Source organism: Harpia harpyja, chromosome 23, assembly GCF_026419915.1.
Source record: "Harpia harpyja isolate bHarHar1 chromosome 23, bHarHar1 primary haplotype, whole genome shotgun sequence".
NCBI lineage: Eukaryota > Metazoa > Chordata > Aves > Accipitriformes > Accipitridae > Harpia > Harpia harpyja.
The window spans coordinates 3,543,720-3,615,808 of record NC_068962.1 but is presented as its reverse complement, the minus strand read 5'-3'; the positions used below and the strand labels follow the sequence as shown (position 1 = coordinate 3,615,808).

General features: G+C 38.7%; 1 long non-coding RNA gene across 2 annotated transcripts; it reads left to right on the top strand.

The window, feature by feature from the left end:
• Nucleotides 1-43,356: 43,356 nt before the first annotated feature.
• On the top strand, nucleotides 43,357-55,640 carry LOC128135512 (uncharacterized). 2 transcript variants are annotated; one of them, XR_008233101.1, is made up of 5 exons: nucleotides 43,357-43,437; nucleotides 47,604-47,813; nucleotides 53,356-53,426; nucleotides 53,811-54,200; nucleotides 55,329-55,640. It is a non-coding gene; the product is annotated as an uncharacterized LOC128135512 (long non-coding RNA). The 2 variants fall into 2 exon arrangements; XR_008233100.1 differs by lacking the exon at nucleotides 55,329-55,640 and having other exon boundaries at nucleotides 53,811-55,140.
• Nucleotides 55,641-72,089: the final 16,449 nt, after the last annotated feature.

The following is a 72,089-nucleotide window of genomic DNA, read 5'->3' as shown; positions in this document are numbered from 1 at the left end:
TCTTATATAACTTAGCAATAACTTATATCTTGAACCCATGTTTTAGACGTGTAGAAATATTACTCTGTGGTACCAAGTTTGCAATCAACTTACAGTTGCTTAAAGTCACTGCAATGAACCGACTGTGCACGCACTGTTAGCATGCGGCAGATCTGAGGTAATTTGTCCGAGTGCATTGCCTTTGCGCTAGAAACTCAGCTAAGTGCATGTAGAAGCTTATAGTGGCTCAGCTGGCTGGTGATAACCCATTCAGGTGTTCTGCTTGGCAGCGTTTCCTAACTGAGTCCTACCAGATTTCAATTAAACTTGAGATCCTATGCATCCAGATCATTTTTATAAAAACAGAAGTTTGGCCTTCAAATCATTGAAGCGTTGTAATATTTGTTAAAGGAATGCTAATTATCCTACACAACTTGGGGTTTATTATGTTGGCTTAATGAACAATACATGGCAGGGAACCCAAAGAAGAGATCCTAATACCAACGTGTGCCAAATGGCAAGTTGGGTTGCACCAAGTAACACTTGCTTAGCCCTTCAGTCCTCTTGGCAAAAGTCTTTCTCAGGTATGAATATTCTCTGCCTTGTTTATCTTAAGCTTCTGCTTGAACAGTTTGCTCTGATACACAAATGGGTAATTGGTCTAGTAGTGCTCCAGTACTAATGATCTATCAGTATCTGTGGAAAGTTTCGATATACTTAGTCAGTATGGCCTGAGATACTGAGTCATAAGAACAATGATCTGTATTTAATGCCACTGGCATTGGTAGAATATCCAAAAACGCTTATTATGGTTTGTATTGGGAAACAGAGTGCTCTGATGCTTCGGTCCCTTCTGTGACCCCTGTGGAGCTCCCAGAACATGCAGAAGCATCGTTGAAATAAAGTTCAGGGCAAATCTGGGTGAAATGATTTTTGCCTTTTAACAGACTATCCAAGCTACTGTGCAGATTTTGCTCTGCAAGAACTTTCCATTAAAAATGCATTTAGTAGGCTGAGACATATGGAAGCTATAATACATCTGGTCCCTAAAGCCAAATTGTGTATGAAGCACTATTGGTCTTTTTTTCATTCCTAAATGTTCTCTACTCTGATGGTAGATTAAATGGTTTGTAATGCTTCCCAATATGTTGATGTTCATGTAAATCAACACATAATCTATCAGCATTGTATTCTTTCGTCTAGTGATTTTTCTCACTATTGATTTTGTATAGGATTGAATGCAGAATACTGGAGAAGCGATTACCTTAGTTACACCACTGTTGTAGTTTTAAAACATGAGATCATTTTGATGCATTTTATTTCTCGTTTAAAAACTCCATCCCCCAAAACAACAGGTGACAGTTGTCTTAATGAAGAGTTAAGACTGAGGATATGAGTACTTGCACAAGCGTAAAAGGTACTTGATGATGTATTATAATGTTCCCCAAGCAAAGCATTGCTAAGAAGTAAAAGGGAACCATAATGTAAAAGATAAACGTAAAAGGCGTTAAAGAGAATCCACAGACTTGATATATGAATATATACTTCCTCTCGCCTGAGGCAATCTACGGCATGTTACACTGAGTAATTGTTCTACTTCTGTTCTCAGAAAAGATTATATTAATAATTAGCTTAAATTTCAAAAACATATTTCCACCTCTTGGCTCATTATAGAAAGCAGATCTGAGGCTGTTTGGGACTGCAATGACATGTTCGCCCTGCACAAAAGAACACGCGCACATCTCCTGAGCTAACAGTAACCGCTTAGCTCCAGACCTAAAAGGCAGTGTAGCTACAGCAGGAGGATGTAGCATGTCAGTTTTTTCTTCACATCCAGCATTCTGAGGGCTTCTGATGCAGAGATGTAAAATGGTTTTAAGCCCTCATGACACGGGCAGTTTCTGACCTTGTTAACTATTTCTAGTGTTTTCCTACAGTGTCTGCCCAAGAGCAGATGTAGCACATGAGGATCTGAGCTTGTCAGGAGTCTAGGATCTTACTGGCAACATGGGTTTCCATTTCTGAAAGAGGAGTTATTTAATTCACTTGTTAATTAAATCAAGGTTAATTAATTTAATGAAAAGACTGTGGTTTGATGTTGTAAAATGTTCTGGCAGGATCGGATTGATGTTGCTGCTCCCTGATGCCCATTCCCACTGTCAACCGTTCAGCCGTATTGGCAGAAGTGCTGATGTGGTCAGTGCAGTGACCAAATTAATCCAGCTGAAAAACAACCCAGTGAAATGAAACAAAGTGTTCCCCATCTTTTACTATTTCTTACACCCAACAAGGCCAGCTCCCCAATCTTGTGTGTCCTTATGGAAAGTTAAGAAATTATGAGAGGCTGGATGAAGCAGCAGGTGGAGATTTTAGGAGGAGGATTTTGTGATAACAGACCACAACTACAGAAGGCAGTGACTTTATTCCTAGTTCTTCCACTGAATAGTTGAGTGACTTTGAATTTATCATTTTCCTGCTGTTTGTAATTCTTTGAAAATTGTACTGAAAGCTGAAGGAAATAATTTTTTATTGGAAGATGCTAGCTCAGAGAAGTGCAAATATTTCCATTTTAACAGACTTTTGCCAGAGCATGTGCTTTGCTGCAGTGTATGGTGGGCTACATAAGTACTGTGGTCTTCCTTGACTTTGTTCAGTGCCTGAAAGTCATCAGCGCTTGGTCTTCATTACAGTCTTCCGAAACTTTTGCATCTCCCTGTGGTGCAGCAAGCAGCCTGAGAACCCTGGGAATCCCAGTTTTACCAAGAGGCTTTCAGAAATTCTGTGCCATTCCTCTTTCCCATCAGGGAGAACAAGTTATGTTCATGGGAGTTAAGGCGGTATGATTGTCTTGGCAGTCAGAGTAAATTTTTTCTTAAATCAGAGGTTTCTACTATTCAGCTGACTAGAAAAGATATTTTTTTCAAAATATTTGTCTTCTGGTAACAGAAATTCTATGTTTTGATCATCCTGTTTTATTCTTTTACTTGAGGCATCTATCTGGTTTAAGCATGCTTTTTGTTTGTTTATGTTCCTTCATTTGTTTGTTTTTAGCACTCTTTCCTGGAGAATGTCATATAAAGATCAGTTCTTTAAGAATATATTTGAGTAAACCACTTTCTTTATCCTGTGAATTACAGTCCTTTTGGGTCGTCACTGGAGTCCTTCCTTTCCTTTAGCTGACATCGACATGCCTTAGTTAGTCTCAGTACAATATATATTCTTTGTAAACAAAATATTTTTTTCTCTCAGAAGACCATTTGTAGGTTTCAGTGATATTCCTCTAGCTAAGCTGTTTTATTGGGGGATTATTTCATATTGTAAATAGATAACTGCAACCACATTTGACAGACTGCAATTTGACAGAGAAAATCTTCTATATGCGGTATTAAAAAAACCATAATTGTTTGTTCAACTTACTATTTTTTTTCCTTCTCTTTAATTTAGCGCATCTACACACCGATTTAGTAAACTGCATATGAAAGGAGGGATGTGAACAGTCTTTGGTTGTGCCTATATGGAGATCTTGGACCTTGTCATGCCTTGTATTGGCCTGGAGGTCACCCAGAACATGCTTATTCTGGAGCAGACTAATAAGGTGGAGGTAACGGACCGGGGACCCGATCTCATGGCTGAACATACACTGTGTGTCATGTAGCCATCATGTCCAGTGCTTGTTTCTCAGCTATGGCAACCCAGCTGAGATGTAGCATCTGATTGTGAAGATTCTGTGGTCTGTCTCAGGGCAGGGTGAAACAAGCCCTAATTGGAGTCGGGCTGTTAGGATATCTGTCAAAGTTCTGAAGCAGACTAAAAATACTAGTCTGTGCTGGGAGATGGTTCAAAAAGCTGCTCTTCATCATTTCTCAACTGTTTGTTGACCTTCCAGCTGAGATGAGAGGTGGTGTGGACCAATGGTACACAATAACAAGTCAAGTGAGAACTTAAGACTGATGCAATAGCAGTTTGCTATGGAGAAGACTGAGGTAAAAACATGTATTCAGATAGTCCTATGGAGAGATTTTCTTGTTGTTTGGAGCTTGTTTAGTTTGTCTAGTAAAAAGCTAATACTTTTCTTATGTGGGTTTTAGTGGTTTTATAGTTGAAAATTCTTGTAGTAGGATTACTGCTTTTTTGTGCTAAGGAATGGTAGTAATGACTGAATGCTGTGGTGATCCGTACTTAATTTAAGTAACAGTTATCAGCTTAAACCTGAGGTTGATTTATTCCATACTGTAGGGTATGGGAAGTTTCTTTCTGGACAGCATGGGTTATGTGTAGCCTATGGGAGGACACAGTTTCTTTGTGGAAAGTGTGAGAATAACTGCCCAGGCTGTTTTATGTAATGATTGAAGCAGTGGTAGTTTATCACTTTGGGAAGAAAAAAAAATAATTGAGGATTTTTGAATTTTTTTTTTTAATCCACACATAACTCAAAATTGACCTAGTGTAAAAATGTCAAACTTACTTTATAACCTTGCTCTCATCAACATTACCTTGGCTGTCCAGTATTAGACTGACCTTCCAATAACACATTCTGTGTGAGCAGTTGAGCTTGATTGATGATGTGTGGATTTTCAGCAGCAACTGGGACTAGTAGCTACATATAACTGGGCAAGAATTTGTTTAGTGATGGAAACAGTAAGAAGAGGTGTATGCACAGTGTATATACACCCTTTTCTGTGGACTGCTGATGCTGAATTTATCACTGTTCTAGTTTATTGCAGTTCCAGTTCAGTTTATGATATTGACATCACAAATAAATTTGATTTACCATTTTATTATTTAGTATATTATGATTTAAGGTATCTGAATACACTCAGTTGTGTCTGGTTTTATTACTACTACTATGGATTTTGGGTTAAAGGGGAAAATTAAGTTAGTAAATTATCCTTTTCTCCCTGTCCCCATCAGTTGTCTCCACCTTTTCTACCAGTCTACCAAACTATTCCCTTTATGCAATTTTTTCCTGTTTTTTAATCTTTGTTATCAAGCACCACCAGAGTACAGCAAAGCGAGTTGCTGTACATTTCTGCTGAATAGAAGCATGGCTTCTAGGTAGTCATATATATTTACAGACAATGGTAATGACATAACTTTGATTTTTAAAAAGCAATTCTACTCTGATATGTGATCCCACAAAGTACTTTATTCCCCAGTAAATGTGTTCATTTTGTGAAACCATGATTGTATCTGGATGCTTTAGTTTATTAAGAAAAGGAAAAAAAGAAAAAAAAAGCCCTACCAAGACAAACAACAAAGTTTGTCTTACCTTTGGCTGTCCAAAGCTAAGAAGAATGAGGGGTAACTGAAAGCAAGCACGTTGGATTTTGTTCAGTTTTGGTATATAATTTGTTGACATTATATACATAGCTGCAAGTTATCCCTGTGCAAAATCTTTGGAGACTCTTTGATTGTGCTGGTGAAACAGAAAATACAGTTTGATGATGAAATTACTAGACAGCTGCGCCAGAGTATCATCTTTGGAGATATGTTTCCTTTTATTGCTAATGCTAATTAATGATGCAAGGAAGGAACTGCTATTCTGCATAAGATCCTGAGATGAGTTAAAAGATCTGGTGCTTAGTTTCTAACAAATACTGTATTTTCATTTAGAAATGATGGGTCCTTAGGAGGCAGTAGACACAGGATCCCACCCTTGGTGCCATTTTTTTAGAATTCATACGGGAAGTACACTTCAAGGCATGGTACCACAAAGCAAGTTGCACATCCTGTAGAGATCTGTAGTGGTGTATATTCCCTGAACTGTTGTTTAAGCCCCGAAAGCTGATCTGTGGCAGGATTCTTAACTCCGTGAGATCTTACATTGTGATTGTTCTCCTTGTCTTTAAAAGCTAAGATATTTGTTTATTTATTTTACTTGAAGCTTTGAGCTAGGCAGCCTGGTGATTACTATAAGCTGCACTGCTTCTAATGTAAAGACCATGACATTTTTGAGGCCTGGAACATACAGCTTATGGGTTTTGAAGTCAGGTGTACTGCCAGTTTGTTCAATCCTTTTGAGTTTTAAGCTGCTCGGTGGTTAGACCTCTTGTTTCCGTCACTCAGGGCTTCAGAATTTACTTTCTTCTGGGTAAACAGGCTATCAGTGGACTGGGGTAAAATTGTTCTTAGCTTTCTGTGCAACTAGAATGGACTTCCAAGTTTAGCTTAAATCAATTGCTTTTCTGGCATCTTGCAGACTGCTTTTGCTTTCAATTTTTTTTTTTTTTTTAGCTTCCCAGCCAAGTTAGTAACATAGCCTTGAATCTTTCTCCACATCTGAACCCACTTGCTGCTTCTAAAGTTGTCAAATTAGTGCTCTGTGCTAAAGTGTCTCTGTAGTGCTTTTAAATTTAAGTGTTAGTCTGTAGCTATAAAAAAAGCACTTTTGTGCCTGCCTATGCAAAAGATGGGCAGAATTAATACTTCACTGATTGCTGTGAAAGGCTGGATAAAAAGCTTCTATTAGTTGTCTTGCCGTTTCCCCTCTTCTGTGGCCACAGCTAACAACATAATTGCTGATCCTTTGGACATAGGCTGAGATTGCACAAAGTGACCAGAGTGATCAACGCCTTGCTGCTGCTGAGAGTGGCTTTCCTGCATCCTGGGTCTCTTACCAGGAATTGTGTTCTTGCCGGCACTGGGGCTCATCTGATTGTTGATGAATCACTTCAGTTCACTGCACTGTTAGAAAAATAACCTATGGAAAGAAAGCGGGGGAAAAAAGTGAATTGCTTTCTCCTGATTTAACGGTCTGGACCAGCTTGCTTGAGAGGACTGGGCCAAGGAGAGATCCCGACTGCGTTTCTGGGAGCTGAAGAGCACCAAGGAAGGATGGACCACCCCTGTCAGTGACTATGAGCTGTTTGATCAGCATTATAGTAAAACCTTGCTCTTCCTTAGCACATCCTTAAGATGGCTGATATGTCAAGCTGGACCGGGGTGGTGCTAACTATGTTTATCAGGTACTTTGGTTTGGCACAGCACTTAAAATACTTCACTACCTGCCTGATTTTCTCTGATTGGAGATAACCAGACATACAGCTGTGATTTGAGCACATAAAATCAGTATCTCCTCACACAGTGGGTTGGAGCTGAGAACTCTGTGCTATGTCTGTATACTGAGAATATATTCTTTGCATATAAACATGCCATCTCTTTGAGAGTAGCCAATAAAAACTGGCAACGGTCTAAACTGCATTAGGCAGATTTTTAACGGTTTTCACCCTCCCCCTGGTAAAAATCCGGAGTTCAGTAACATGACAGTAAAATATCATTTGCCATTTTACTAAATGAACAGTGGAATACTTATTCCTACTAGGGAAAAAAGAAGTCAACAGTTGAAAGCTTTAAGCCAAAAAAATTTAAAATTGAAAGTGTTTTGCTTCTTAATATTATGTACCAATGCTGTGATCTAGTCTAGAACTCTGTCTACTTTGTCATTTTGTTTCTTAGCAATACAGATCAGAAGCACTTCCTTCCTTTCTAATACTCCAGCATTATAATCTAGGTTTAAGAATTTTATATGTTTTTATCTTAGCTGACATCAGCTTTCCTTCTATTTGCCTCCTCTAATAAAGAGACCAAAGACCAAGTTATTTTGTCAGCTCTGTGTAATCCTACCAGTAACTGCTTTAACAGTGTGACCTGCGGGCTGTCAACCAGATGATCATCACTTAAATCTTTACCTTGTTTTACCATAGGAGCTCAGTCTACCGTATTTTGACATACTACTGGTATTAAACTGCTGGAATCGACCCTGTTCACTCTGTGGATTGAAGCAGAGGTTTTTACTTCCCCGTCTGCAGCTCTACAATTCTGGTGTCTGTTCAGCATATGCTAGCACCATATGTGAGAAAGGGAGGTGTTAGCTTTTCCCTTCTCTCTGTGCGTAACCTGGGAAGCTGTGGGTGATGCCTTGCATACGCGTGAGGAGTACCGACTGCAATCCGTGCGTGATCCGCGCAGGCTGAAGTTCTGTGCTGCAATCTCGCAGTCATATAGATGGCTAGTTAAGAATCCTAGCCTCCTGACTCCTTCCTTGCTGAATGTTGTGTTTTAAAATCATTCGTACATTCAAGGGTGCTTTTGTTGGTTTTTTTTAAGTTCATTAAACTGTGTTTCGAACTACAGTCTTGCGTTAACTGCATAGTGCTTGCTTATTAATACAGAGGCGGCTGTGAAATCAATCTCTAACGATTCAAAACAGACATCCTTCAGAGTTCCTTTTTGTCTTATGAAACATCATATATGGAGGTATGGCAATAAAGGACACTTTTCTTTAAGTGAGATGGCAGTGCAGAAGAGGGAATGAGTTTTGGGGGTGGGAGGGGGAGAAGGATGGTGGAGGGGATGAGGCTGCTTCAGCTGGTGTTCCTGAAAGAAACGTCTGTCCCCTGCTCTGAGAGTCACTGAAGTAGATCATCCATTTGCTTGCCAGGTTGCTGGCGCTTAATGAAGAAAGTTCACAAAAGTGTGAAAGGGCCATTACGGTGTCATCAGCAACGAAAGGCTATCACTCACTCACGGGGGGAACGAGGCATTCGGCTTTTGAACTGTCTGTTGAAGTCTTGAAATTCTTGTCACCCCATCCCAGGCTGCTGCCACTGCTGGAGGAGCATGGGGCTTTTTAGTTTTGACTTTTTGGTTGACTCGTTGTCAAAATACTTCAGATCTTTTTTTTATTTTTATTTTTCCCCCCTAAACAGAAGGCACATTTTCTGAGTAGGGGTTCATTCCCTTGCTTAGAAGCAGGTGGAAAATGAAAAGTATGGCTTCTGACAGGAGAGACCTATGTCTAACGTGTCCTCATAGGGCAGAAGAGAACGCTTAGGGGATGGGGCTGTCATTTGTGTGTGTGCGTGCTGATTTCTTCCCTTCGATTTTTGTGCAGGCTTTGAGGTATAGCCACATGTTACTTGTAAGATGATTTTTGCTTTAGAGCTCACATAGTTTACCAAGGCTTTAAAGTTAATGATTGATTAACTTTATTTGTTATACAGCTTTTAATTCCAGGAGCTGCATAGATGCACTGTGGTTACTTTTTTTTTTTTTAAGTTAACTAAACTTGCATGATCTAATAAGCAGGCAAACTACCTCAAGTATTACTGTTTAAATGTCTTTGGTTTCCCTACACTACCAGGCTTAAGTGCAAATAATGCTTGGAAAAGTACATAGTAAAGCTTCTTTCAAATAGATCTTACAAATGATTTGACAAGAAAATCTTTCTCTCTGCACCATGGAAACTCTTGACTTCCATCAGTGAAAATTGTAAAATGATTATAATTATCTGGAACTTTTTGGCTGTGCCATAAGAGAATGATAGCGTCACCTCACTAGTAATTTTATTTTCAAGCTGATGATGGGCTTTCTAGACAAGAATATATCCTTACCATACAATGCGTGTAATGTAAATGTGCATGTGCACGTATCCAGCTATCTCTTATAACTCCTGAAATTTGAAATAATTGACAAATGTCTGTTTCATGTCTTGGCAAAAAATGCTTTTCTGTTCTCAAGGTAACTTAGATTCCAGTGAAAAGATTTTGATATTCTTAACAATTCCCTACATTCATAAAAGCAAAAGAAAAACCTAATAGAAATATTTTTGTGGGAGGGAGCTATGATAAAAAGAAGATAGTTTTGATAAAAAAGATGATGGATGTCTTTCTATGAGAGTACAGGAATGAGAGAAACTATAAAAGTCTAGGAAGAATGGCGCATCACAGCACAATGACTTTTTTTAATATATTTTTTTTAAGTGTTTTATATTTTTGAATTTTGGGCAGGGCCTAAACGTGAAAGGATGTATCCCAGAGTATTATAAGTTCTAATAAATTCTTTGAATTATTGGTACTTCTGAAATTGTTGAAAGTTATGTTTGCTGAGATTCTAATATGTCACACTCTTAAGTTGTATGTTCTCTGCCTCTCCCCTTACATCTGAAGCTGGGGAGGGCGGTGGGGGGCAAGTAATGATATTAAACCAAAACTGTTGCTGATCTATGTCTGTTAGGAGCTATCTAAAAGTCTTTGAAGTTAATGGAAAGATTCCCACTGGCTGTATACTGTGGATCAGATGCTTTGTGAATTCTTCCTTTATTGCATCATTTTGTATCTTTTATGTAGTTAGTATTCTTTGGTAATTTATTGCCTGCTTACTTGCATCTATTACAGGGCCAAGAAAGTACTGTTGGCACTTAACATATAGTAAAATTATAGTCTTTTTTCATAATAGGCTGTTCTTCAATATAGGTGTGTTGGAATTCATAAAGATTTTGAAAATATGGTTTAATATGAGCCTTTGAAGTATCAGGAGAGACTTTATGCACTCTCTCTATAATGGTATAAATTATTTATTAGTAAACTGTAATAAAACTGCAGTCTTTAGGCTATAAAAATAATGTTTGTCATCTGCTGGTTCTGAAAACTTTTAACTGTTAACTGTTTTTCGTTAGTGTCCTTCCACTGCAAGAGAAGGTCATATGTGTTGTGAAGAAATGCAAACTACAACTAGAACTCAAAAGAAGGAAAAAGGGAGAACAAAGCTTGGGCAACTGTCTTGCTAGATCCAGGATGATCCCTGTAAGAATGTCCCTATGACTTAAATTAAAAAATATTTTGGGCAGCTCTTTTTTTTTTTTTTTCTTCTTTTTTTCCCTCCCATCACATGTGGGAGGATGTGATGTTCATAGATGCTTCCTATGGTGCATGATCATGATTTGATTATCTCCCTTTCTCACTTCCATTTACTTTTTTCTCTACTTTGTGAGATTTGGGGTTTTTTAGTAATTTATCATTGTATCTTTTGGTGGTGTGTTCTTTTTCTCACTTTAGTTATTATTTCATTAATCTTCTGATAGAGAATGAAAAATTTGTCAGTTTGAAAGAGTAGAAAGGAAAAAAAAAAGGTTCAATTTGGGGAGATACCCTGATGATCAAGGAGAGATGGGATCTGTGAACTGTGGAAGATAAGAACTCAGAAAACTATGAAATTCATAACCCTGCTGTATGTAGAATGAATAAGGTATCGTTGGGGACATCTACTTTCCAATCATAAACTAAAGGTACATTTTAGCAAATCATTATTCAGTAAGTAAAGGACAATTTTAAAAGAAACAATCTATTTGGTGATAAAGAGTTTAAAATATTTCTAAAGACAACACATTTTATGCATTATAAGTGGGTTCAAGTGTCACATTTATGCTTCTGTAGAAGTGAACATCAACAGCGTATCGTTATTCATATAGGTTTAGATATTAAATGAATTTCTTGCAATTTAAAACGCAAGCCTCATGATTCAGACTACTTTGCAAGCAACATGAAAAGCATCCTTTTGTAGACGTCAGTCTTGAACAAAGTGTTGTTTACACCATGGATCAAATATGCAACATTAAAATGCATTATAGGCATATTACTGACTCATTATATGACAGAAGTGTGTCAGTGAAATTAACAGCAACAAAAAAGACAAAGATTTTCTTACCTCGTAGTTGGAAGGTAGCAGCTGTTTGAGTAATTCCACAGAGGGGTAACAATGACCAACTGACTTGCACGTTTTAAAGAAAAAATGATATCAAATCCTTTGAGGATGCCATATGCTCTGTGCTTTGAGGCAGGCTGCGTACGGTATCATAGCAATTAGACAAACTGGAGACTCTGCTAAAATTTTATCCAAAATGCCAGCAGAGAAGAATTTCTTGGGGCTTTTTAATTGTGAACAGAGACATACCTAGGCTGCCATTATTTATTAGAAAACTAGTTAGTTAAAGAGCAGATTTTTTTTTTTTTTTTTTTACCCCAATCCTTTTCCATAGGGAGCTATATATAATTAAGCTGGTTTGGTATGTTTTGGGGGTTTTTTTGTTTGTTTGTTTCCTAAAATTATGGTTGAGTATTTTTTTTAATTATGGTTATTATCCTTTTGCTTACAGAGAGACTGTAAAATAATGTTGCTTAGAATAATGTTAACTCCTTTTGTCATTTGTGAATGAGGTATGAAGGATGCTCAGTATGCTAAACCAGCCTTGGTAATTGCCACTGAGAGTTGGACCGTTCGGGTGGATCCAGCTATCTGTTCTGTAGTTTGGTATTGAACTTCGGTAGTTTGGTGTAACTTCTTGCCAGACCTGTTCTGATTTAAGAAAGCCTGTATCGACTGCTTTCCCGAACTGGGCACATACAAATAATCTGTGCTGATGTTTTGGAGATAAGTCACTCGCCAAACTTCGGCTAGCTCAAAGCGAGAGGCTGGTATCACAAAAGATATATTTGGAGCCATTAGGAAGCAGAAAGGCCTATTAGCTGAAACTGCTACAAAGATGTTTTCAGTCTGCGCAACACAGTCTCCAGAGACCTGCCAGGACATACAACCCTCCGTTAACAAGCTGAGAGATGGTTTGTCTGCGGATACCCATATATACCCCGAGCTACTATATCCATTTTGAAGCAAGGCCTTTTCTGCTGCGTGGGTCGTATTATTTCTTTGCCTAATAACTGACAGCAAGATCCACAGTGGCACTTGACTGTTTTTCCAGTGTCTTGGTTCTGTCTGGCAGTTCACAAAGAGCCTGTCTGACCCTCTAGGCATTTTGGCATTCAGCTTTTCTTTTATTTAAAGCACGTTCCTTGTACATGTGCAAAAAAGGTCCCCAGAGCTTTATAATTCCTGCTCATGGTGCTTTCTAGTGCAGTATTGCCATATCGAGTGCTGTGGTTCCCAGGTCCCCTTGTAGCCCCTCTCCTTCCCCCCCCCCCCGCGCCCCCGGCCCTCATCCAGAAGTGCATTGAATCCCCAAATTGATCTCTGAAGTCAATAGAATTATTTAGGTTTACTGTTGTTTGATGAAGTTAAGGACTAGGAAGAAAGCTGTATAACCAAAGGCTTGCTTAAGAGGCAGCGCAAAACGACAGGCATGCAGTGTCGAAGGGTTTCAAGTCTGAGATTTTGTGATCTGTGAGATCTCATGTCAGGGAGAGCAGAGGAAGGAATGAAAGATCCTGTGCTTGTCTGTGATACAATGAAAGAATATAAAACTTTGAATCAATATTGACCATCCAAGCCTAAAGGCAGTACAATTTGAAGGGTTATTTATGTATCTGAGAATAAAAAGAAAAATTCTTTCTGAATGTTTTAGGTTTTGTTTTTATTTTGGGGGGTCTTTTTTCCCCTTAGAGATGTTTAAAGCTGTGAAGCTTGCCATCACAGAACTAGTATCGATCAATATAAATCAGCATGTTAACCATAAGTAAAGAGGTCAGAGGTGTGTGGCGAATACAGTTTTAAACATACTTCTGCAGTTTATCGTGCTTGTTCTGGTAAGTTGATGTACGTGTACATATTTACTGTTTACATACACTTCAGAAGTTGAGTAAATAATGCTGTATTTAAAAGAAGATATATATGTGAATTCTGGTGTTTGTTTTGGTTTTTTTTTTTTTTTTATAGAAGCATCAAGTAATGTTTGTAATGTATGGTACAATAGTGTAATTTTCTACACGACCTCAGTATTATACGCCTAGGTATTTACCTGGTGTAAAGGGAGCAAAGGAAAGCTCCTTCCCTTTATTTCTATGTTAGGGGCTTCTACATTTTCTTTCCTGCTTCTCAGATGTTGTGAGCATTGACGTTTCTAGAAAAGGCACAGACTGTCAGTGACTGGGGACATGTGATGCTCTCTGGATCTGTCTCCATGGCTGTGGTATCAATTCTTCAGGGCTCCTAACAGCCGGTCAGGGTGAATCAAGAAATCTGCTCTTAATGGCTGTTGCTTTGAAATGCCTTTGCTGCTGCTGCAGAACAAAAGACAGGGATGCAGGCAGTCCTGGAGTGCTGGCATTGCTATCGCCTGCTTTAACGAGCCATGGCAACCACGAGGAGAGGATCCTGGGGCATCTCAGCTCTGAGGGTGCCATCTGCCACGTCTCACCCGAAAAAGCCCTCGCCTCCCTGCGTCTGATGGGAAGGTGGTGGCGGGAGGTGTTTGCTCTTGAGGAAAAATGCAGTCCCGGAGGGAAGGGGGGGGGAACTAAAGATCCTCACTGGGGTGGGGGCATCGTGAAGTGAGAGGATTGCTTAGCAAAGGGATTTCTTTCCTTTTAAGGAAAGAGTATTGCTGTTTGTCTCGATAATATGATGATAGAGTGTCTCCTTCACTTTTTACTTAAGGTGTTATATGCTGTTGTCAGTCATTTTGCATCCTCTGAACATTGCAGGCAGTCACTTCTTGCTCCAAGTCATACACCCAAAGCAACGTACGGCAATCTGGTAAAAAGGATTAAGCGTAGGTATTGTAATATCTTCTTTGTTACACTTGAGAGGTCTTTCCTGCTGAAATTAAATTTAATTGAACTTGCTGCCTGGATACCTCGCAAGCACTGTGCGTCAGGCTGGGAGAAACAGCCTGCAGCACTCCTGTTAAAGGTGGCATACGGGCAAGTTTTGACAGTAGGGTTGGTCCAGAGCCAGGACCTGGGAGTCATAATATTTTGGGAAAGAAATCTGTAAAGGGCTACTGGCTAACTCTGAGTTCGGCGAGATCCTTGGCTTCAGCACTGTCTACGGTCATGCTTAACTTCTAATTTGGAAAGCAAAAAATAGCCCAGCATCCTTAAAAGGTGTCTGATCTTTAAGAAACTAAGCAAGTGAGCACGTAAAACAGATCATTGTCTCCCATTTTACCAGGTGACCCACACAGAAGCAGGATTGTCTCACAAAGTAGCTGGAAGGGGCCTTCCGTAGCAAGTCTAATAAACCCAAGGGAGAAGGAGATGGTTGTCGGTACGGGGGTAGGGAACAGTACGGAACTGGGCACACGCACAGCCAAGTGCCATCTTACTCAGCGTAACAGCAGTCTCGCTTCCAATGCTTCTTTAAAGGTTTTGCCCCTTTGTCAATAAAGTAAAATGAACCTGATAACGAATGAATATGAAATTAATATCACTATGCAAAAAGAGTAGCAAATGAATATGAGCTATAATTGTCAATATAGACATTACGGTACCTATACAAATCTAGGTGGAGGTGAAGAGGAGTAGGCATAGTGTATGTGTAACATTATTTAGGAAGTTGTGATTTTCTTTACAGAGTTAAGATGATCAGGTATCTACAAGAGAGAAAATTGGAGTTCAACATTAGCTGGCATTGTGGATCTTGTGCACCTGTAAGATTCTTTTTTTCTTAGGATTTTTAGTACCTTGCACTGTTTTACTGTTGTTACTCTGCACATCTGCTGCTTTAATTTCTACAGCAGTTTATACTGTATATAAAAGCACTAACTGCTTTTGCTGTTACAGTGTGTTTGCTATTGACTTTATACCCGCTTCTCTATGTAAAGCCAATTTAGATTTCATAATATATCAATAGGAAACTCAGTTCAAAAAGCAGACTGATTAATAAATGGCCCAGTGTTTCAGCGTTTATGGATACCATTTCATTTTATCTCACTGTGAATTGACAGGTTATGTCAGGCAATTGAGAACAGAATGCAGTTCAAGTTCTTTTGTGCTACTGAAATGTCTTTTAAGAGGTAAAATACTTTAATTAAAAAGACAGCTGAAACCTTAGCTCTAATTTTCCTTGCTATATCAGATTTTTAAGTTGCAGTCTTAACCATAACTATTCTTATCTTTATATTAGGTGTCTATTTTACAAATCTATTTTTTTCATAAAAAATATTATTTCTTTTTAATTTCCTTCTGGAGATTATGTTTAGTTTACTGATCTCAGGAAGCAAAATATGTCAATACTAATTGCCTGAGTACCTGTTTCTTGTCTGAAATTTAAACTAGCTTAAATTAGGCTTTCTATAGTACAGTCTTAAAACAAAAGCCTACCACCAGACAGTCTGATCACAGATTATTTTGGTAATGTAGCTGGACATAACTGGTGTAAGAATTGATAAATATTTTCTAAACTTTTCATATAAAGTAGTTTTATTAAGGATCTCAATTTTTTTTTTTTTTAATAAGTAAAACTGTTGAATTTATTATCGGATAACCTGTACTTGAATTATTCCATACATATTTGTGCTTGGATGTCGTATTTGAATTTCTGTCTCTCAGAGTAATTATTTTTGAACTGTTCTTTTGTTGCAGGACAGGTAGTCAGGGCACTTACCCCTATAGATCATCCTGGTGGTGTAATCTACTGACAACCATGTCAGGCCTCTTTTCTCTCAGTGTCTAGATTGATCCTTTCCTCAGGTAACCCATCATCTTTCTTTCTCTGTTTATGCCTGAGAAACTAAAGGAGGTGGGGAACCCCCCCAAACAAAAGAGGAGTAAAAAGGCCAAGACTGAAGTGAGGGAGCGGGTAGAAGGGCAGCGGGAAGGGCAGAGCAGGTTTCCGACAGACTCTGTCCTACGAGACTGTGAAAACAAGCTGGAATAATCAGTCAGGGCACTCGAGTGCCAAAAAAGCGGTATCCAGATTTCAGGGAGTCTGGTTTTCCAAGTGTCTGTTCATCATATCGTCTCCTTCCAAGCAGCGGAGTTCTTATACTTGCAAGAGACCTGGACCGTGTCCTTAGCTGCCTCCCTATCTGGACTTGCATCTGACAGCACAAAAACAGTAACGACCATACGCAGACCATGACTATTATTTTTAGTGTACATCTTTCCTTTAACAAGGTTTGCTACTGGGTTTGTGGATGAAAGCCCAGCTACCCACGTTCTGTCTTTTCACGAGCTCTTTGTGCTTAGGGAGAGAACTGGTTCTGAAGGAGGCAGCTCAGACATCAGAAAAAATGACACTGGTGATGGAATTGCTTCAGCTGCATTGGAAAAGATCATTCTACTTTGTTTTGAAAGCTACAAGAACAAAGCACTCTTTCCCTATAATAAGGCCTGTGGCTCCTGCATTCCTCTGCACATCATCACAGAAGGTCAGGCAAGACAACGCAGTGGTTACTTCTCTGGGTCTTTGATAGTTCTGTCACCTTGGTTTCTAGAAATTGATGAGTCTGGCAGCTCATTCATTTCTGGACACTTTAAAAGACACCGAACATTTGTTTCAGTGCCCTGTACTTCAAAATCCTAGGTGACTTTTGAAGGTGACTACAAGGAAGATGAGTAGAGATGCTTCATGCAGCAGAGTTTTTCAGCTGTTGCTTGCTTTAATAGCAAGAAGAAACTGACTTTGTACATGAATTCTTGCCTTTTGCAGATGAGAAGGCAGTGTAGCATTGCCAGCTTCCAGCTTCCTCTTAAACATTTGGATCTTCTTTTACTTGGAGTGATAAAAGTCTGTATGCCCAAGATATTCTCCCTGCTAATAGTCTTGCAATTAAAAAAGAATTAGAAAATAAAAAGAGAGGTTAACATCTCAAAGCTTGCAGGGCCCCGCTTTTCATCCTGGAATACCAGTGTGGGAGCCTTGCTTTGGTTTCAAATTCCCAGGGAACTCTCCATTGAGAACGCTCTGCAAGTTTTTGAAGTAGCATGATAAGTGCCATTTTCTTGTAGCAACGGATTGAGAAACTTCAACTTTTTGAAGTAGCATGACAACTGCCATTTTCTTGTAGCAATGGATCAAGACACTTCAGAGCTATAGTAATTTCCCTTTTCCTTCTCCCTGATCTTTTTTTCTTCTTTTTTTTTTTTTTAATTTATTGAGTAGATTTGCTTTTCTCAATCATTTTGGTCAAAATTTGCTGTGAACTAGTACCCGTCTTGTTCCTGCCCTTCTGTGCCAGTAACTTTTGCAAATGCTGCCAATGAGACTTCTTTTGAAAGCTTTAACTCTCGCCTGGCTCCTTGGAAACATTTTTGGTTAATGGCTACAGTAAAGTTGGCTCAAACTAGAGGTTATTATTGCTAGATAGTTGTGTGTGCAAAGGGAGGTTGTGAAGACGTTGCTATTGGAGATCCTTTAATAAAAGGCTGGATAGCCTTTGGCTGGGGAAAGGTAACCCTGCCTTGGGGCAAGGGAAGGACCGAGTGCGCTCCCGGGACTCCTCCTTGTGATCCTCGTGTTCTGTGGTTTTGCCCCTTTGCTTGGGATCAGGCAAGGGTTTCCTGGGCTGTTGGCTTTTCTGCCAGCATAGTTCAGTGTTACAGTAATGAGCATTAAGCCTACATCTCTAAGTTATCAACTAAATGCGCTGAAGGCTCTATATCAGTTTGAAGAGGGTAGAACCATGGTGTGGACAGCAAGGGCTCGTTGCTCAGTTGTTGTTTTATTTGGGAAATTCATCCATGCCAGATACGGGTGCAGTTCCCAGCAAATTTTAAATCTCTCTAACAAAAGAGGTGTGTGTGAGAGAGAGGGAGTGGAGGACTAAGGGTGTATGTGCATTAGGAAAATGATTTCACAAGTGTTTTGCCTCTGTGCATCCTGGTAGATGGCACCATATTGCTAACTCTCTGAACTGCTTGTCATGGGGAGGGAAGAGAGCAGACTATGAGAAACAACTAGTGGAAGGTAATTTTTTTGCGTGTCAGTAAAATTGAATAATCGAGCAGCATACAGAAGCATAGCAGAAGCTCCTTTTCTAAGTGGTCTGTTTCTAATGCATATTTGTCATTTTAATCGAGTAACACTGTTTTTTTTTTTTTTCCCCCAGCATTAACAAAACCCAAAAGATTCTGATTATGTCCAGGAGAGGCACAAAGAGAGACAAACTGATTAATCTTAATCTTGTCCAGTGTGAAAGATTTTATATATAGTCACTATGATCTCTACTCTGACTTTTTAATCCGGGGTCCTGGGAGCTGAATAGCAATTCTGACTGTGCCAGAATGCTTCTGCAAATCCATATTGAGATGTCTTTTGCAAAGGTTCCCCTTAAGCCCCCTCCTGCCAGACCTCTCTAAGTCTCTGACCTGCACAGTATCATCTCTGAGCTACCTGTAGCAGATGCCAGAGTTATCTGCATTTATAATTCTGTAGTAAAAATGTAAGGAATGAGATTACAGACTCCCCTGATGGTGGAAAGCATGTGTCCTGTTTCCTTGAGCTTTGTACGCAAGGCTAGGTCAATGTGTCTTTGTTGGGTTTGGGGTTTGGTTTGGTGTTTGTTTGGGTTTAGGAGGGGGGTTTGGTTTGCTGTGGTTTTGGTTTTTTTAATAATGAAGGATTGAATAGCAGTATGGAAGCTACTTAATCTCCAGTTGATGATTCTGTGGAGGACAGAGCCTATAGTTTCTGAAGTTTATAACTTAGCCAGGAGCACCCCAATTTCCTCTGGTTATATTGACCTAGGACCTACATGGGATCCTTGTAAATGCTGTGTCATTTCTATTGGTATACGCCAGGGATGTCTTTCTTGTACATTCATTATCACCTGTTACATCAGCGTTTAAGAAACTTTACCAGGTGGGATGGAAGGCGGAAGGAAAATATGTAATGTGTTTCTTGGCCTATCTTGCCTTCTATAGGGGAAGCAGGATCATGGGTTTCTTTTCATTTCATCTGAATGCTAAAATCTGTGTCTTGGTTTGATAGAGATAGTTAAGATACGTTAGCTTAGCTCTCCAGCTGAGTGCAGGGATACTTCTTCTCATACAATACAGGAAAACAATTTTGTTCTTTTTCTAGGACAGAAAAGGGAGATATAAACATTAGAAAGCCTGTGAAACAGATGGTGATTTAACTGGTAAAGTTATTACAGATAGGATGGCAGTCATTCAGACAGAAGATGTGCAAATCATAATAGCTTCTCAGGTGCATATGCATGATATGAGCTGTGTTACAGAGCAGGTCAAGCAATCAGTTTTACATTCATATCCTGAGCCTCAGTCATTTTTGTTAGATCACTCTCCTGTGAGCAGCTTATTCCGTCAGGGCATGGAAATTTATTCTCAGACGAAGAACGTTTGTTTGGCAAAAGAGGCAGGAAATTCAGAACTGGTTTGACCTGTTTGTAGATGACCAAGATAAAATTACTTTTAGTCTAGTTGGGATATGGTGGTGACTTATTCTTCAAAATACAAATGGAGTTTTTAACTTTAGGAAGGTAACAAAAAGATTGCAGGTATTTTTATGTGAAAAAGAATATCCCTAATATTTCCCCACTGTTCTTTCATGTTTATAAAGTGCTTTCATTAGAAATATCCTAGTTTACTTTTTAAGCTTTTATGTATAGGTATGGACCTGCCTATTTTGTGATTCTTTGTAGAATCTATTCATTAGCACAAAGTCATGTAGATGAGTCTTAAAGTTCTTTGAATAAAGAAAGAAAAAGAACATTTCCAAATATTGAACCAGGTATAAATTGATGTACCATCATCTCCTTGAAAGTGCAGAAAGCCCGTGACAGGAACTTTGATCTTTTGGACCATTCTTATTATCTCTTTGGAGTGTCAACACTCAAACTGTGTGATAAAAATGTCAGTGGCAATGTTATCCATTTTTGTGTTGATCACTTTCACAGAGGTATTCAGCAACTGAGCCTATTTCTCAATCCCAGGTCATTTTTGAAACACTAAATCCTTCATCCCTTTTTTCTGTGCAGCTGCCAAAATTTCCTCCTGCTACAATGACACTGATCATGTACTCTTAAAACAAAATGTATTTATTTAATACAAAATGTACAGCAGGTGTGATTATGCATTTTAATATAAAGTTCTGCCTCATTTTAGAAAAGAAGATTAGCAGTGCTCTCTGTGATGGAAGAAAAGTAAATTGAATTTAATATCAGGGAATATTTTACTGACTGTCTTACCAACTCACATATGGTTCAATAAAATTTGTCAGGAGCTGTGGAAGTACTTCCAATCTGTCTGGTAATGTCCCACAATAAGAGAAGACTTTGACAAAAAACTATAGATCTGGCTGCAGGTTTTGGAGCAGGAACTATTTAGCCAAGTTTAGGGTCAGAACCGACAGGTGGGAGCGTTGTAGTTCCAGTCTGTTTTTAAGCAGATGATGATCTAGAAAACCTGAGGGAGCAGAAGAGAAAGATGCACGAGAGGAGGTCTGGGGGGGTTAGCAAGCTGCCTACGGCTTTAATCCCAAACAAAATAGGTAGCTGCGGAGGTAGCCATGATGAACAAAAGTGGCAAAGGAGATGTGACTAGACTAGGCTTCCACTTACGTAAGTGGAAGTCAGCAGAGCCAAAATGAAAGTGAACTTTTTTTTTTGCCAAAGATTGCATAATCCTAGATTTTGGAAAAGAGCTAGTACATGTTATTGTAGGACTGATAAAAAAAGGTAGATGGGGGCATATAGCAAATCTATCACGTATGTTCTAAAAAGAGAAATCTAAACAAAGCCTCGGCAAGCCAATAGAGCACTTTTTACGGGAAATATAATTATTTAAGGCTTGAAGATAATGCAAAGTGGGATGCTGCGGGGGTTTACTGGAGGTGCATTGTGCCAGGCAGAGAGGATATCGTTCTTTACTAAAATTAATGAATTTCTAGACCGAGGAGGTGTGGTTGACATCATCTGTCTGTACTGGATATCTGGAAATTAATATCTGGATATTAATAGTCAAAAGTGGAAAACTGGGGATCAGTATAAGTAAAATATGCGATTAGCTAAGTGAGAGACAGCACTGGTTTGTTCTGAATGAGAAACTACAAGGTTGTGTAGGTGTCACTGCTGGAGTTCCTGAAGGATGAGTCTTGTGATCAGTCTTAAATTTTTCCTCAAGTGACATGGACAATGAAAGTGAGAGCAAGTTGATGAAATTTGCTGATGAGGAGGAAGAAAGAGTTGGGTCAATTAGCTGATCACTGAATGACTAAGTCACTATTATTATACATGAGTTGGAAACGGAAATGAAAAATCATAGGATGCATTTGAATTTGATTCTGTACAGAAAGAGGAAGTATTTGTCATTATTCAACACAATGGAGAGGTGTCTTTTAGAAGTGCTAACTGACAATTTTGTTTACTTGTCAGGAAATAAACTTATAAGTTTGATTTAGCAAACTCGGAGACAGAATATTCTTTTTTTTCCTTCGAGGGAAAAGAACAGTTCATTTACTCTAAAAGATGAGACTAACACATGAATGAGTGGTATAACCTGAATGTGATAAATTTGGAATAAACCTGGAAATTAGAAGCTTTCTAAAAACAGAGTAGGGAAGTTTTACCTTCTGATCAGTGCAAGAGAGTGAAATAGTTTGAAGATGGTGTTGGAAGAAAACTTTATGAAAAAAATTACGCAAAATGTTACGCACAATAGCAGAGAACTGGGCTAGGTAAAAGCCCAAGAGATGCTGGTTCAGCAAGATTCATCAGCCTGTTTAGGAACGATGAAAACATGAACATGGTTGCATAAGTTGAACTCTTGGTAGTTTCTGTGTCCCTCTTCAGCTGGGGTTATTCTGAAGGGAGGAGGAGAAGGAAGTGCAGGCTATTTTCATCCCTTTTTTGGTCACGATAGCTGTGGTAATTGATTTGGCGATTACCTGGAAGAGGTGGTTTGTTAAATGGTGAATAAGGCATGTGCATGTAACAACTGCCTCCCACGTTGACCCTGATTGTACTGAGAGCTGGAAATATAAATCTCTGCAGCTGGAGTTAGTGTCTTGGCCTCCGGAGCGGACGTAACTAGAGAACTTGGACTGATGTTGGAGGCCCACAGTTTGACCTTCTGCATGTTGCTGTGTAGTTGTTAGTGATGTAACTTCAGTTAGATAAAGCACAATTAGTTGTTATGAAGAAACCTGTGTAACTGGCAGAAATAGTAGAACTAAGCTTACACAAAAGTATTTGTCTGGTGACTCGCTACACCAATGACGAGCAGCAGCGTGGAGCAGTCACCACCCAGAAAAGGTCACCCAGCCTCCGAGATGCTCCCCGTCCTGTAAAACTCATCCACCTCAGCCTGGCCACCTCGGGGACATCTGACCATGCCGGGTCTCCAGGGGTGCCTGGGACTAAGCTTGTGTGACCAGAACCAACATCTGTAATACCCTGCTCCTCCCGACTCATGTGGACCGCCGCTCCAAGGAGAGAGGAAGCAGAGATAACCAAGTTTCTATAGTTTGGTATTGTTCTATGCGTTACTGATTGCTCCTTCACAGGGGCAATAAGCATCCAAAATATTTCATATCTATCCAGCTATTTTGTAGTAATAATGCATGTATTTAGTTTGTCGTGACCTAAACTACAACAGTTAGGCTCAGTGCTGTAACAGATCCTTTTCTTTTGCCAATAAGAACCTGACAGTTATGCACAGGGATACCTTAACTACTTTGCTTTTCATGGAAATGAACCCAATAGTGCAGTAATATGAGGAAAAAAGGAATTCTGCAAATTAAGCTGACTACCGTCAGATTTGACACAGCGCTGAATGGTTTGCAACGTGGGCTTGCACACCTCTGCAAACGAGAGCAGAACATTTTTCCTGTAGAATCAATTTGCAAGAACAGATCAGAGAGAATTGGAGAGAAATGGTACAAAGGGGAGACCGAGAGAAGGGTGGCGCAGATAAGGAGAGAGAAGGAACCAGAATATCAAAAAGATGGAAGGAAGAAAAGGATAAAGATAAGCAGGGATAAGGGATATGCAAAGGGGGGCTGAAAAAAAGAGGAGAGGGCATGAGGGAAGACAGGCAGACAGAGGAGGGTGTGCATGAATGCCTGTAGGAGTTGCCGAGAAAAGGCTCACGTGCACAGCAGAAGCGGAGGAAGATGCACGATGGATGCACGTACTGGGGGAGGGGGAGAGGCAGGGAATACACACAGCGGGGGGGGGAGACGGATAGATGGCAAACATGCATGTAGGAGTGGTGGGGAGAAATAGTGGATGTACACAGCAGGGAGAGAGCAAGTGAGAGAGACACACAGCAGATGCACGCAGCAGGGGGGAGAAATGCATAGAATGGGGTGGGGGAGCAGCGCGGGGAAAGTATCGAGAAGCCTCAACAAAATTAAACAATAAAATAATAAGAAATCATAAAATTTGTGATTTGAACATTTATCACTATTTAACACAGGAAATCAAAAGACTTTGAAGAGAATTTGCATTAGTTAAAAATTTTAAGCACTTCAAATGTTAATAGTGTTTGGTTTGGAATAAGACTATGCTTGACTTAATGAATTCCTCTTTGCATTCGCAGTGAAGCAGATGTCTGCTTTCTGTGTCTGACAGGGGACCCAATCCATTGCTTTTTGACGTCAATAGGACAGTGGCTTTCTCAAGTGCGTGCATTTATCTTGTCAATGTGGTCTAACCAACCAGCCTCGCTTCTCTGCTCTGGTCTCGCACAGGTGAGGAAAGTGGGTGCGAAGTGTCGTCACCTAAACTCTGTGAAATCTAACGGCTGTCGGATGCTTCTCGATATGCTTATGCATGTTTGGGCACCGGTCCCTATTAATCAGTGCAGCATGCGGTTGAGGGGAGGCTGCTGTGATGTGCCTCCGTGTGTGGCTTGTAGAGGTATCTGGCACCAGCCCAATGGCACGGACAAGTTTAGACCACCCTAATGATAAGTATAAAGCAGCATAAATAACAGAGCAGTCAAAGCGTAACATGGGTTAAGGGACAGTGTGTGGAGGATTTTTTTTTTTTTTTTTATTTTATTGGATTAAATGATGTGTATCTTTTCCCAGTTTCTGTGGAAAATGTACAAGAAAGCTCCAACAATTTTTATGAGTATAATGTAAACCGCACTGGTATGCATATGGAGGGAACACTGCCACTGGAGTGATTTTGTTATTACAACTGTTCACAAAGTTGCTCCTCTTGACTGAGCTGACAATTTAAAAGACCATCTATAAGGGAACAAAATAGCATGGGAAAAGTGACTCAAAGGGAATCACTTTTGTGAAGAGACAATGTCGGTACAGCAAAGACATGAGAAACTGAAGGTTGAAGAAGCTGTTTCTCAACAAAGCAGAGTTTCCTCAATAGGAGAGGGGGCTTCCACGTGGAAGAAACATGTTGCCGGAAAACTTGGCCTCTCATGACTGTTTTTGTGGGTGGAATCACAGGAATGTACATAGGATGGTCAGCAGTGTGGGCTGTTAGGAAAGTCTGTCTCTCCTGGAAATGCTTTATACCCCCTAAAATTATTTATTCCCATTGGTTTGAGAAAGTCTCTACATTGCAGGCTTTTGAAGGGGAGAGTTACCAGTGTCCAAATTCATGGGACGAAGTGAGTACAGCCAATGTATCCATGCAGGCTTGCGCCTTTGATCATGGCGTGGCAATGTGAGGCTTTTGTAGCTTCAGTGAAAAGTAGAAGTATAGTGACTGGATTACCCTAAGGTAGAAACATGGTAGAAGACATGCTCAAAAAGCGGTAAGTGCTCTTATTCATATCACTGTTTTCCTCCCTTCTGAGAGACTTTCAGAGAGTAAAGATTTATTTTCTTCAAGTTTCATTTAACTTCTGCAAAATGTTCTGTAGTTGCTGCTGTCTTCCTACAGTGTAAGGGGCTTCATGGAGTGCTGTGCTCTCTGGCCAAGCAGACTTAGCAAAAAGGAGAGAAGGTGGGTGGAATATGTGGGTTTCAAGAGTGGAGATGTATACGTCAGACTCATGTCAAAATGGCAATACAGTAGGCCATACTGAGAAATTAGGAAGTCCTAGAAGAGTCTGCCTGTCTCTTGTTCAGATTTGGAAGGACCTCACTGCCTGTTCCCTTCTGCCATAGTGAAGTCTGTGTGTGATTTGACAAGCAATGTGGAAAAGCAGGGAGGGAGAGACTCCTGCCACGAGAACTTGGCTTTTTGTATAAGTGGAGCCAAAAATAAATACGGAGAAAAGTGGTGGGACTGATGTATTCAATTAGATTTTAATGTTTCTGAAAGGGTAGTTTGGAGACAAGCTGGCCCTTCTACTTCTGTGTCCATTGGTACCTGCTCCGAGGGTCCATCAGTGCTCTTAGTGTAAGTGCCGTATGCATTCATTGCCTGTAAACGTACGTCCCGCAGTCTCCTCCTAGCTCTGTGTTGTGAGTTTCCTCTCCTTTTTCGGAACCGTATAGGTAGGAGGATTTTGCATAGACACTGCTGGAGTGGGGAGAGGTTTGGTCTGAACTGCTGTCATGGCCATCTCCATCCTCAGAGGCTCTGTTCTCTGGTAGCATCAGCCCAGGCTTTTCTCGTTCTGTGCCCTCACGCTGTTTTGAATACAGCGTGGCACTGCTGAGTCATCTGAGTGAACAAAACAAATTCTGGTGAATGGGAGCTCTCTCTTGCACATATGCATGACCGTGTTTTCGGGGTGCTGCTGTGGCAGAGGGAGGACCTCGCACCACTCCCGTGGGCTCTGTGCGAAGCTGCCTGAAGCTGATGGGAAGATGTGTCTTCAAGCTGGGCCCAGTATACATAAAGGGCTAAATAATTGCTTTTGGAATGCTAAAAATAGCTAAGATATTCATATTGTCTCTTTCCATGTTGCCATAATAAGTTTTGTCTCTTTTCTTAGATGCTTTAAATTTCTCCATGACGTTGAAAAGGAAAAATCTTGTTAGTCCAGATGTTTGAATAGGACTTGGAAAAAATCTCCCTTGGCATTCCGATAATTCTGTTTTGTAACCCGTGTTGGCCTGGGAAAGCAAGGATTATCTTGGGCAGTTCAAGTGTGACAAGATGAGCTGAATCTTATTATCAGAAAGAAAAAAAAGAGACTAAAATACAAGGGAATCAGTAAATGGTGGTGATTTGAAAATCCAGTAGATACGGCTTCAGTGGGCCCATTGTAAAAGCAGAAGCTTAGCTGAGATTTTCAGATGGGTGAGAAGTGATAACTCTGTGAAGCAAACATTGCTGCTAAACAGAACCTGTGTATGAGTGTTGTGGTGCCAGGAGCACCATTTGGTTTTGGGTACCACGGTTGCTCTGTAATTCTCTGATGAAATCTTTGCTTTTCAATAAGTGTTATTTTATTTGGGTTTTTTTAAGATATTCTCATACGTTAATAGCACAACCAGGTGTATTGTGAAATATATTCTACTGCATACGTAAGTAGCACCTCATAAAAAAAAATGAATCTTGTTTATGAAGTGGCTGCTATGAAGATTTAATTCTGGAGGGGCAAGCTTTAGAAATACGTATAAAATACTAAAACCTTTCTGTTTTTCATCAGCTGCTCTGCTGAAATTAATTTTACAGAATATCAAATTAGATGCTGTTTGTTTAACTACTTGAACTGTAGGGGTTACATGCCAGATAAAGAAAAGTGTTTTGAATATAAAATAGTTCAAAATTAAGTCATTTTAAAATGGGAATGAATACTGTGAGAAAAGCTCAGTCCCCTTCAGCTCTGATTAGTGACTGTGTGATACTTAAAGGGATAGACTTGAATATTAATATGGTTGATGTGTCCTATCTTAAATCTATTCTATAAAAATTAGAATTAGATGTACAGCATAAATCACATCTGATTCTGGCATTTCATAACATGTTCTGGGTTTTTTTGGTGGGTTTTTTTTGAGGGGTATGTGTTGTTTGTTTTTAACTTCAACATTAGCACTGTTGTGATTTAAATTACGCTTCATATTCAGAATGAAATTAGAGGACCTTATCTGGATGTTGATTGCAATTTTGCTGATTTTTTTTTTTTTTTTTTTTTTGTTCAGGACCATGTAGTCTGCAGACACTGTAGCCTCTTTTTTCCTGTCAACAAGCAGAAGAAAAAACATTGAATTCTCACATGTGATGAAAGGCTGGAAGGAAGAGACAGAAAGGAAGAGAGCAGAAAGTAAAATGGCAGGTAGGGGAAGAGAGCGCTGAAATGCAGCTGAATTTCTGTGCATTTATGCAGCACAAACTGGGACTTACGCAGCAACGTGACAGAAATGTCAATTATGACCATATCACTGGTACATAACTAAAAGGAAAGGCCTGCTCAGCTCCTGTGTTTCTTGATATATAGTAATATATTGTATGCACAATGTCTTGATTTCAGTTATGTTATCGAAGCTGAATTTAGGTAAGGTCATAATTGCAAATATATTACAAAGAAAGAAAAAATAAAAAGTTTATATATGCTTTCAGACCTATCTCACCATCCACGTCTCACGTGACAGTTGAAAGCAGTTAGAACATACCAGGAAATTTTTAGATTTTTTTAATACTACATTCTTAGTAGGTTTTTTTGGTGTGTATTCATATCAGTTAATGGTACAGTATGCACAAAATATATCTTGGTGACCTTATTTTAAAATACTGTTTTGGATCTGGTCCTTTTTCCCCCCCCCCCCCAACATTAATATTGATTACAGATTCTGAGAATTTTTCTCTCTTCTGTTTTAATTTCTTCTCCACCTAATCATTGTATTAAATCTTCAGACATCTCTGTGTCTAGGGGCTTGGCGTAAGAGGGCATGATGACAGAATTCAGAGCATCATCTTCTGTCTCTATTGCTTTGCTTGTGACAAGTATTTAACAGAATCTAGAGAAAATCCATATATTTGAAAAAAGAAAAAAAAAAAATTAGACTTCTCCCCCCGCCATGATTTTTGTAGGAAATGGTTACAATGTTGACTTATTGAGATACACTAAATAGGAAAAAACATGTTTAAACTCTAAGAATTTCTTGGCATCTACATAATCTGCATTGGATTGGAGTAGGATGGTAGCAATAGGTTGTAGTTAATATTCCTCAATTAATTACTTACACTATATTAATGTATCAGATTCAGTTCTGATAAATTCAACTTTCCTTGTTTTCTAAATGTACCTCCATTTCTGAAATGAGTTAAAAATAAGTATGACAGTTACAGATAAGATGAAATCTGACATTGGGCACATTCAGAAAAATATATTCTTGAAAAACCACATTATAGTCTTGCAAAAGCCTTATTTACATGAATATGTTGAACATCATGTTGACCACATTTGTGGCTTCTCAAGAGAACTTTCAAGTTAGAAATTTAGGGAATATTTTGTATTAGGTTTTCTGAACAACTCTTTCTTTAACTTTTCCCTACACAGAAATCCTTTTAAAATTTAAACCTTCCTTCTACAAATTGAGTCATATCAAATTGTAGTTGCTCAAAATATTGCTGCATTATTGGTAAATTTCTTTCCTCTGAGGAGACAAAACATGTTTTTTTACAGGTGAAGTATATTCATATACTAGAAGTTGCAAAAGGGGTCAGCCCAACTGAGAAGACGTAATGTAGCGTTTTGTATCTTAATTTTGCTTTTATTATTAAAAGTTAAAAAATGAAGGAACAGAAATTGATCTTGAGCATACGGTGGCCAGTTAAAACATATTTAAGAAAAACCCTCACCCCCCCAAAACACTCATAGTAGAATCCAGTTAGCGAAGAAAATCATGAGCAGGCTAATTGCTTTATTTCTCCTTGGAAAGTCAGGGGCCTTCGCTGCATAAGTAACATATTGCATAATCCATCAAGCCACTGCTTTGTCTTTAGTGTCCTGTTTTGGCTGTACTATGTTATTCATACGAAAATACAAGAAATATTTTGTTGGATGACAATAAAGTAATCTGTCTGTTGAGAGAAATTCTTCCTACCCAGTTAATGGATCCCTACTTGGTTTCCCTCTTGAAGCATACTCTTGATGATCTGGAGGAAAAAGAAAAGGCCCACTGAAGTTCTTGGCTTCTATGATGTCTTGTGGCATTCAACTCTTTAAACTAAATTTGTACAATAAAAGCAAACGTTTCTTTTCAAGAGGCTAAAAATGCATTACTACATTAAAAAATTACTTTTTTTGTGTGTGGTGAGAAGGCTTAGCCACTCAGGTTTACTCTTCAGTGTCTGCATATTTATTTATTAACTTATTTTTACATAAGGAAACCCTAACTTAAGAGGCTCCTAACCAGCTGCGAGGTCTCAAGTAGAGAGAAGGAAAGCTGTCATGTCCTGTATTTTGTGCTTTTTGCCATCAGTCAGGGCAGGTCAGTTTTCTAATTACAGGGTGAGGAGTCATGGATACAGCATAAGACATAAGGAATGGGAATAAAGAAGTCAAAAACCTGTTAGTATGCCTTTCTAAATCAGTGATAGGAATTGCATTTGAAATGCTCAGTGTAATATTGTATCAGCTGGTTTCACACAAAAATGTTGGAGAGAATACAGAAAAATCTGAGCACGAAAAACATTTTTAAAAGGAGAAATCAAAAAAGGCTGAAATTTCTTGTCTTCAAAAAGATGATTTTGATAGTTCTTGTTAGCCTTTTTTCGTAACAACAGAATATTCAGTAAAACAGTAAGGTGATAAATTCCAAATATTTGAAAGAGTTCTTCCAGAGGGCTGCTGTGGTATAGTACTGAAAATAAATCAAATGAATAAAATGTGATGTAGTGGAGAATAGTTAACAGCTGTTCAACTTTCGAAAAGGGAAACATAGTTCTAATTTACTTTGAATTTCAGACTATTTTTTGTCAAGTTCTTTATCAAATGGTCTTAAGAATTATCAAATGGTCTTAAGAAAAAACCTGAGACAGTGTACCTAGATGATTTTCTATACAAGGGCAGGCTGAACAGACTGGAACTTTTAGGCATAGAAGAGGTACGTATGCGGGAAGTGCTATGGTAGAGGTGAATACAAAGATGATTGCTGCAGAGGGGATAAGTAGGGAGTAGCTGTTCATCGTCTTCCCTAAGAACCAGGGGAATCCAGTGTAATTATGAGCTGGTAGCCTTAGACAGGGAAAAAAAAACCCAGCAGGTTTTTTTCCACGGAACTACAGAATTTAAACTGTGGAATGCATCTCTACTATTTTTGGAAGGTCGAAAGTACAAACTGATTTAAAAAGAGACTGGAAAATCAACAGAGAACTGGCTAATGAGTAGCTATCAAAGACAATGGTGTGGACGCAATCTGTGACTTGGGAGATATTATCCTCATTTATTAATGACAGGTATTTTGAATGTTCCTCAATGCTAGCAGCTATGGAGATGGGCTACATACTAGATGGACTGATGTTCTAATCTGCAGTTGCATTTTCTAGATTTTTAATCTGTATATGGCTATCTATGCAAAAATCCTTGCTTTAATCTTTTTTCCAGAGCCTAAGAAAGATCAAAAAATCACTTGCTGTAGTGTATCCCCATAAGATACTCTGCATAAAATACAGGTTGCTGTGCGGTTCGTTGATACCCATTTTCTACTTGATAAAGGTGCGTTGCAACATCAAGACCAAAGGTGATAGTGTTTTACTGCTAAACTGGATGGGTACAATAATATTAACAATTCTTGCTCTGAAAAATACTTTAGGATGTGATGAGGAGGAATGTTTGGGAAAGTCAGCTTTCTGTATCTTACGAGGCACTTACATTAAAGTTTCTAGTGGCGATTACATTCCTGTTACATTTTGCCTAGCTACTGTTGATTGCATTACTGAGTGATGATTGAACCTCTGCAAGTGTTATAACGTATATACTGTTGGGGCATGACATGTGGTAGAAAGCAATATCCTTCTATACCCCAGTTCAGGACTGAGGAAATAAATGCACTGCGCAGTTTTGAGTAATTACTTGCACTCTGTTCATGAATCTACGTCTCTGCAATTTATTTAAACATAAACAACTCTCTGGTTGCCTCTAACACTTTGGCTTTTCTCTTCAAAATTCTTTGGCAGAAGAATGCTTTCTCCTCTCTCGCAAGTGTTTAGTGGCTCGTCAACCTATCCAACCTGTCATTTTCTGCGAGGCCAGTTGGCCAGCGGTCAGAACGGAAGCCTGTCATTTGGGGACCTCCTGCACACTGGGCTACAAATGGAAGAAGGGTCCAGTTTGTATCCATTGTGCTATATTTTTAACTAATAATTTTTTTCCTTATTGAATAAAATATTTATTCAATTATTTTTAAATGTATTTATTTCAATGTAAAATGTAAAAATGTTAATCAGGCAATTCATATAGAGATTCAAGTACAACAGTCTTTGAAAAAGTATGTATTATAAAACATAAGTATTATGTAGTGTAGAAACAGTAAATAAAAAATAATTCTTAGCATATGGGTCTGACCCTTCAGAAAAATATACCTAATTGTAAAATGTTGGTGAATTTATACTTTTGAAGAATCTAAAAGCTTAAGGAGTCACCTGCTGGATATGCATAACAAGTAATACAGCTGTCTGCTACATATGACTTCAGTTTAGCAGCGGAGCCAAAGATTATGGTTTTGTCCACTTGTACCAGCGGAACACTTAGGCTTATACTCAATTTTCAGCACATTCTTGTATTTCTTTGGCTTCAGAGCCGCAAGTGAAACATATGCCTATGTGGTTTGCTGAATAGTGGTGGACCACAGGACACTTGAATGCTTTTTGCACTTAGGCCTAATCAAGAAGTGTATCTGGAATGTAGGATGTTTCTAGCAAAGTCAAATGCATTACCAGTTTGACAGATCTCAAATTCAACTTGTTTTTAGCATAGCAGTGTGTTTTTGCTGGAGCAGTCTGCTTTGACTTGTTGAGTTCTACGCTTGTGTAAAGACTCTCTTGTATGCTTTTCCTTCTAAAAAGAAAAACAAAATAATAAGAAAAACAAACCCCCAAAACCCAAAAGAGAAAGAACAACTCTTGCATAACCCTTAATGGAAGAGCTGTGCTTTGTTCCAAGGTTAAAAAGGAAAATTGAAACAAAGGAATGACCAGTTAATAGAACGTAGGAAGTTTAGGTAAAATGAAGTCAAGTTTCATCTATGCTGAAGAAGATACCTACTGTCTAGCAAGCACAGTCTGAAGAAGACATAATAACTTATCTGTACCTGGGTTATTAGGGTAAATCTGCAGATAAAGATATGTGTATAATGGAAGCTTCAAAAGCTGCAAATCTGATGTGATAAATGATTCAAAGTACAACACATTAGCTTGGATTTTAATGTTTGTAAAATGAATGAAACAATACATCTATATTCCAAAGCCATATTATCATAAACGTGTTTGCCAAAGTATAAGACATAAATTGCACTTAAATTTAGTAATCTGTGATGGTATGCTTGAATGTATCTTTGTGATTAAATGTGAACAATTGCTCCTTTAAGGTAAAGGTCTGTGTATGTGTGATTAATCAGATTGAAATGACAGGGCGGACAGCTCATGCCATGCCTAGTTATCAGAATGATTGATTTTAGTCGATGCTGCTGGATGAAAAAATATCTGTTAATAACTACAGCTGCAAAACTCCTGATGTCACTGATAGCACAAATCACTTCTCACATTCTGTATTATCTGGCTCATTTGCAGATATGGAGCATACAAACTGATCCATTGGAATGCAAAATTATAACGTACAGATTTATGCAAGAGGGATGGCTTCAAAGTGCGTTGCATGAGTAGTGTAAGAAGCTGAAAATTGCTGCTGTTGTAGCTGTCATAGACACGTTATTTTCTTTGGTATGTGTGGAGTTTTTGCTGTCAGGCTTTTATCCTGCAGATTGTTTGTGCTGTACTTCTCTTCCTCCTTAAAATAGAAAATCAGTCACTGAACCTGGATGCTGTTAAGTGTTCTTAGAATAGTTCTTAACTAACTTGGCTGATTTGCACTTTCTGATGAAAAAACATTTGGTTGTTTATTGCAGGCTCTGAACAAACATGTTGTTCCAAAATCAACAAAAAAGATTACAAATTGCGTTGCATCAACAGAATTGTTTACCATAGGTATATTCCTTGCCATATAATATTTATCTGTTTAGTTGGCGTGTTTTTATTTTGAAAGATCTGGCGTTTATCTTCATGAAACATTGTGTCTTATCTGCATTTTGCAGGGGTTGACAGGGAATGTGGACATCTTATGGACTTCAGAGGAGGAGGCGGACAAGAGATAATCTTATGTGTTTGGTAGGATGTGCTGTTCTTGCATTCTCTCTATTTATTACTGTGTGTAAGAGTCTGCCCTGTCCGTTTGTACTGCTTCCTTTTCTCCCCTTTCCTGTCTGTTCAAGGTGCTTAGCACCCAAAGGTGGAATAAGCTTATTTTTTTTTTTTCCTCTTCTTTTTTTTTTTTCCCCAGCAGAACTGCAGAATGAACATAGGTCTGAGAGAAGTGCAAATCCTTTTGTGTCAGTGTTAACTGCTTCTCCCCCTCCCCCAGTAATTCACCCCTTGTTGTTCTAAATCCAGACCTTACCCAGCCTTTCTCCACTAGCTTTTTATCTGCCATTCCCCACTGGCCCAAACCAACACATTTCATATACCTCCAAACACAAAAACCTTTGCAGGTTCTTATAGTCGCCTGTCCCCCCAAAATGGTGGAGTTCTTGCTTTCATGAATTGACAAAGTTGTCCTTTGCTCTTTCAAGCTTCTCCTTTCTGCTTTGTAGGTAAGTTCTTCAACTTCAGAAGCGTTTATATAAAAAAACCCCGGACTTGTTGAATGTGTATGCTATTTCATCATGCCGCTGTTTAATTATGGCTGGGATTCTGCAGAAGTCCAGAGCGTGGTCATAGTGATACCAGTTAGCCTCAACATTTTATGGATGTAAATGACAGGGAAAAAATGTTAAGTTAGAAGAAAGCAGAGATGATTCCTGCTTAGTAGGATATTAAAGCATTACTGTCATTATTATTTGTTCTTATTTCTCCAGAGGACCTCGGTCTTGATTATGATTCCGTTGCGGTAAGTGCCTCTATCAATCACAGGGAGATCAAGTCCTTGCCTGAAGGTGTGCATATAAAGATACCCCATACAGCAGCATGCCCTGAAGGAGCTTGATGATAATTTCATAGGTGCCAAATACATTAACGTGAGTTCAGGTAGATTGGCATGTTTCTGAAGTCTGAGGAATTTCAAGATGAAAACTTTTATTTATTTATTTATTTTAATTATTCCTGTGATTCTCTCAGGAATAACTGTGATGCAGAAATAAAAGACTTGCCTGCCTTTCAGATCTGCAACCTTCTGAACTTTGAATGGAAGGATAACATGGCATATGTGAATATGACTTTATATAATAATTTTCATCATTGAAGAATTTTTTAATAAACATTAACAACATAACCCTCAAAAACATCTCTGTGGATATTTCCATTTTATATGTTGAGAAGGGATATGTGGGAATTCTGTGTTACATGCTTTCATCAAAGGAATGGAAAACTGAGGATGAATCCTTGCCACTAGTGCAGTTTACTTAGGAATTTACTGAGGAATCATCCCTTAATCTAAAAGTCATAACATTTTAAATAACAAACTTAATATTCAGAATGGACCCAGTTACCCTTTAAGCAGCTAATAATTTGGAAATGCTGTTGGCCACAGATGCCCCTAAATTACCTTCCATCACTTTCCTTTCATACAAATAATGAACATTGCACTAAGCTGCAAATATGCTTTCGTCTTTTGTTCAAGCAAAAGAGTAAGAGTTGACTTTAAGCATCGTCGTGTGTGTGTGATGTTCCTGAGTTCATTGGTTGATTTGTTTGCAGATATGGCAGTGAGAACCGAGAAGATACGTTTAAAATACTGCTGGTTGTTCTCATGTGCAAGAAGAATCCCAGCCACGAAGGAATCTGAACTAGGAGGAGGAGACAGGAGTTCTTGGCCTCACTCTTTTACTAACATCAGTAAGCCATTGCTTTGGCCATAAGATTGAGTGAAGATGCCCCACCTAAGGAATTTTAGATAGAAGGTCACAGTTTGACACTGAGTACAGGGCATACATATGCATCCATTCCCTTTCACAGGGCATCTGCTCTGTCTCCAGGCAGAGCTGCAGGACTCTTCATGTATAAATAAATAACCTGGTGTAAGACAGATTATGCTCCTTGGATATCAATCACTGGTAAATATCGTGTTTCTACTCACGACGTAAGAATACTAAATGGAAACTCATGAAGATTTCAGATTGCCATTATATTTACAGTCCTGGGGCTTACTGCTGAGAATTATTGGATGTCTTTGCCTCTGAATATGGGCTGAAAGCTGCTGTGGGATACTCATTCCTAGCTTGTCTCTCAGACTTTCAAATCAACATCAATCTTGCTTCCTACAACCCTACCTCTGAATCCCTGTAAATAATGCAAAAAGCTACCAGATCTTTGCCAGTTGGGCTCAGTGAGGAGACAAAACCCCAAACCCAACCTTTCCTGATGCCATATCTGGCAAATGGTTTGGACTCAAAGTGTTTTGGGTATTGTGTGATTACAGGGACTGAATGCAGCGGGTGAGAAGGGGAGAAAATATGACAAGAAAAATCTTGAGTTGTTGGAGTGCCTTCTAGTAGCTGCACGATGAAAGGGCAATTGTTTCATTCCCCTTCCTTCTACCTGGCCATCAGCTCTTTTTCTGTCAGCAGTCAGACATACCCCATTTCCAGCTGCAAATGATACATCCCTCCACATGCTGCTGCCAAGAGACAGGGTTGGTTCAACGCTGCATTACTGCTGTCTTTCTGTGGCTGTGACTCCAATTTCTTTGCAATCTGTTCATGTGCTTCCCTCACCAGCCCCTCTTCTCCACTGGCTGAAAAAAAAGGTGAGAGATTGTCTACAAAATTCAGGAATTCTGTGTTGGAGACTGTCAGTGTTTTGAAAGAAGCCACAGTTGGGTGTTCTGAGTTTAGACTCTGATATTTTTCAATATGAATGCAGCTGCTGTTTCATTCCTTATGAATTTTGGCTTATTAAAAAATAATTCCAGACATTTCAATTTTTTTTTCTTATTCTATTCCATTCTATTTATTCTTACAGGAGAAAATATAGTCAGAATATATAGATTTTTTTTTTTTCCTTATTTAGTATATCACCAGATTAGTTTGTGATCATTTTTAATGAACTATCAGGATAAGAAGGAACTCAAAGCTTGCTAAATACTCTTTGGATTTAATCATTGTTGGTAGTAGGGAATGCATAAAGCTAGATGGATATTTGTTACCCTTTTCCTTCTTAACATAATTGCTCTTATTTTCGGGTTGGATATTTTAGTTCTGTAGCATCCTCATTTAATAATGAAAGGACTATCGCAAACAAAAGAGTAGCCCAGCCATGGAGCAGTGTCAGCAGAGCCAAAATCATCTCGGCCAAAATGGCAACTGAGAGGCATTTCATCAAGCTGGTTTTGTCCAGGTACCCTGGAAGCAGACGTACGGAGGTTATCTAGCCAAGTCAGCCAATCATTCAAGTTGGTGTAGCCAGCTGTATCCTTAATGAGCTTTAATGTGAAACAGTAGAATTCAGGCTGACCAAAATTCAGATGTGTGTTGAAGGATGATTGTTTTCAACTGGAGTATGAGGAGTATGATTTTTTTTTTTTTTAAGTCCTCTTTTAATTCCATTTTGAGTTACAGCCACAAAAAATTTAATTGCAGTGTGTCTCTTCATGACAAGAATTTGTGTTTTCTGCTGTAATGTTCTACTTCCTACAACATCATGGTTAGCAACCCGTGGGCTTCATGACAGTGACCCTCCTGAATTTTCTGAGAAGATCACTTCAGTGTGAGGGAAAGCTTACTGTTTTGCTATTAGTTTCTATTACAGAGTATATAATTTCTAGATAAGAAGTGATTTGGCTTACCACAAAAATGTACCGTGTTTTCAAGGGTAGAAATTGGAAGCTTATTTGTACTACTTCTATGAAACAGTCACCTAAGAGAAAGCCATTTATGAATTGAGAAAGGGAGGTAGAGGCTTTCTAGAGGTATATTCAGCCAATTTTTATTCTCTTAAATTATCTTAGGTATTTTCAAGCATTTTTTTTCAGTGGATTCATATTTCAGACAGTATTTCTGACAATCTATTTTATGCTTCATTGACCACAAGGCTTGAAATTCTAGTCCATATTGGCACAGTAGTGCCAAATTTGTTGTAATAAATGGATAACTTTTTATTTTAAATAGGTCTCTGTTGTTTAATTTGAGATCTGTAATTTTTTTTTTTTTTTGGTTCATTACTTCTGCTATTTTTCTGTCTAGGAAAAAGTGATCAAAAGAGACAGAGGGATCAAGGTGGAATATTGCTTTAGACTTGTCCATAAAAAGAAAAAGAAGAAGAAATGAATTGTCCAAGGTAGGGTAAATGTACTCATACCATGTGTTCACTTTGCTTTAACTGAATAAATTTTATAATTTTCTGACTTTATTATTTTAGTGACAAATGAAAGATCATATTTTTCATGGTGATAGTTTTTTCTATACCAAAATTGCTACTCTTGGGAATCTATTTAAAATGTGTAACCCATGATTCATAATTGGGTAGTATGCTTGCTAATGCTATTTTCATAAGCAAAGATCTTTTATTTAGGTGTACCATGAATTAAATTTCTTGAATTTCAACAGAGTGGTAGTGTTGCTAAATTATAACCTCCTATACTAAAAGGGATAATACCTCCTATCATTATTTAAGTGTGTTGTACTATGCAATTATAAGGAGGAGGAAGCTGAAGAGGAGATAAGCGCTGAGCAAATGCTTCTGTTTTAGCATGTTCTCTATTATTCTTCATCCATTTTACAACAAACCACATGTCCTCATAAATGGGCCCTGAATCCAAAGAATTAGTTGTGTTGTTTGCCTAATTCTACTGAAATTTACATTTTATATTACTCATGTAAGATTTTCCTGATCTCAGTCTTTAAAATTGTGTAGAATTTTTTTCATATTTTCCTGACCCTAAACCTCTCCTCACATCCTCATTTCAAAACCGAAATATTTGAATAAATTCTAACGAACAAACAAACAAAATCTTATACTTGCCTACATAAAATCTTTCAGGCAGCCACTGAATAACCTCAATATATTGTATAAATGAGATGGTTTTGCTGATCAATAGATACTTCAGGTGTATACTAAATCTTAGAGAATGAAATCTATGTAGTCCATGCGTACAAACTGGTGTCACTTCCTTGAACAGGAGTTTGAAGTCTTCAGAGGACAATGAGTTTTACATAAAAATAATAATAATAAAAAATTTATGAGAAACTTGTTAGCCAATTGTCTTGTCATGTAGCTGCTTCAGCTACTGTAGCCTGGATTTTTTAAATCTTTATATTATTGTATTTATTCATATTTTATATCTAAATAAAATATGGTTCATATTATTATCTGTTTTTTCTTCAAATTGGTGGAAAATATTCTTATATTTTCCTGTGCTGTAGTAGCTGGGAGAGTCCACCTTTTATGTAGACTACAATTAATAGAGAGGACACAGAGTGAGATTACAATATGTCAAGAGGGCAAAGAAGGGAGTTGCCTACCTGAGGCCAATGAATAGCTTGAGAGAGCTGAACAGTATTATGTTATATCTAAAGGCAGTGCAGAAAAGTAACTGATCCTTAAACTGGCAATAAAGTGCCTGCTTCTGAAACAGGTGAGTGACAATTTAAAAGCATACTGTGATGAGGAATAGGACTAATTTTGCTTTCCCGTATTTATTTGGGTCTGTGGCTTGTATGCACTTATGTGTGTTATATTTCCCTGTGTATGTTTTGTGTTGTGAACTATTCAAGTTCCTGATTTTTTATGTGTATCATCAAACCTATTTGTGTTTATTTTCACAAGGAAAATCCATTTGGCATGTGGTTTTGTTTTCAGTTTTTCCAGGAACCCATGATAGTGAATCATAGAATATCCTGAGTTGGGAGGGACTCAAGGATCATCGAGTCCAACTCCTGACTCCACACAGGGCAACATAAAAGTTAAACCATATATTTAAGAGCATTGTCCAAACACTTCTTGAACACTGACAGGCTTGGGGCCATGATGACTTCCCAGGGGAGCTTGTTCCAGTGCTTGACCTCCCTCTCAGTGAAGAACTTTCTCCTAATCAATCACAGAGTAGTAGAATCATAGAATACAACGTTGGAAGGGACCTCAGGGACCATCTGGTCCAACCTTTCTTGGCAAAAGCACGGTCTAGACAAGACGGCCCAGCACCCTGTCCAGCTGAATCTCACGTGTCCGATGCTGGGGAATCCACCACTTCCCTGGGGAGATTATTCCAATGGCTGATTGTTCTCCTTGTGAAAAATTTTCCTTCTGTGTCCAATTGGAATCTCCCCAGGAGTAACTTGTACCCGTTAGCCCTCGTCTTTTCTGTATGACTCCTTGTAAAAAGTGCTCTATTTTTGATTACATTTAAGCTTCCTGTCATAGTGGTTTCAAAAATCTGATTGTTTCTAGAAACGCTAAACTGTTACATTACATTACAAACAGAAGATCTTTTGGTTAAGAAAAGATGAAATGTTTCAACTGGCACATATTTATGTGCATATGTGTGTGTATATATATGTATATATACATATTCATATGTCTGCATGTGTTCAATATATGTGTGCATTCAGTATATCACATATATATATACATATTCATATATATAAAATACAGTCTTCTGTATATAATACTTATATCATGAATATGTGATAAATATAATACTTACATCATGAACTGTGGTAATAAAAATATGCTAAAACTTGAACGGAGATTCCAGAATGCCCAGGTGAATTTTTATCTTTAAAATTCCAGTGGCAAAGCTACCATTTTACCATTTTCTTTATTGTTACAATTTCAGTAAAGCTCCTTTTCGTTAAAAGGAAGAATAAGAGGAAAATACAAGTAACTCAATACAAAACCTTCTTTTTGAGATTTTTTGACAGGGCTTACTGTTGGATTTCAGCAGGCTTGTGCATTTGAGGAGATCTTGGTTTGTATTCCGACGTGTGGTCACTGTGCTTCCCACAGTAAGCTATCGAAATAATAAAATACCTCTAATACTGTTTAGCCTTGAGATCACTATCCCACTCTCAGATTTGGTGGAATTTGACCAACAAGTTACAAAAATCACTGTACCTAGAAAAAAATATGATCTCATTAAGCCTATTTTCTTCAGAAATCAGGCCAAAGCAGTGTTAATACAGTGCTCATAATAAGGAAATGTAGAAATATGTTTGTATTTAGATCAGTGGTTTTAAAGAGAACTAAGGATTTTTCATGGGGTGGGAGTGGGGATTCATTACTGGCTGATCTCATCTATAATTCGTCAGTCGTCTTCATTTATTTTGATACTTGTGAATTTGTAACATAGGCAATGACACTTTAAAACAAAATGCTTCTCCTCCTCTTCTTTTTCTCACTGATTTTGTTTAACTTAAACTGTGTTGACAGAAAGGAGTTGGAAGGAAAGGAGTTTGGACAAATTTATCTCTGTCATAAGGAAAGTCACACTTGGGAGAGGAAAGGCAAGGAAGAGCTTCTAATGTTTTAGCATGCATTAGAATATTAATAGACAATTATCACAATGAGATAAAAAATTCTGGTTTCTAAGTAATGTGCCAGTTTTCAAAAACAAACTATTCCTTGTTGCTCTTACTTGAGAGATATAAATCAAATTGTCTGCTAAAACTGGGAAATGCCAAAGCGCATCTTTTATTTAGCATGCCATGTCCGTCTATTTGTCTTTTCTCCTACTGAAAATGTAGGTTGGTTTGAGCTTTAAAATAGTTAATTTTCTACTCTCTCTCTTTACTTGAATGTCCTTTATTTTCGTGTGCAAAGAAGCATGAATATAAGCTTCCATGCTGTGTGTATAAATAACTCCTCTAGCAACCAGCAAGAATTAAAACATGGCATTAGCTGCAATAGCTGCATTATCCAGAATGGTTTACCCAGGATAACATAACTAATAAACTTGTATCTCTTTAAGAAAGATCTTTAAGAAAATTAGGATACTTTTGTTACATAAACCAAACCACATTGTTTATTATAATAAAACCTACATAAAATAATGAATAGAACATAATTTTTTATAATTTCATTCAAATGAGATGACTTAAAGGTAATTTCTGCATTTTAAGCATTTAGTTTCATGCCATTCCCTAGCAATTCACTGACTATAATGTCTCGAATGTTTGCCATTATTAAGAAACATTTAATGTAAGATTAGATAAGTCATAAATATTTTATAGGGAGAAAACATATTCTTTCAGGTGCTTTCCAATGTCTTTATGCCTGTAATTCTGTGCATCTGCATACAAATAAAAGGGACGGTCTATCAGCATATTGCACTCCTACTGCATCCTTCTGTTTTGGGTGAGTCAGTCGCGAAACGCTCTGATTCTTTCAATTTTGCTTCCAAACTCAGCTAGGTAAATTTTGAGAGGACTTGCCTTCTCCCTTCCTGCCGCTGTCATCTCGGCAGCCTTTAAAGTCAAGTCGTGGCTGTTCCCAGGCGTCCCAAGGGCTGTCCTCCGCTCTTGGTGACATGGTTTGTGCCTGGCGCTGGGAGGGACGGGTCCTGCAGCCTCCTCGTTTTATCCGGCAGCAACCCGGCAACTGCTGTGACATATGTGCTGTGTTGGTTTCTCTTGGAATGAAAAACCTGAAGTGTTAGATGTCTAAATGATGGCGTGGGGTTTTGAGGGGCTGTGGGCTGGAAGTGCTTTTGCTCAGTACCTTGAATTGCCTTTTAAACTGTATCACTGTTGATGGATTTGGTTTTTCTTCCCAGGGAAGATGAGGTTTGCACCGTGTGTCGTGGTTTAACCCCAGCCAGCAACTCAGCCCCACGCAGCCGCGCGCTCGCTTCCCCCCCCACCCAGTGGGATGAGGGAGAGAATCAGAAGGAAAAAGGTAAAACTTGTGGGTTGAGATAAGAACAGTTTAATAGAATGGAAAGGAAGAAACTAATAATGATAATAATAACAATAATAAAATTATGATAGTAATAAAAGGATTGCAATAAACAAAATAGGTGATGCACAATACAGTTGCTCACCACTCGCTGACCGATGCCCAGTCAGTTCCCGAGCAGTGATCCCCCCTCCTCGGCCAACTCCCCCCAGTTTATATACTGGGCATGACATGACATGATATGGAATACCCCTTTGGCCAGTTTGGGTCAGCTGTCCTGGCTGTGTCCCCTCCCAACTCCTTGTGCCCCTCCAGCCTTCTTGCTGGCTGGGCAGGAGAAGCTGAAAAATCCTTGACTTGGTCTAAACACTACTCAGCAACAACTGAAAACATCAGTGTGTTATCAACACTCTTGTCATGCTAAATCCAAAACATAACCCTATACCAGCTACTAGAAAGAAAATTAACTCTATCCCAGCCAAAAACCAGGACACTGTGGTAGTCCCATATGAGTAAGGCAGATCAGTCTGCCAAAATCAAGCCAGTGAAGGGGAAAGTGGGCAGAAGAAAACCAAATTTCATTTTTTACAGACTGTTTTGGCAGGATTGTTACAAACATAAATATTGTAATTTTTAGACACATGGTTTAAGGAAAAAAAAGTGAACCTTCTGAGGAAATGAGCCACGTTCTACAGGTTTTCCCCCCCCTTCATCTTCTTTGCCTTTTGTAGTCAAGGTACCGCATGCCACCTGCTGCTGGCACGGTAGGGCCCCATCCCTCCTGACAACTACCCTCGTTTTTATGACCCAAACAGCAGTTCCCAGAGTTTCCCTCTCAGGGGCTCCTGACACGTATCTGGGTTGCGATTCACCTGCAGCAATCCGAATATCCAGTGGGTTAGTGGCCCCGTTTGTAGGTACACCCTGTCTTACAGCACGTGGGCTCTAACCGGGGAGCCGCTGATGCGAACCGTGCGCAGGAGTCGGACGTGAGCAGCAGCAGCAGCAGCAGCCTGGTGGGGAGCTGCCGGGAGAACGGTCGTGGTTTTGCAAAGAAATAGCACACCTCAGAAATGGTGCTTGGTAAGATTACTCTGCTGTGTGCTTTAGGGCTGTTCTTCACTGTAGAAGTTTAATAAGCTCGAAGGAAGCGTAGTGTCTGCTCTGCAGTCTGCCTGCTCCATTTATTCTCTTGCTATCTAAGGACAAAAGAGTGCTGTGTGTATATTCTGTTGCGATCGTACGTTAAGCAAATTTCTTTCAATGACTTAAAATAGAAATAATACTAGTCGCTAAAGAGAGGAGAACAGTATTTCACAGAACCACTTAAAACTGTTTAACCAAATGGAATTAACAATAATTTTTTTAAAAGGTTGTTTTCTACTTTAGGTCTATTCTCTGTTTTCTACAAAGTTTTGTGCGTCTATAAATTCTGTCAAGTCTGTTTTTGTTGACAGGCAATATTTTTCTTCATTTGGAAGTTTGATTTGCTTCCTGTGAGATTACTTGATATATAGTAGAAGTGCAGTTATAACTTAAGCTTGAAAAATCCCACCCTCCAAGTGCATGTAAGTGAAGATGCTATAAATCATGGGGATATTCCTATATATATATATATTTTTTTTTTTTGCTTTGGAGGGAGCCCATGTTGGTGGGAAAAAAAAAAAAGTGAGAAGCTTTGTATTAGAATGGATCACCGAAATCTTCCTTGGAATTTGCCATCTTTCAATGTCCACAAAACTTAGGTGCAGAGCTGGTAACTTCCCTGAATGTTTCATGGTCTCTGTGATAACCTTAAAAATCTGATAACCTTAAAAATCTGTGTGATCCACATGCTACCACATGGGTGCTTGGGGCAACAGCATTCCTTTTAACAATTAATACAATTGTTAAGAAAGTTAAAGGACTAAAATAACAAAAACTAAAAATATTTCTCTTTTTATGTAGAACATGGGATTCTTATGCTTTTAAATTAGTTTTAGCTGTATATTTTGCGACAACTTTCTTACTTTATTTTCATTTAGCTATGGATTCCCCTTAGTCATCTATACTAATGCAAGCAGCAGTCCCCATTCGATGCATAGAAGGCTATGATTAAGTTGTATACGTATGAATGGTGCCTTTGCTTTTTTCTTTCTGCTTTTTTCGGCAAACAGGAATTGGAAAGAAAGAGAGAATAGGCTGGCAATATCCTTTCTTGCTGTTTAATGAAAAACCGTTACAAAGTTAACAGTATGACAGAATTTACTTCCTTTCAGCACATACAAAAGAAATACAAAGGTGTTTACAATACCACCACGTTACCATTTACTTCCCTTTTTTCACCACATGATAAAGACAGTATTTCTTATGTAAGAAGCCCATTTCTCTTCTTCATACACTCTGTAAAAATAATAACAGCAATTAGTTCCTTGAGCACTGGTACTAATGAAATCTCTTCTACTGATTTGATCTTGTGGTTAATTTTACTTTGGACCCTTGGAAAGATACAAACACTGATTGGAACTTTTCACAGGTTTTGTGCCTGAGCTCTTTCCCGTGGTGGCTTCTCATGTGCGTACGTTCGTGCCACAGCCTGTCCCTCTTTAGGCATATGTGTTGGAGGTCTCTCCCTTTCACCAGAAATCTCTTTTGACAATACCTATGGGAAGAGTGTGTTTAACCTCTCCACCCCCAAGTTAAATTTCAGCAAAACTAACAGTTCAGAGTGATTAATGAGGGTGGTAAGCAGGCTGACAGAGCAGATAGTATTGACTGCATAAACCTGTTTAGCTAGGAAACTGGGTTAAAAAACCCATAAAAATTAAATGTAACCTCTAATGCTTCCTTGTCATGTGGTATATGAAGCGGGAATCACTCACAGTAAGTTATAGTTCCAAGGAAAATGTATGCCATTATGGTAAGTGTGATATAAATAGGTAGGTAGGCTGGCTTTCACTGCTGCCTATTACTAAGTCATTGCACTGCCCCAGGTTGGCTGTACTGTAGTAATTCATAGACGATTTCTTGGAATGAATGAGCAAAATTCTGGTGGAACTTGGAAATTGATAGTATAGCTTGTTTTTATATCACTTATTTATTTCTTTTAGTAATACAGCAGAAGCTGAAACTAAAGCAAGAACAGAAGTCTCCTCCCTTTCTCTGTCAAATTCTTTTGGAAAGAACACAACATTTGACTATCTCATTTTACAGAGGTGTGACGAGGCAGGTGTTTTCTCTCTGGTTGCAATCTCATCTTAATTATTTAGAAAAACTGGGGAAATATCTGGGTTTATATGTTGTTTGAGCCAGAAGTTGGAGGTTAGCAGTCTCATCTGTGGTGATGCTTGTCTGCATCATGGAAGAGAAACAAATAAAACTGGGAGAGCTCATAACTTTTGGATTAGTTTTTCTAATAAAAGTAATTTTTTTTTACACTCTGAAGTCAGGAAATGAAAAAGTGAATGTTCTCATGGTGATACTAGCTCAGCTGCTTTACACAAATAGTTGGGGTTTTTTTTAATGTTTTTTTGTAGATTTCTAATGCTTATTATATTACCATTTATTTTGCTCTGCATGGAAGAAATTCCCTTTCTTGCAAGGTATACATTGCCTTCTGTACACTGTCAATAGCTAAACAGTACTAACAGCAATGATTAAAGGATGGGATGTACACCTTGGCTAAGTTCAATTAGTGGAAGTAGGTTTTCATTTCCTGAGTCTTGATTGTCGATGATATCGATGTAACCTTAATTTTAACCGTGTATATGTTTTGAAATGTACCTATAAAACAGCGCATCCGAAAATGTCACCGAGTGTGAGTGAAATGTGCTAGACTGTGTATCCCTCCAACGCAAAACACAAAAAGCAAGGAAATGAGCAGTTCAGTCATTCGATATCCTGTGCATCACTCAGGTCTGCATCTCAGCCTTCTCCTCCTCCCTTCCATCACACACAGCTCACCTGTGCAACAGTCGTCTTTTATCACCCACGGTTATTATTTGCAACACACTTAATAGAAATTATAGAGCTGAAGTTCATAAATTAAAACTGTCACATCGTTCAACTGTACTCTGCGTATTTCTGCTCGTGAGCTGCACTGGCTAGTGCAAGCTAGCCAGTGAGATCATGTAGCAGGGCTCTTTCAAGTGCTTCTCTGGATTCTTCTGCGCTTGTGAGGACCGCAGAGGTGTCCTCAGCGTTGAGTGTGCTGCCCTCTGCTGCTGGGTCTCCTTCTCCTCACGGTGAACATCCCTCCCCCGGGCCACCAACCTCTTTGCAAGACCAGGGTTGGTGGAGATGAGGTCCAGCCGGGACCGGCGGGTGAGGATCAGCAAGGCGCAGGTGTACCTACAGCATAGCACAGCAAAGGGCGGGGGGCTGGAGCTCAAATACAGCCCCTGAGCTGGGGGGCAGAGGCAGGTTTCTTGCAGCTCTTTTCCCAGCAGGCGATCCAAGGTGACCCAGCGGCACCATTATTGGAGCTAGCCTTGAGCACGGGCAGCTAAAGCCCAGGACGGCGGCGGGGAAAGGCTGCGGGGTGCCTCCGTACCTCACTTAGGGCTCTGATGTAGCCTGTCTCTACAGAGAGCGTGTAGCTATGTAAACAGAGTTTGATGGCTGTCTCTGCCTTCCCCGCTGAGAAACGGTGTGAGAATGGGACCAGGGCACATGGAATTGGCACAAGTGGGAAATTGTCCCAAAGAGCGTTTGACTCGATCAGCCGCCTTTTGAAACCCATACGGTGAGACTTCCTATCGTCAGCAGAGCAAGCGTGGATTTGAGCATTGCAGATCTGATGGCAGTTCTGATCTTGGCGACTGATGCTGTCAGGGGAAAGGGAGGAGGTGATGCTTTGTGTGGGATACTGGAAACTGGAGGTGAAAGAAAAACTGAGCTGGAGAAAAATCAATTTCTGAGAATGCCTTAAGATTCTCAAGTCTTGTAATAGACATATCGTAACTCTAAAACTTCTGCTTGGATTTCAGAAGAAAACCTCCCATCCAGTATTTGACACTTCTGCTGCTGCTTGAAATAGTAAATTTTCCCTTCCTGTCTTAAGCTGCATGAACTGCAATAAACACCTTAAATATTTCACCTTTCTTTTGTCATATGTTTTCTGTAGGAGGTGGGAAGCTGTGTTGCTTAACATAAGAAGAGTGAATAATCGAGAGACCTTACTTCCTTCCCTCAAGGATATGAAGGCAAACAGTAGCTAATCGATGAGGAGGACAGCTGTGTTTGTTGATTTTTGTTAATGCAGGAAAGAAAGGAGAGAGAAGTGGTTTTCTCTGTTGTTTCCATTGGCAAAAGAATAGCAAATAGACTGTGATGTAACATTATTAATATTGCTCATGGAAGAGGATATATTTCAACAAAGTAATTCCAGAGGATCAAAGAAGATTGGCTAATTGAAGGTCAAGCAGTTAAAAAATGTGCCCTCAGGACCCTTTTTGTCCCTCGAGTTCATCAGGTGGGATGGTTACTTTTGGTTCTTCTCAATATTATTAAGGTGATCCATTTTATTTCCTAAAACTGAGTTAAAGACGGTGAATTTCCCTTTTTAAAGAGGATACCTTTTTCAGCAGGAAAACAGACAAAATACTAGAAAAGAACAGGTCTAGAACTGTTATTTGGGTATCTTTCAGTCTGTGAGGAGGACCCCTGTGGTGGTGTATTCAGAGACATTTATTCACTGTCTTTTTATTCTTTTCTCAAAGATCTAAATTTCAGTTGTCAAAACTTTCTTCTTTCAGGTGTAGCAATGGAAAACTTTAAAGCCGAGGGAATAACCTTTGGCTTGAATTTAAATGCATGTCTCCAGGGATTATAAACTCAAATCAGACTACTTTCTATCCAACAGATTCTGCAGGTAATACAATATAATTTAGAAATTCTTTTCAGAGTCAGCCTTGCCCGATCTGCCACCGCACAGGTGTGGGGTAGGAGGAAATAAGAAGCCTCGGTACTCCAGACAGAAGGTTACAGCTCCTTGTGTTGACATTCCCTTGCATTAATCTTTCTTTTTCACCTTACATCAGCTTGCACGTCTTTGGCAACTGGTGCTCATTTCCATTCTTCTCATACACCGAGTTACTGATAACCATCTTGGTTTTGTGGTAAACACTTTAGCTGCAACTTTTCATGGTAAACGCTTTAGCTGCGACTTTCCTTCCTTTGCTTTGGCTGGCGTGCTTTAGAATTCTTGAAGCGTTTTTCCATTTGAGAAGAGGAGGTCTCAGTGAAAACATAGACAAGTCATCCCAAATTGATGCTACGTGACTATTTCGTTGGCTGAGAGTACTCTGAGGAGCTGTAACACTAGGGGTGTATGTGTGTATATCTCTGTATAATATAGATACATGCGTATAGTCCTGGTTACGGCCTGTGTGCGCACGCACACACACACAAGATCTTCTCTGTAGGGGCCTTCTTAATTCACGAGGTGCAACTTTTCTCCCATTCAAGAGGTTTCTGGAACCACGGCCATTCATAAAGTTCATTAAACATTAAGGAATGCAGAGGCCAATGTCCTTGTAAGCATTTATTATCATTTTGGTTTCAGCAATGTTGTGCATATGTTGTGTTCACCTCAGGCAAAGGACTTCTGTAGCATTGGCTGGTGTTAGATACCAGACAGAAGGTGGCCTTCACAGGTGATGTGCTCCTCTTCCTCAGAAAGCTAATGTTCTGGAAGAAGCTTTGCTCAGCCTTCCAGCTGCAGTGCCACAGCAGTCATGCAATACTTCCAAGGACTGGAATACTGTGGGGAGCATGTGTTAAAATGCTTACGGGAATGACATAGAAATGTCACTTGCTGAAAGCAATTTATCAGTTCTTTTTACATATGCTGGAAAGGAGCAGGGTAAAACAGCAGTTCAGCCCATTATGGACAACACGACCATGATGTGCTATTTTAACAAACCAGAGCACTCATCCTATCCAAGTCTTCCCCTGCATCACAGTGTGCGGTATTTTTTCAGCCAGCATGCACATTAAAAAGGAACAGAAACAAAACAAAAAAAGCAAACCCTCAAGGTCAGTCAGTCCAAATAATGACAGGCAATACAAATGCATTTTTATACGTAAACAGAAAAGGAGTGGGCAAGCTCTTTCTCATTATGCCAAATAGCAGTCTGGCTATGATTTAATGCAGTTGAAATTAAGTCTGTCTCTTCAGCTGTACATTTTTACTAGGTCTGCAGAACAGACTGGCAGACAGCGTGAGCAGATGCTTCTGGTTTGATCAGGCATAGGAGATGAAGGATAAGTTTCTTTGTGCTGGCTTTTCGGTCTGATATCATCCTTTGAATCTTTGTGCAGGACAACAGCAGCAGCGAGCTTTAGGTGCTTTCCAGATGAGGTGTTGGACCAAATGAGTCTACTGGTGTATCATCTTAGGGAGTCTGTAAAGGCAGCTTCTGTTTAAAGATCTCTGCTTAATGCATAGGTGAAGAACAATTATGACTCCATATGACTTTAATCTGTTTCTCCTTCTTTCCATCTCCTCATGGCCCCTTAAAAAAATGTTTAGAGAATTCTCGTCATTTTTTCACCCAGTCAGTACAACACCTGGTCTTTTTTGGATTTACAGTATGTGAAATCAACACCTTATTTCATAAGTAACCCAAAGAAAAGGAGATTGTGGCTTCGTTTTTTTTTTCTTTAGTAATAGAAGTAGTAGTAACCTACTTTTGCCTCCTGCTGCCTTATGTGCGTGGGTGTTCCTGGACAGTTCTAGTGGTAAGACATTCATCAACAGTCAAACTCATAAAGTCCTAGATCCCTGTTCCTATCCCACAAGCAGGCCCTGACTCTAATGATCTTTTACTGAAGAGTATGGAAAACATGTCTTGCAACCAGCTGTTCTGAACCGACATCTATCTTGCTTCAATATATACCAATAAAGAAGCACCTCCAGAATGACATGAGAGACAGTATAACCAAAACCATGTTTGGAATGATGGCTGAGTGCCGTTGACTGAAAATACTGGAGGTGTGATTTATTATTGTTGATGTGTTTAGCTCAATAGCTTAAATTTTTGCTTTAAAACAGGAAATAATCTACAATCTCTGAAAAGTGATTATGCTTACTTAAAAAAATAAATTGCATTTAATGGAAAGGAGCAAGGAGTTAAAGAAAAAACAAAAGAAGAGTTTTAAAATGCCCTTCTTGGTAGTTATCTATATGCATGATTTTTCTTTGTTCCTCTTTTTTGTTCTTTTTTTTTTTTTTTTTCTACTTAGAAGCTTTGTCATCTGGATCTTTAGTTCTTCCTGCTTCTTTCATATCTTAGCTGCTCTTTCAGCAAGAGTTTATGGCCTGAAAGCCAATTGCCTTTTTCTTCTTTAATTATGGAAGCTGAAGGCCACTTTGTCTGCCCTGAGTGCTTAATTGAAGGAGGACCATGCATGCTTTTTTTGTTCCTGCCTAGCCTGCCAAGAGTATGGTGCACTGCATAGAAGGGACAACAGCTTCTTTGGTGATTTCTTTTTAACTGCCGTCCTGGAGCAAGGGGGGAGCCAATAAGGAGATTATAGTACTCTGTTCCTTATTTAAGAAGGATTGTGATGGCCTAGTCTAGATTAAGTGTATGTCGAACGTTCTTCAGTTTTCCTTTTACATTGGCAAAAGATATGGAAAGTACTTTTTTTTTTTTTTTTTTAAAGGAGGGCATTTAACATCTCCTGCATCTTTCTCCCTTTTCCTTACAGAAAGGGGAAAGGGTTTCTATTCACAAAGAAATCTCCTACTTTCTACCCTTTCGTTACTAAGTGATATTTTTCTCATGAATTTCTTTTGAAAGAAATGTGTGTATGGTCACTGCAAGCTGGTTGCTTGGCCTTTTATATGCCATCCCTATGAATCAGCCAGAATGCGACTTTGAACAATAATTATCTCTATGCGAGTTCTGGTCTTCATTTGCCCTTGTTTAATGTATTTGCCCAATTTGATATCTGAGTCATTGTTTTATAAAAGGCATGTCTTTAAAATTATTAAATACAGTGATAAGATTTCTAAGCAGAGAAACATATTTGAATTGCACTTACAGTATTTATGCTAAAATGACAATCAGACACTCCGGTTCTACCCTGAGATACTTGCTAAAATGGTAGTGGGATTGAGCTTGGCTCCGACTTTTCAGAACATGCAGATCTTATGAATGAGTCATGAAGGCTGAACTGTCATATATCAAAGCTTAATTATTGCATAAGTTTATCCTTCAACCGTTCTCCTCTGATCTTCTCATACCAAAAGTCAGATATTTCCTGTTGTGATGTGTTTTATTTTCACAGGAACAAATCCAATGGTGCCAAAGGAAGCTGTGGTTGCACTTTAGTGACAGAATACAAAAAGGAATGTGATAATTAAGTTATGTTATGAATATTGGTTATAAATTATGTTGTCTCATGTAAGCACTTGGGGCTTCTGTTGTCTTTTTCTTTCTACTGCATCATTTTTTTCACAATATTGGAAGCTTGGCCGTGTGCAGAGATTTTCTTATCTAAGGATACCAGCTGTTTACAGGAGGTTGAAACTAGTTGTTCCTTTCTCAATCAATGTCTGTCACAAGGAGACAAAAATGTGTGTATGACTTACATGATTTGTTTTCATAATGACGAATGTAGTTTAGTTAGGAAATTGATTATAAAAATAGAAACCAGGCTTTGAAAAGCAATTTGAAGATACGGTGTAGATCTGTTATGATCATTTTAAGGCTAATGAGTGTATTTCACTTACGCAGTTAATCTTTTCAGTGTCTAGCAACAATGTTAACGTGGGAAGCCAATGTTGAGAGTAGGATGCACGCTTTGCTGATATGCACCCAAATTATATGCTAACTCTTTAATGCATTATTTCCATGGAATGAGTATATAGAATGCAAATGTAGTATAAAGCTGAGGCATTAATCTTCTTCAGAATATACAAGTATAGGATAGAAGTGCAGTAATCCCATTTAGGCTTTTTTCGAATAATGTTGAGAGAAGATTTTGAATCATTACTGGTTTAGAGGCATGAGCAACAGTTTGAGAGTCAGGTTCTATCGGATTCGGGCGACACATGAACCACGTTTCAAATCCCAGCCTTGAAATATCACAGAGTCTAGGCCAAAAGAAATCTTCCTTGTATCAAGGGAATACTGTTTTAGTATGACCCAGACAGGGACTGGTCTCTGGGTCATGCTATTCCTTCACTCCTTCCAGTGGTCAGTGTTGCTCCCTGTTACTCTGTATTAACCCTGCCCAAAATAAGGGGGCATCCTCTGTGTAGCTAGGGAAGAACCCTCTACCTCTTGATATCAACAAACTACTCGGTGTTTATTTTGCAAACTCTGTGAACGTTGCCTAGGCAGGCCAGTTACTTCAAATTCCCTCAAGGCTTTGATTATGTTTTCAGTACCCTGCTGCCTTCTTTGATAGTCCTTCCACCAAATGAGGAAACGGAGCAGGTGTCATTTAAAAAAAAAAAAAAAGTATATAAGAAAAGTAAAATTATCTTGGTCTTAAATTATGTTAATTTGCCTTTTAGCATGCTAGAATTGTAAACTTTCAAGTTCTCTTGGTTCAGTATGGCCTTTATACAATCTCATCTGTGGTTATTTTGCTCTCCTAACAAATGTAAGAGGGAGGCAAGAGACACAGTGACAGCAGCCCTAAGGAGGTGGCAAGTAAATTTTAGCATGATGCTTGCTTTCTGTGATTTGGTTTAATAAAAATCAGTATGGAAATGCCTGTGTTCCCACTTTGAGCTTTATTAGCCTATGCAAAACTTTTCCACTTCATCTCTTTACTTGGCCTGACATATTTAATAAATGTGGCAGCAACTCAATGAAGAAGGCATAATAAATGAGTCTTTCCATATCTTTAGCAGAGGAAAGTGTAGATTATTAAAAGATCCAATTTTCTTTAGAAAAAACCCCAGACTACACCTTCTTGATTCTAAATCCTAAGTATGTGTGAATAAATTGAAAGAAATACCACTTTAGCTGAGAAGACCAACAGAATGTCTATAGATTCTTTGCAGGTTAAGTCTCTCTCATGTTAAGAAGACCCCGAGACTTTGGCTGGTCTCTGCACTTCTCAGGTAACGTGACCTCAACTTTCAAAGCACTGTTTTGAGGTACTTGGAAACACACTGTGCAACTTAGACATGTAAGACCTGAGATACCTTGTGGTTTGGTTTTTTTGTTTGTTTGTTTCCAATTCTAGTAGTCCTGTTTTGCCAGGCTGAGTATAAGACTGCTTTGGGTGATGGGAGATGGGGGTGGCTGAAGGTAGAGTCAGAGATGATTGTTCATGTTTTCTTAAACACCAGTTGTTGCAATTCTCCACAACGATGCCTCCAAAACATGCTGGAGAATTTAGCTAATCTTACTATGTTTAGCTTTGCATGCAAGTGGAGATCTGGTTATGTATAAAAGAACTTAAACAGAGTTGTCATGCTAACATTTAAATCTTTTCTTTCCAGCACAGCACCACTGTGGGTGTGTTACATAAATTGCCACAATGGAGTGTATTTCAGATCCTTCAGCTCAGAGGCCATCTGTCATTGAGAGTGGCACATTCACCTGCTCGTCACTTCTGCAGCAGTGTGTGCGCTAGACAGGGTACATCCAGATGAAGTTAACAACAGGAGCAGCTCTTGATACAGCTGAGTTTGGAAAGACTTAGTAATCAAGTCACTCTTTCAGATGGGAGCAAACACCACAAATAGCTCGCTCTTTCTATCCAAGAGAACACCAAGTGCTTTCTGCTTTGCTTCAGAAAAGAGCAAACTAGTTCCCTAAGGGCTGTTTTTCTGCTTAGTAGAATCCAGCATCGCCTCCGTGGGCACTTCTCTACTGTGCCTGACCTGCAGGTAATCACAGAACTCTAATAAGAAAATTGTCCTCAAGTCCTTGGATAGATCCAGACAGGATTCAGCATTTTTATAAGTATCGACTTATCTATGTCTCACCATTTCCCTTCCACCTTTGTATTTCCTTGAACTCTGAGGAAGTGGAAGTAAGCCAGGGCATGCTGTTGACCACTTCTCCTAATGTTATTTGTCTGGAGTGGTTTTTGGCTTGAGAATATGTTCACATTTCTGTATTGGTCTAACTTTCCCTTGTTCCGTGTTTAATGCAAACTGTGTAAGTTGTTGAAGGAGGAACTTGACAGTGTGGATGTGTGCTGACAATTTGCGCCAAGAATTCCGACTATGGGTCAGAGATTTTTTCTTTCTAATCAGTGACAATGTACGTAACCTTTCTGTCTACTCTCAGTGTTCTTGTCTGTAATATGAGGTTTTACTTGCCTGCCTCACAGGCATGTGGAAGCTTAATTAGTGTAGGTAATAAATGCTAAGTATTATTTTAGAAGATCTATTGCATTCTAAAATGATCAAGTTTGGATCTTAATTCACAGCTTTATGGGCTAAGGTTCAGTATTGATTACCTTAGATTTTCACAAAGCCTCTCCTGAATTTAATAAGGGATTTAACAAAATAACTCTTGAAAATACTTATGATTCATCTTAATAAAAAGCTAACTTGTACTTGCATAAAACTAGTAGAGCTTTGCACATAATCAGAGTTTTCTTGAATGACAGTCTTTGAAATGCAAATGTTGTACAGGTCTTCCCCTTCTGAAGAATATATGCTTGTTATTGTATTAACATATGTAAAATGTTTTTCTTCAGATATTTTCTTAAATTATTTTCTTCGGGCTCCAGTATAAAGGAAGAGCATAATTTTAAAATCACACTCACTTGGCATTCCTTCAACATTTCCTAAGTAAAAACAAATTACATGGTAAAAACGGATTCCATTTTTCTAGGGTGGGAGGACAAAGAATAAAGTGTTGGGGTTTTGGGGTGCCTAGCTTTGTGCCTCATCATGTTTAATCAGCTTGGTATCAATCATGAAAAACTGTAGATCTGAGATCCCTTTCTCAGCATTCCTCAGAAGATGAGTATTGCAGTTCATTGTTTTCTCTTCTTATTTCAGACCTGCTCCAGAGAGATCATATTTTTTTAAAATCAGAGGTATTACCAGAAAATTCCATCAATAAAATTAAAGGATGCAGCATAGAAACAAGGAACAATATGTGGTCTGCAAAGTTTAGAGGACTCCAGAAGGAGCTTTCTTGACACCAGAAACTACAGATACTTTATCTATGTCTATTGTAAACTTAGCCATGTCTCCATGTGTGTGCACTGAATGTGATTTTCCTTTTTCTCTGAATACTGTTCTTCTTGTACTTCTTCTTGAGGCCACTTCTTGCTATTATGGTATGTAATTAAAATTAACCTTACTTTAGTCAGGGATTTTAAGCAAGTTCCTCCTATGGATTCTTCCAATCTAAAGGTTGCCTAAAGCTCCAAGAATAAGATGTACCTGAAAGTGTCATTCTTTTGCTGCAATGTAAGCTTCTTTGGTAGTGTTAAAAATCATCTCTGTAGGACACAGAACGTTCTTGGGGATCACGTCAAGACTCTGGGGATTCTCCCAGGAGCTAAGAATCATCATAAATCTCATTTTAATCTCTGCTTTCGTTGGCGGGAACATTTTTGACCTTGCCTGTGTACGTACACAGCCATATGTAGAAAACAACAAAAATAAAACAACCCCAGGTCCCTTCATCTTAATCCTTCAAACATTCTTCTCAGCCATGAAAAAGGGCAGAGGACCAAATAACATGATAGGTATGAATCATATTGCTGGATGCCCTTTTAGAAAATGCTCAAGTGTTATTAAGGCAAGGGTTTAATGTGTATATACTTGCTGATGTGCCAAAATCGGTGGTTGTTGCATTCACAGCTGTGGTAGATGCATGTACAGAAGTAGTCATGCATAAGCACACTCCCATGTAATGTGCAAATAGATATGGCTTAAAAAGGATTTATCTCTCGGTGAGTAGTTGTTGATTTCCAGTGATGAATGGACGTCCTCGTGCCCTGGTGCTGTTGTTAGGTACTCCAGTAATGGAATTCAGGTTAGTTGTCTTATAGCAAAAATTTGCAATATCTGAAAACAGTCTTTTTACAACGAATGGATAAAACATGTTTGAGGATTTTCTGTGTAGCACAGTTATGTTTCTCCATCTATTTGCAGGGAAAAAGATCTGTGTGCAAATTTTCTACTGAACTGGCAGAGGCAATTGATGTCCTTGATTCAGAGCTGGCACTATTCTAGATGCATCTGATGCTTTCATTCATTAAGGAAGATTTCCAGCAAACAGTTTCATATCTGCATATTTTAGCAAGTTGAGATGTCACTGAAAACAAAGCAGCGACGAACTTCTGTATTCTCTAACACTGGTCCAAATAAAGCATTTATCTGTCCTGTAGGAGCTCAGAACTAACTTCCAATGACTAATCTGACACTTGAGGCTGCACCTCCTGTACTTTGGTAATTTTTTTTCTTGTTAGGAAGCAAGTGACTTAGTAGATTCCACTTACTGTACAAGAGAAACATCTTTGTGATCTTAAAGATAGTCTAAAAGGCTGCCTTTTTTCCCCAAATAATACATATTTCAAGATCTCAGTGGAGATCTTCGGTTGTTCTATCTCAGGAAATGACTGATACCTTAGATAGGGAATTCCTGATGCTGTGTAAGTCTCTGGCTTTGATGCTGGCTGGTAGAAAAAAGAGTACTGACTTCTAGAGCTGGTGAGTAAATAATTCAGGAGTTCATTTGGACATGAGGAAATGGAATGAAGATGCATCAGGGAAAGTTCAGATTGGACATTAGGAAAAGGTTCTCCACTGAGAGGGTGGTTGATCACTGGAACAGGCTCCCCAGGGAAGCGGTCACAGCACTAAGCCTGTCAGAGTTCAAGGAGGGTCTGGACGATGCTCTTAGTCATATGGTTTAGTTATAGGGAGTCCTGTAAGGAGCAGCGAGTTGGACTCGATGATCTTTATGGGTCCCTTCCAATTTGAGATGTTCTATGATTCTATGATTTAAGACTGCAGAGTTTTTGGCTGATTGAACTAGGACTGTAAATTTTAAAACATTTTATAGTTCATGTCTCGTGGTAGGTTGCAGATTTTCAGTCTTTGAATAAACACACTTGGTGGAGGATGGTCTTGGAAAATCTGAGAAAGTAGCAATTTTTTTTCCCAGAAGGAAGAATTAAGAAAACACTAGGTGAGTGAAACAAAGGATGTTTCTTTTATCTTTTAAAGGAGAATATGGTCCCTCACTATGTGTCCAGGAATGACACTGGAAAAGTATTTTTCACTTCTTTTGTGGGGTAGTTTGCAGGGTCATATGGGGAAACCAATAATTATCTAGTCTGTTTCTTTGGCTACCTAGTCTGTTCCCTCTGCCCCTTCCCCCCTAGTCTGAAGGATGAGGAGAAGGGTCTCATTGCTGAAGAACTGTTGAGGAAGGAGAATTCTCTTTAGATTTTTTTTATTTTTTTTTTTTACTATGTATTTTAATGAATAAGTGTGGATCTAGAACTATTAGCCTCTTCTGCCTAAGCTAAAAGACAAACAGGGTCTGCGTGAGGTCTACCTGCGGAGTGCAGGGGGGGAAGGACTGTCACACTCAGCTTGACCTATTTTTCTTATTTGATGAAGAGAATGAGTGAATGTCCTGGACGCCCGTCAGCTGCATGACTGAAGAATCATTTATACTAAAAGAGATTTAACTAAAAGCGTATAACAACAAATATTTACTTCCTTTAGTTAGCACATTCCTGCTGTATCTAAGAGTTTTCTCCAAGGAGAATATGCAAAGCCGTGTGTAAAGGAGCATGAAATTCTTTTTTAACTTAGACTGTTAGTCAACTCTTCATTTCAAATGCCCTGTTTAGTCCCTAACGGTTAAAAAACCCCTTAGTTTATGTTTTCCTTCTGTAAAAATAATTTCCTGAGGGTTCCCTGGCTTAAAGAAAGACGGTGGATAAATTCAACAGTTTTATACAATCCCCAGAAAGTCAGTTGCCTTGCCTGCCAGAATCTTGCAGGAACCGTTTGAACATCTTATATATGTAAAGTTTGGAAAGAAAGTCCTGTGAGAACATGATTTAATGTTTCTAGGTAGGATGAAACTGGCTTCAATGATTTTTGTATTGTAAAAGACAGATTTCTCATCCTTACTCTTCTAGGACAAAACCTTTTCATATATTTTTTTTTATTGATGAGTTATTTTTAAACAACAAAGTTTTCCCTTTGTTGCATGGAAATTCTCCTAGAGTGATACAGGTTTGTGTTGAGGTATGTGTGCATGCAGGTTTTTAAAATAACTATAACATTTAAAAAAGGGAGTGTGAAAAGTCATAATCCTATCAGAAAGTTGGGATTCTAATCAGTAATGTTTAGTGTGGTTTATTTTTTCTTGCCAGTGCATGAAAAGTCTGCACAAAGACAATATTTATCATCGTAAGTCAGATGACGCTGATGACTTGAATACAGCGCTTAACTGGCTCATTAAATGACCCTTGAGATGGCTGTAGTGGAAAATAGGTACAAAGAAGAATAGGTCCAGATTTTGTTGGGTTTGCTACGAGTGACAGTTTGGTGGCTGCTTACCGAGGGGTAACAGGACCTTCGGGAGCTCGGCTAGCCCACCCGCTTGTCCCAGGGCAGCGTCAGCTGTACCTGCATCTTCCCCAAGACTCCTGCATCTGTCCGTATCGATTTTGACCAGGACCACCTGTGGGGTATGTCCGTAATCAACGTAATCTTAATAACTGTCTGCTTTTTATTTTAAATCTCTGTTGGTAATTGATTTACGTTTAGTCCTTCACTTACACCATGCTGCAAACTCTTTCTTCCAATAAACTCTACTGGCAGTTAGGTATTAACGTACTTCATGCTCATAGTTAGTGCCTGTTTAGTGGATGTGAATGTCTAATGGTGGATTTTAATATCCCAACAGGAAAAGTCAGTTGTATAATTCCCCTCATAAAGACTTGGCAATAAAATAGGGAGTTTGATAGTTTTCTGTAGATAATCTGTTTGGCAATAAATAATTCATTGTCATAAATGCATCCAAAAGAAAGTTGCGTGATTTTTCTCTTTTTTTCTAAGTTATCTGTTAAACTGTACTGTATTCTGTAGGCTTTTAAAATATTTGTCCCTGTGAATTTTTCATGAACTTTGCCAGTTTTGTATGAAAATAAGGAATCTCGTTATTTTTATAGTCACCTGGAAAATTTCCATCTCTAAGAGTTTTTGTAAGATATTTAACACTACACGATATAACTCAGTATTTTTACTAAGTTAGACGGTTTCTGACTTACAAGAATAGAAACTCTCAGGAGACTGGAGCAACTGGCTGGGGTTAACCACGCACTCACTCTCTATTAAGCTGGTTGAAAGAGGGGTAGGGAAATACTGTGCTCGCATTCTGCAATCTAAAGACTACATTTTTAAAGGCATGATAACTGAATAAAAGTGTTTACTTAGCTGAGTTCTGTTTTGTTGAGGAGATGACAGTCTCATTTGTTTAGCAAGGGGTTAAACAGAAACTAATCCTTTAGGCTTACTTTGAAAGGTGGTTATCTTTCCAGCAAGAGAGAGCATTGTTTGCTTTGCCAGAAACAGTGTAATTGTTCCTTAAACCATCATGTTCTCTAAAAGAATAAACTTACTAGAAAGAGGAAAAATATCAGTGGCATAAGCATTGTCTTGAAAAGATTCAAAAAATTAATGAAAGTGCTTTTGTTTGTATCTAAGGAGCATAGGCATTTTGCATGATGTAAGCCGTATTAAAGCTTTTTGTGAAGAGATTATTTTTTGTGTGATGAGTGCTCTAATAGAAGTATCATAGGTTGTGGGAAACGGAACAGTAGTATGGTTGGCTCAAGTTAATTACATTTATTCAGAAGAAAAACTATTCTACTGTACACTTCAGGACAAGCAGAGAAAATACCGAAACCTTTTTTCACCAGCATTTATCTATTTCAATTATTTTTGACAGTGTGTGTTGCATGTGTGCTTTAGCTACAGTGCCTTTATATCGACAGTTGGTAGCACAAGCCTTTTAAAGCACAAAGGGTAGCAGTACTTCAGCCAATCTGTGATAAAAGGGAAAAAATGAAATCACTATGGAAACTGCAGGAAGAATCTAAAAGCTTTCTTTATAAAGTAAACGTCTGATGTTTGTGACTGCGGGGGCAAAAAATTCATAAATCTGTACGATGCTATCATTTCTGATTTGTTATCGCAGCAAATGCCAAGTCTAAGCAGTCTGACCTTAGCCTTATTAAGTGCTTTCTTTTCAGATACAGTTATTATTCGACAATAGAGAGACTGCAGTGCTGCAAGGGGGAAAACTAATATATTTAAAATGTGTCTGTGCGTGTGTGTGTGTGTGTCTGTGTGCGCCTGTGTGCGTGTATATATATAACTATCCATCTTTCTTTCCCCATGAAGCTTATGGAGTTGGGAACGCTGAATGTGGGAACTCAGGGACTACTATTCTGAGCACAACTGAGAAAACTATGTTTCGTCCCATTGCATGCGCCTGTCTTTGATCTCAAATTGAAAATCTCTGAGCCTCTTCCTCCAATCCAAAAGCAAATAAATACTGAGAGAAAGAAGCCTCTCTCCTCTCAGCAGGCAGGGCCTCCGCGACTGAAAAATGAAGGTGACTGTAAGAGCTCTGATGAACCTCTTTGGACAACAGACAGCAAAAATACCTGTCTCGGTGGAGGAGTTTAAGAGCACTGCAGAGATCCTCAGACAGTGCAGAATATCTTGGCTCACACAGGCCACTCTCTTTATCTCAAAACAATACCAGCCAAGCTGCTCCGTACCTACAACTGAAGAGCTGCAGGAACAGGAGTACAGTAACTAATACAGCTTTTAAATTTGAATCTCCTTGTCTTATTTAAAAAAAAGAAAAAGGCACGAGTTCTGAGCAAGATATCTGGTAAGTATTTTTATTGCATTTGGTTGCTTTAGCTTGAAGATTATTTTTAGTCATACGTATCTGCTATAAACAAGATCAGGGCTTGAATGAGTGTGGGTTTTGTGTGAAGTTTTTTAATGGTGGAAAAATTTCGTGCCTGTTTTTGCATTTCCAACTTTGCTAGCTTTTGGATTTCTTTGTTTTGTTGCTGTGCTGTAATTAGTGTATAAGCTTTGCAAGTTTGATGTTTCAAGACACTCTAAAGAGCACGTTGTTCCTAGGCTCTTTGAATATAAACGTGCCCAGTGGTAATACATATTATTGCATATTATATATATACACACTATAACAGGCTTTAATATTTGTTTTAGTATGGCAGTTTTAAAATATACTGATTATGACCCAAGCCAGGCAAGTACTTTCCAACTAAGTGTTTCAAGCTCTCAAAGCAGTGTGAATGTTTTAACTCTTATTGAACAAGTTTATATACGAAGATTTAGTCTGTGACAGATGACAGCATGAAATTATTTGGCTATAAATGTGAGAGTCCAGAAGAATTCTTGATTATATTCAGATTTCATGGTACATTGGTGAATGCTACTATAGTGTGTGCTTACGTTATTAACAGTAAAGATTTCAGGTTAACAGTAGAAAAACAGAGACAATACAATTCTTGCAAAAGCAGGTCAGTCTTTCAGCAATAAATATAAATCCTAAAAAAAGATATAGTTTGACATATTGGCTTCATTGCAGCTTTTTATACATATAATGAAAACCAATTATCTGTGGAGAAAATTTGACTTTGTGGAATGGAATTAAATTGCTTTTTAAAGGCTTCCTTAAACAGCACTAGCTGGAGGGAAGTCCAATAACATTTTTAGCTCTGAATTGTAATGACTTTGCTACATTAATAAATCATGTTGTGTTCTGACTTTTATCAAAAGATTCCAAGGAAGAAAACTATGCACGGCAGGTTGAAGCTACAGGGGCAGTCCTGACTGTTTTTTTTCTCCATCCAGCTACTTTACTTATGGCCTTTCGAAACCAGCAGTTCCCGTGGATCAGCGCTTAAAGCGGTAGGTCCAAATCCATCTAAGCTGATGAAAACAATTGATCAATATAAATTCCTGCTAACAAGTGAATTGTCAGACTGGAATATCTGTAATGTAGTCTGCCTACATAAACCACTGTTCTTAAGGAAGCAAGGGGAAAAATTCTATTCATGTTCATCACTTTTTTTTTTGGGGGGGGGGCGCAGGAGGAGGGGTTGGGGTATTTTTTGTGGGCTTTTTGTTTGTTTGGGATTTTTTATAAGGAAATATCTTGTTCTGGTAATTCTGTGTATATCTTGTCTTGCTATGGAACTGGGCACAAGATTGGTTTGAAAAGTAAACTTTTTCAAAAGAGATGGTTTAATTTACTCAACAATGTGTGAATATGCCCTCTTGCTGTAATTCATGTACTACCAGTTAGCTAGGTAAGTGTTTGGGCTCAGTGTTGAATGGGGGGAGGTTTTGTAAAGTATGTATTTGGGATTCAGAATCTGAAACCTTACAAAAAGAAAAGTGTTTATTTGAACAGTGGTTTGGTCTGCTGATGATAGCTCTAAAGTAATTGGGGGAGGAAAACCAAAAAAAAAGATACCGTCAACTTCTACTCATTTTTCCCAACAGATCACGTATCGAAAGTGTAATCTGTAAGAGGAACATCAACTGGTGAAATGTACCTCTGATGCTGGTTTCCTATGTTATTATGTAGAATGTTTGTAATTATCTTGCTGGGTCGTAATCCCTGACATTTGCTTTCACAAAGCATCTAGTGGAGAATGCAGTACCCTAATTATGTTTCTGTGAAAGAGTTGAGGGGAAAAAAAAGTTGTGCTCTTTAGCACAGCATTTTAAAGAAAAGCTATTTCATTAATAATATACATATCAAATTTTGGGAAGGCTAAGGATACTTTATCAACTGTAATTCCTGGTTGTTTTATATTACAGTGTACAAACATAGTTGAGTATATGTTAATCACAAGTTCTTTTCTAAACTACGGGCTGTACTTGCCTACATCCGAAGCAAAACAGGCACTGGCTCCAGTCTAAATATTTTTATATCTTTATGTTTGCTATCTTATGTTTTTCAGTAATTTCTGAGATAAGTAAAGTCTAGCTACCACAATTTAAATAAATACATTTTGTTTATAAAAAAAAAAATAAATCAGTGCTTTCTCATATGATGTTTTAGAGTAGCTTTTATATTAAGGAAATGAAGATCAAGAATAACAGTGAGTTAAATTTGAATTGCAGCTCATGGAGATCTCCTCATGTTATGTTCTTTTATATAGGGAACTAGCCACAAATGATGTGAAGTTGTAAAACTGATTTTTGATCACAGGGAGAGCTCACTTTTTATAGATAGGTTTGTCCACAAACTGAGGCAAAAGGTTAATTGAGGTTGCATACTTGAATACATTATGTGCATTTCACCTCTGTCACACAGTTAGTTACTGAAACACTGGGCTTTTTTTTATATCTGGTATGAATAATTTCTAAATACAAAGGTATTTACTGAAGAATCATTAAAATGGAATCTCAGGAGGAAAATGGATACGTGATACCGGTATGTGGCTTTGTTCACCGGAGTGGGGCTGTGTGGGTTAGCTGAAAGAAATGACTCCAGCAGTCTGTTCTCAAGCAAATTTCTCAGACGCAGGATTTTTATACAGGACATACCTGGCTTGCTTTATGCTCACCTTTTGGGAAATCAATTCAAACTCTTCAAATATCCTACGGTACATGAGACTAGTTATCCAATGTTGTGCCCATAATGCCTGCTTTTATTAGATGAGCTGTACAATTAAAAAAAAAAAAAGAAGGAAAAAAGCCTTGCTTTTCCTTCCCCTTAAGCAGCCCCCTTTTCCTCCCCCCTCTGTGCTTGTGTGGGTTTTGTTGTTAAAAAAAAAATAAAAAGAAATAGCACCGATCAGTATAAACAAATATCACCCTTTACATAAATCCCATAATTTTGACTTTATAGCAAGGCATCTGCTACTGGTGACTTGGGGCAGACTTGGCTGGGAAGAGTGGCCATGTTCCTGCTCAAAGGCGACCTCCAGAGAGTGCAGAAAGTCTTTGGGCAGAATACTTCACTCTTGTCTCAAAACCTGAAGAAAGTTGTTTCCCTCACGGATGCAGCCTGGGGATTGCTCCAGTAAAAGCAGGGAGGGTTTCTGAGGAGGAGGAGGTCACACCTTCACAGCAAGCGCCGACTTCTCCGTCTTCCCGCGAGGTGCCCAGCTCTGACATGAGCTCGCTGCAGAAAGTTTTCCTTTTCATCCTCCCATAAAGCTGTATTTTTTAATGCTGTGTTGTTTTTTTGAATGGCGCGCGTGTTCGTGTAGGTACCGAGCCAGCAGCCGATGAGGACGCCCCAGGATAACTCGGCGCTGGAAGATATGCGGGAAGCTCGGTTCAGGGTGAAATATCGCAGGGTATTACATTGAGTGAGGCCCAACCAGAGGTTGAAATCAAAGAGGACCGTGCTCGGGAGCTTGTCGCGTGGTCCTCGGCAGGGCTTCAGACCGCTCTTTCCACGGCGCAGCATCCGTGGTCTCCATTTTGCAGTGGTATACACATGCGGGGTAGGGTAGACGTTCCCAGGCAGTAACGCGTACTCCGTAGCCCTTTGGTGTTGCGGCTTCATGGCCACGTTCTCACCTGCGAGGGGCTGGCACAGCTCCTCCGCGCTCTACACTCGCAGCTGAGGATCTGCCTGGCATGTATTTCCCCGGCAATTTTTAATTCTGTTTAGTGGCAACAGTTTGTTACCTGTTTGCTCAAAACAGAAGAGAAACTGGTGCAGAATGCTTCAGAATTTGTAATAAATTCATCTTTTTATCTAAGAATACTATTAATTTCTAAATATATTTATGACTGAAAGCTTTTCTTCCTACGTAACACCAGGCATTTACATAAGCTGATGATAAAAAAATACAGTCCAATGGATGTCTCTGTCCTTAAGGACTGACACTCCAATTGACAGGAACGAGGTACTCTGGAATGAAACAGCCACAGGGTCTGTGAATGCAGAGTCCTGGTTCTTTAAAACACATCGGGTAGTCTAGAGGTATTCTACCACACAGAGTGCGTTACACTGAATAACACTGGTTTGCTTTCCTGTTTGTCTGCTTGTTTCCTCGCTGCGCTGGAAGAATTTTGAAAGGCACTGGAAGCCTGGCATTTTTGTAGGAGTGTAATTAAATTCTCAAACACGCAGAAAAGGTTGCTTTGAAACACTATAAAGTGACCATTGGCAACTTTCAGAATAAATTGCGTGCAGTTTTTTTAACGTGTCATTTTGAAGTTGCTGGTAAAATGATTATTTATGTAATGGGTAGGGAGACTTCTCTGAGTTGATGGGTTCTGCCAGGTTAAAATACTGGTTTTGATGTCATGTCTCTAATTTGCACTCGTGTTAGGAGTATGAATATTTTTTAAACCCCCTCCATTTTGTAAACCTGATTTTACTGCCATGAGAAAAGTTTTCTTGTAATCTTCAACCTTTACACCTTAAAATAGCCCTAAACCAATCCAACCCACCCACCTTAAGGCAAGTATACCCATGCACATACGCATCCTACTGCAACCTGCGTGAAATGAAGTTAAGACTGGCTTAAACAGAAGGGAGAAAAGTGTTTTAAAGCTGAAGGCTACACCTGGGCTGTACTTATACAATATTTATGCAGAATGCAGAATCATTAGCTTTTCATATAATAATGCATTACTTCCTAAAAGTCAAACGCAGAGCGTAAATGTCAGGATATTTTCTCTAACAGCTTCATTGACTGTGTCTTTGTGAATAAATTCTTAAGCTTCATGTCATATAAAATTAAAAAAACCCCCTTTTTGTGCAAGTAAAATCTCCTTATCAAACTATAAAACTGCTGCAAGACTGAAATGAGTATCTGCTGCTTCTTATGCCAACTAATTGGCTAACTATCTACTTGCTTAGCACAGTTTTCTCTCGGAGACACTAACTTCATTTCTAGTCAACGCTGAAAACTGATTTCTGGTGGAGAAACTGCTGAAGCATTTGCCCTAAATTGCTGTGTTTCTTAACACCTAGAATATTTGAGCAAAGATGCATGTTATCTATTCAAACTGTTTTATTTCCCCGTGAATTATGAGAATTCGGAGGAAGGCAGAGCAGGAGTTATTTACCTTACAGAATTGGAATCCTGTTTCACTGCTGAAATGTGCTATTGCTGTGTTGTCCAACACCAGACAAGATGAGATTTCAAAATTAAAAGCAATACTCCTAAATTTGCATAGGATTACTGCCTATGTACATGAAACCTGAAACATTTTTCTTAACAAAACCAGAACAACTTACCGATTTTTTTTTATTTTTTTTTTTCTTTTTTTCCCCTGCCCCTCCCTCTCCAGGGCAAAAGGAGATCTTTGTAAAAAGTAAAGCACTAGTAAATAAAGAGTTAAACTGAAGGCAGGCTCACTGGTTTGTTGAGATCTGTCAGAGTCTGAGTGGCTGGCTACATATCTGTCTCAGGAACAATAGCTACCTGTATTCTGCACGGACTGCTGGGCAGGCACTCGCAATCTGGAGAAGGTCTGCCTCTGTTAGAGGCTTTTTAGTGGGAATCCCTACTGACAGCCCTGCTTCTCATTGGGGGGAGGCGGGCTGGGGGGGGGAGAAATCTTGTCTACTCTGTTGATGAGGGACAGAGCTTTGATCATTTTCATTCAGCCTTGACTTGGCCTGAGGTTTAGGTTCCCAGTCCTGAAGTCGGCAGGCTCGCTTTTCGCACACACGCACGCACACGCACGCTCACACTCACGCGCGCCCCTGTGCTGGTCTGTGCGGGCAGATTAGTGTCACGGCTGTAACTGAGGCACAGAGCAATAAACATAGCAGAACCAATCTCCATGGTGGCAAGAGGGGGCACTGGAGGTGACAACAATGGAGAAGGATCTTTCTTCTGACAAGTTTTAGGTAAGAGAGAATATTTATACTCTCAGCCAAGTGTTTTATAGCCTTCTAAATAAGTTAGAAATTGTTAGGTTGCAAACGTGCCTTGTTATAGAAATATTTTGGTGTACGGCCGTATCCAGGCTGTTACTAGCTTTTAAACCTGTAATTGCTGTGCTTTGTGTGACGAGAATGTTTGCAGAAAGCAGGCAGGGTTTTTCCGTGGAAGTGGTGGCTACTATAGTTACGTTCTTAAAAAGATACCATTTCTAACATCTGCAATTTTAAAATTAACCATGCAGCTTCATTTTGGCTACGTTAAAATTATGCTTAGCTGTAATAAATATCCATATTCGATAAAATGTTGTGTAGCTGATAGCACACATGCAATATTAAAGCAGTGCTCCCTCAACCCTAATTTGTAATTATTTTTACACCCTTAACTGCACCGGGGTCAGAGAGTTTTAAAAATTAATGAGGTTCCCTGCTGAGTTCAAATAGTATAATCTACATGAGTTGTTGCTGCAGAGGGCTGAAATTATTTCTGCATATTTTTAATTAGGTGTAGACTTTTTGTTTCAATCTATTGCTTTCGAACACTTTCCTTTAAATGTCAGTTTATGCAACCTGCAGCAAGAAGGGGATGATGATCCATTTGTAAGAATGACAAATCAAGTACGGGAAATACAGGGCATGCAGCGACAATACAATGCGAACATTTGCTGGATATGTTTTCTGATTTCGTGTGTTAGAACTGCGTTAGCTTCCTGCAGCTGTGATCAGCTTCACCTATTTACAAATAACTACTGCTCTAGGGAGAGGGAAAACAGCAATACCTAATGCTTTGTGTGAGGTTGGAGTAATAGGTGACAGATGTGTTCGGAACATTAAAAAGAATTGTTGGAGTACTTGAAAATATATATATAAAAGAGAATAGCAACAGTGCGGAAAGAGGCAGTAAAAATGAAATAATGTACTATCCCTTTTCCTGGAAACGCTAGACAGATAGTATCATCAGCGCTCCTGGAAAGTAGAATTTGCTGAATATCCTCAAATGGAAGGACTGGAAAGGAAAGGGGGAGGGAGCTGTTTACTATGAAATTTCCGTATTGAAATAACGACAAAGTTTCATACCGCAAGATTTAAAGCATTGTTTATTATTTATTATAATCTTCAGTGGATTATGTTTAAATGGTAAGCGTTTTAAAGCTGAATACAGTGTAATCAGTGCTAAAGACGCATCTTCCATTTGCAAGACCCACTCTGAGCTTCCTGTGATATATTGTTATGTAAATACGGTGCAGCAAGGGAAAGCAGCACTATGGAGATTCAATTTACTTTGAAAGTTGTTCATTATGGAAGGGATGAATGTTATTTATTGGATGTGAATCAAAGGCTAGAAATGACTTTTTCACTGTGAAGTCTATTGTGATGGGTGCAGCGTGATCTAATCTTTTTAATTTTGGCTTTCACACCAGTGGAGATGAAAAGAGATCTGAGCTCATTTATTGGTTGCTAAGTCTTACTGGAGGCCTAAGTACCATTCTTGGTTGCTATGGCCAATCTGACCTCAATCTATGCAGTTTTAGGGACTTAAGCAATCCCTTTTTTATTTAGGAGCATGTACCTTGATTTATGTCCAAAATTGTGCCTGAATGTCTTTGTCTACAAGTGATAAATGGTGGTGTACAATTCATCAGTTCTTACAAGTAAACACTGCTGTCCCACTAAAAATATGTTTTGTTCTGAGTTAATGGTATGGAACAAGCCAGTCTCCACAAACAGCTATCTTTTATTGTAGAGAGCCACTGAAACTTGGAGCAAAGTGAGGGAAATTGGCATTCATCTTCTCTGCCATTAGCATTTCATTTGTGCTCTCTGGTGATGAGACTGTATGTCAATTGACAATGAAAGGCTAGCATTGTGTTTCCCCGCTTGAATATATAATTGATCAATTATGAATTTATTTATTCTGTACAGATATTAAAAAGTCAGCACTATGGTTTCTTATGCTGTTTGCTTGCCGCTTCATTATTACTAACTGTAAAAGTATTGGCAGTCATATAAGCTGTGGCTTGGCTGTAGGAAATTCCCAGTTTCTTAGGCAAGTTCCTTGTATTCAAGTAATATCAGATATTTGTTACTACCAGACATGTACTACTTGTGTGGTTCTTAATGGTGCTTAGTCTTTCATGTATATTAGAATTTCTTTCAGTAGGAGCTGTTCTAAGAGGTAATTGAGAATATAGAGTGGGTTTTATAATACAGCAGTAATAATTTTGTTGCATTGAAATTGCTGGTAGTCATTCAGCTTGTACATACACCGAGCAAATACACAATAGCAGAAGCAAAATCTTTTGCTGGTTTCCTTGGTGGGGGTTTTTTGGTTTTGTTTTTTTAGAGTAATAATAAATAAATACAACTATATGGAGCTGGATGTTGATATGGCTTCTACTAAATTGGCTACCATAGATTTACTAGTCCACCGAGGGAAAAGTCTGATCAAGTGTTGATACTTGACAGTATTATAAATGTATTGCTTAAAAAACCCAAACTCTTGCTTTTTAGAAATGTAAGGAATAGCTTGCTGTGATAGAGTTCAGTATAGCTAAGCACATATGGAGCAAAAATATTTCTTCAACTGTATGCATTTTTCAGCTAGTGTACTAGAAGTAACAGTAGTATTTCCTGAAGCCTGGATTTTTTTTCATAGCTTATTTTCAATAACAGGCTACAGTGAGGCTTAGTATTTTAATTGCGCCCATTGAGGCAATTTTTAGTCTTCCTGAGGTGAATTTTTAAAATTTGAATCTACACTGGTGACAGATTTTCCCAGTATACTCTGTGGATGATAATTGCTACTGGAACAAATTCTCAAAGAGGTGGAATTTACAAAGGTTTCTGGAACTACTGAGCTGCTTTTCAGCGTCAGATTGATAGCAGAATTCGCAGAGGCAGTGCCTTGGGGTTAGTTCACAATAGTGCTACTGCTTCAGGGCTTTTAAGAGTAACAGTTATTAGCAGCTATTGCTAAAAATGGTCTGAGATGCTAGTTACAGAACTAACCTGGATGATGTTCTTGTAAAGGTGCGTTATAATAGTCCAATGTTCGTACAGTGGCTGCTTTATACAATAAGAAACTGTTAAACCAGTCCTGCATGCTTGGAAGTAGACTTTTTGAGATATTTATTTATTTATTTATTTTTATTTTAAGCACTACCAAGGAAAAAGACCTTGTTTTTTAAAATGTTTTGAAAGAGAAATGTCTTAGAAAAACATTTAGAAATACTAATCATAAGTGATTTATTGTGACTATGATGGTATTTCATTGTTCACTATTTGTTTCTACAAATGTAAGGAAAAAATAACTAGTTCTTTAATCTTATGAAAAATTTTAATTTGATAGCACATTGATTAAAGAAGTTTTGTTGAAAGGTGTATGTCTTTGGTCTTTTTCACACCTGTATTTAAGTTAACTGGTTTCTGCATACACAGGCAGCAATTGCGTTGGGAGTAAGGGTTTGGACGATCAGGACACACAGTATGTCCTTATTCTTTTTCTTGATACATTTTGGTCTTCTAAAATGCAAGCATAATAATTGAAATACTCGCTTCAGGGCTCCAGAATTCTGCTTAAAAGAAGAGAATACAGACATTATATCTTCGTATTTCAGTAGTGCATAATACAACAGTGTTGATTAACTGGCAAAAATGTCACCACCACCTCGGTGGAGTACAAAAGTGAGAGAGAAAAAAAATCATTGCATTTTTTGGGAGTCCTTCAGCTTATGAAACAAGTTTCCTTTACTGGTATTACAGCTTTAATTTTTGTAGCAGACTTTCCATTTATGAAACTTAATATAAGTAAGACCCATCAAATTGCTAATTGTTGCAGGAAAATAGGAAATATTTATAAGCTTATTTTAATCAGCGGTCACCTACGAATAAAGTTAATCATTATTCTTTCTTGTCAACCGCTGCCTTATTGGCTAATTTATAGTCCAGGTTTTGAAATAAAGGTGTGACAGTGGAGAAACCTGTATTTTTGCTCTTTAAAATGCATGATTTTGCATGTAATCTTGCCGATAACATGTATGTATTGTGGATATAATCACTGTGGATTCCTCTAACAATATTAACTAATAGTCTCTTTTGGAAGAGAAGGAGAAGAATAGATCATAATATAATGTATAAATCAGTGCATAATCGTGAATCTTGGGGTTTTTTTTTCCTCTCCCTCGCATTTTTCATGAGATGTATGCGTGTTCTCTCACATGTACCCAGAGTGAGCAAGCTGTGACATGTAAAACCAATTGCCATGACTTTTGAATTTTGGATGAAGCCAAAACCATGTATAAGTAAATTTCTGGAAGGTACACTTAGTTTTGACTAAGGTTTTTTTTATACCATACCAGGTTACAGTAGGTTACACACGGGTAAAACAGTGCAGAGGAACTATAAACCAAAGATCTTTTTTTTTATTTTTATTTTTTTATTTTTTCCTTTGAATTTTCCAGCAGCTTTGGCACAGATCACGTGTTGGGGACACCAAACGAGGTAGCTCCCGGATGAGGTCTGGCTTACACAGCCTGCTCTTGCCCCTGGCCCCAAGTGGCGAGCGAGGTGTCAGTGCTTCGTTGGGGAAGAAGCCCTGGGCTCCTGCTCCCTTCACCTGGGACAAGGGAGTCACCCGCCTGCGCACAGGCTGGGGCAATCCTCTCTCCCTCTCACAAGCAAACACCATGTATTTATCTCTGTCACTGTCACTGTTTGTCATCAGACATGCATTTGCATTTACCTAATTGGTCTAAGGCTACTTATGTGTTCTTATTCTTAATTTCCTGGCGTAATTTGCCATACCTCAGTGTCTGACTGTCCACGGGACTTTATGTTCTTGTTTCTCTCTTGAGATATCTTAT